Here is a 72,089-nt window from a genome sequence, read left to right on the forward strand (position 1 = left end):
GCTCCTCACTCATTGCTGTCCCTCTGTCCTTCTGTCCTCATACACCAGTGCAACCACATCTGTGCCCTACAGACTCAGATCTGAGGAACTTCCATCACTGCAGAGCTGCTGCCTCCTGTGTTTGCTGCCATTGCACATCCCCTGGCTCAAACCTTGAGGCAAATTTCAGCAATAAGGCTGGAGATTTGAGCTTGGCTCAGGACTTCCTGCAGAGCACTATCCAATCTCTGGTATTTTGTCACTTAGTTACATAAAGCAAATAGGTATTACTAGTGCACTACCAGACCTGCTTTAAGTGTTAGCAATGAATTGCTAGCAAAAGTGATTTGCTGACTAAGAATCAGACTCCTCTGCTCATCACTAATTGCATTTCTTATAGCATTCAGCTATGAAGAAATTTGCATCATTCAAACTTTTCCTTTATTCTCTGTTATTTGACCTATTTTCCAAGTCCTTTTCTCTCCCTTTGCATGTTTCTAGCAGGAGATTTTAATCTATGGAGGCAAGTCTCTGAGAATCTTCAGCTGCAAAAAGGATTTAAATAAAAAGCAAAATCCTTTAAGATATGAAAAGAGACCAATGTTCTGAAATACTGCAAAACTTTAGAGCTGGCTGTCTGTATTTTACAAGCTAACAATGTTTTAGTAAGCAAATTTACAACCATACCTGCCTACCTGATTTGCCACTAGATGAGGTTAATAAAAAAGTCCCAACAAAGTAGAGTGGAAATTCTAGTAAGAAAAGATATCAAACCCTTTATATTGTCCTTCGTGGGCCTACCAAAGCGCTGATGTTTTTTAATTACCTTTGCCTAGGGTGACCTGATTCATTATCGTTAGCTCAGAAAAGGATGTGAGCTCACCAGCCATTCTTTAGGAGCAGTAGAACAAACGACCTTTATTAACACGTGTAATTCTTACAGATTCTTTGGGCCCAATTCGAATAGTTTGTTTCAATGCTGACACTTCCAGGCCAACCACAACCTCCTTGGGGGCACACACATGCTCCCACATCTTGTTGGGTTCCCTTCTAGTAGAGCAATATCTGAAGATCCTAAATGAGAACAAGGTCACTTGTGCCAGATAGTATATGGATACACAGGCAGAGCTGAAGTCTACCCCAAACACATGCCCAAACGGAACGCTTAATGTCTATTTTAGTGACAGGGAACCAAAGTACAGCCCAGAGCAGCTGTGGGATCCAGGAATTACCATTGCTACCAAAAACTTATCCTTTCAATGCATTTCTAAAGTGTGTTTCCATTCCCTCTCTGTGGAATCTATAAGTGATTGTGTTTCCCCTTCCCCTCTGGTCTGCAGCCCACCTCAGCTGCTAAGGGAGTTGCTCCTGCAGAGAGCGGAGGAGGCAACATGCTCCAGGTGCCCCTAGATTGGACCAGGTGACTTCCAGAGGCCCCTTCCAACCTCAACCATCCTGTGATGCTGTGAAAGCAGTGTTTCTTCACCCCATCACAGACTTTTCTTCCATGAGACTCAGACAAATACCAGTGAGAGGCAGAGCCCAGGCAAAGTCAGGCCCTTGCTGACTGTACTTTGGTTGTTGGGTCCATGCCCATCAGCCTGCCGGTGTGGAGCAGGAACTCCTGACTAACTCCAGAAAGTGTTGTGCAGCAGAATTTACTGCCCTGAGGCTAGCACTGGTGCAGCCAGCCTCCACAGTAGGGCTAATGGCTATGCAAATGGGATAGTGACACCAAGGAATTAATTGTTTCGTGAGAATTTCTGTTATAAAGAGACTCCTACGCTGCTGAGAACCTGAGCCGAGGACCAGAAACGCAATGACAGCTCCTCTCTCATTCCCCAAGGGTGCTATGTCTGCATGCCCAGCGCTCACACTGCTGTTTCTGCGCTGAAAGCACAACCCTGGATTGTCATTTGCCAGCAGCTGTCTTATATGGATATGCTTGGCTTGATCACTTGTACAGTCAGCCTAAGAATAGCTTCCTCTTTAACATCTGATTTCTCTTAAAGGATAAAAATAAAACAATCAGAGCCTGGATATAAAAGAGCAAACCGCTGAACACTGCACCACATGCATCTATGTTTAATGAGGGAAAATTTCACTTTACGAGGGGCACAAGTTATTTGTGTCTACCATATTTGGCCTCAAGATGAGTATCTAGGCTGCCACTTCTTGGTCTGGCAGCTATAAATGACTTTTCTTATTACAGAAAGCTGATTATCCTAAACGATTCGATTTTTATCATTATCCCTGTGGGCCTGCAGCCCATGACTACTTTAATCCTCCCAGTCAATGCCTGGGAAGGGTGGAGGGACTATCACAACCTGAACCATGCCATGATGGCCCTATGGAGTAGGGGTTGTGCCATGCACTTGACCTCAAGGGCAGACTACAGGACTGGGCTGTGTTAGGTGGAGCTTGAGAGTCCTAGGACTTTATCAGGCAGCCTAAGAAAGATGTTTTGATTAGGTGTGCAAAAGTTATGACATTTCTGCCCAAGAATGGTGTGGCTAGCCCAGTTTAGGCTTCCCAGTCTGAATTTCTGCATTGTCAATGGAGAGAAGTAGTCACAATACTAAGCACAGATGACTTGAAGAGAGGCTATAAATAACGCTGGATCCCTTTCTTTCTCCCCTCCTTATTTGCACTCTGCATTCAATAAGCATTTCTCCAGTATTGAATCCTCATAGGACATCTGTGGTACATGGCGCCATTTATGAAACAGATTTTTTTTTTTCCCATTTCAGAACACAAACAAACAAACAAACAAAAATCCTAAATACCCAAACCAATGGGAAATCAAATGTGATCAGCATTTTGCCCAGAATAATCAAACTGAAGGATTCACTAACAGAGGAAGAAATGCTGAAATCAAGATGGCATTCTTCTTTTTCTCCCTGCACACAACAGTCCTGTCGTTGTAGTGCCAGACCACCTGTCACCTTAATACGATAAAGTTCCTGATTCAAAAATAGCAGAGTGTGCCAGAGCCAGATATGAATTAGCATGTACACTGAACAACAAAATTAAAGCCAAACCTTCAACCAATTACTGGGGGCTGTGGCAAAAATATCTGTGTTCAGGGAGCATCAGTGCCAGACTCCTGACAAAACCTAGTCCTGCAACATGTTCTATGGCTGAAATAACAGCACAAGTGGGTGAGATCCCTAAAGGACAATCAGCAATGTTTAGGCTGGAAACGAGGAGACATTTCTTCTCAGAAAGATCAGTCAGGCACTGGAACGGGTTGCCCAGGGAGTCACCATCTCTGGGGGTGTTCAAGGAAAGGTTGGACGTGGTGCTTAGGGACATGGTTTAATGGGTGACATTGGTAGTAGGGTGATGGTTGGACCAGATGATCTTGGAGGGTTTTTCCAACCTTAATGATTCTATGAAATCTATTTAAACTTCTGTGTAAATCTGCAATGCAGGGCAGCCCATCATCACTTCAAGCCACAGATCTATGAGACAGGTAAATGTAAATGTATTCCTCCTCACAGGTTAGGAGTGGAGAATGTGATGCTTGGGGATCTAATGCCCACTACTATGGACTTGGCGTCAGCAGGAGGAGGTCCTAACACCCCCTATAACTTTCAGTCAAACCCTATTTTGTCCCAACAAACTACAAGAAAGGTAGAGCTAATCTTACCATCTCCATGGGTTTAAGCTTCACTGCAAACTCTCTATCAGAATCAACAAGACTGAGGGTAGGACAAGGGAATTGTCATCACCTTTGCGTTATGCCCAAGGCACCAAGCCACAGATGAGTGGTTTGCCAAACGTTTGCATCTGTGGCAACACTGGGACCTAGGTGCACTCATCCTGAGTCCCAGTCTCCTGCCCTCGACAAGGGTCTGGTTGTCCCCCTTGAAAAGTATTATTTGGCAGCTTAGTTTGGCTTAGCTTGATTTGGTCTGGTAATTCTTCCCCCATTCTTTCTCTCTCGCTCTTCTTAATTACATTTGATTTTTCTTCAGAAAAGAATTCTTTTCTATGGTCATATTTTTATGGGAATTTTAATGAGTCGCTTGGCATGACATTAATCACTGAAGATTTAAAGTGTCTTTAAATTGTATTTTCCTTCCTCTTGAATGCCAGCCACACATTTTTGTTTACAGTGAAATGTAAGGGAAAAAAAATCCTTCAGCCTATTTTCCTCAGTGCTAATTGGGGGTTTATTACTGCTTCATTTGCTTACAATTGAATCAAACAAAAACCTCCATCCCTTTTTCATGGTGCTGCTAATTGGATTGAGTGGGTTATAATGATATTACTGTATATACATAAATGAACATTTTAAAAATAAATAAATGAACATTTAAAATATGCCTCTAAGGACAGAGACTAAGTAGTCGACTGCATACTTTTCTGAAGCAGATTTTATAGCTATTCTTAAATAAATGTGTGCAGCTCATTTCTGCACTCGGATTAACACCAAAACCAGCCAAATGCAGTACTGCTGGAAAGGTCTGAGGACAGAATTTGCCGGAGATCCGAGGAGAATAAAGTGCTTATTTGCAAGGGGATTCTCTTTGAAATTTAGCACATTGTTTCCATGAATCCCAGGGAATGCTGCAGGCCAGGGTGCCTGCTGGATATGCCACTGCAGCTGGCACTACAGTTGGCTGCTCTGGGCAGCTACAGGAGGGAGCACAGGCTTGAGCTGACCAGTCCAACTCTTCTCATCAGTTATAAACTCAGCATTTGTTCTGTGAAAATTGCTGTTTAAAACAGCCAAGGGATGCCAAAAAAAAATATTTGTCACATTTGGTGACAGTTTGTGGAGAACATTTGATTTGGTTCTTATCAATGTAGCCCCCCAAAATCATCTTGCTTCTTTATCTACATCAAGATTAACCATTGGTGCTGATGTCTCAGATTCCTCTCTAGATTTTTTTTTTCATGTTTCTTTTTATGTGTGGAGTTTTTCTTTCAGCAAATGTATTTTCTAAAGAAAATAAACTTTCTAAATTCATGGCAATTAATTTAGTCTCATTTAATCTCTACATAACCCTAGTGTTGATCTGATTAGGTTACACAGATGCTTTAGAGCAGACATCTGACAAAGACACTGGCCCTTTAGGAGTAGGAAACTGTGCCCACGTTCAGCTTTCCATTTTGTACAGCACTTCTTAAAGTAAACTCAATTTGTTAGCCCTAAGTGCACTACAGCTGTTTCATGGACAGTCAGCACCAAAATCTGCTTCGTTAACATCTTCAAAGAATCACAGGCTTACTGAATGGCTGAGGTTTAAAAGGGCTTCTGGAAGCCACCTTGTCAAATGCCCCTCCTCAAGCACGGTCACCTGCAGCAGGGTGCCCAAAATTGGACTCCAGGTGCAGGTGAGGAGAGGGGAAGGATTACCTCCCTTGACCTGCTGGCAATACTTCACCTAACACAGCCCAGGACAGCAGACGCATCACTGGCTCATGCTCAACTTGATGACCCCAGCACATGCTGGTGCCTGGGGTTGTTCCTCCCCATGTGTAGGACTTTTTACTTCTCCTTGTTGAACTTCATGAAGTTCATATTGGCCCATTACTCCAGCCTTCCCAGGTCCCTCCAGATGTCAGTATGACCTTCGGGTTCATGAGCCATTCCCACATTTTCCAGATCTTTAATGAAGGCATTGAACAGGATTGGACACAGCATTGACTAACTGAAGGTTTTCTTCTCAGTCCCAGGAACTTGGGAATAGCAAGACCGATACTTAGTCTTTATACAGATTTACCAGAATCAGAATCTAACACCTAAAGAAATAAGTCATAGGAACAAAAATTACAACTGGGATGGAGAATACGAATAGGAAATGGTTATTTCCTATTTCTTATCATACAAAGATTAAAAACACCAACTGAAATGCTTAGGCAATAGACTTAAAGCAAACAAGTGATGCTACTTTTTCAGAAAGCTCATAACCAAAGTGCCAACTTACTGTCACAGGATGTAACTACCTGAAAGTGGAGAATTGTCCATGTGGGGTTTACATGCAGTAACAGGAGATATGGGACTCTGATAATCACAGAGATCTTGATGAAGTCTTTGGCTTAGACAGTTAGGTTATTGACTGCTAGAAACTGTGAGTAAAACACTCCCTTGGCACTCTGTGTGGGGGAAAAAACGTTTCTCTAAGCTTCCCCTGCATCAGAGACAGGGTCATAACCAGGCAGCCCTCTGCAGTCACAGTTCTCATGTGTGCTCTCATGTAGTTTTTGTCCTTAAACACAGCAGATGAAGGACACTCTCTTGAAGTTTATTTAAATTCAGAGGTCTAGGTAAGTGATTCAATGCTGACCTCATGAGACATTAAGTGCTTTGCTTTTTTTTTTTTTTTTTCTCTTTTTTTTTTTTTTTTTTTGGCGGGTTGAGTTTTTTTTGAATGATGTACCATGTTTATCAAAATGCACCTTGAATGTAAATGGAAAAATTGCGTTGAATAAATTACAAAAGGGTTAGCTTCATTGAGCTTGTTTGTAATTTACTATGGAATTGCTAGCAGAGAAAATCTATTGGTGACACTTTATATTTCACTGGAACAGCGATCTAAATAAGATGTAATACAGTACATTGAATTTTTATGTACTTACCTGTAGTTGCATAATAAAACATGAGTTATGACACAAGTGTGCTTATGTACAGTAGTTAATAGTCACTCATGTCAGTTTTAATAACATGCTGCATGGAAAGATGCTGCCTGAGTGTTTTTAAAAATAAAATATGTTTAACCCAATGTTCACATATTAATCTCCTAGAAGCTTGACACTAAATTATTACTAGCCCCTTTTGCCTTGGGTGCATACACAAATTGTTGTTTAGTTATTGTAGGGCTGCTCATCATAAGTGCAGCGCTGCAGGCACCAAGTTTTTTTATACCTGTGCTGAAGCATTTATTTAAAAGCAATTACATGTGTCTATATTTCAGAGCAGGTCTGAGAAGAAATGCAGTTATACTACAGAATAAAGACTGACATGTTCCTTGGTCCTGGTTTCATCCTATCTGGCTGTACGTGTCCAAATGCCTCTGGTTAGGGAGCAGCTCTTTGGAGAACTGTGTTTTGCCAATGGCAAGAGCTGGTTCACACTTCAACCAGACTGAATTGGCCATAAAAACTGCTTTGTTGTCTCTGTTGACCCAGGAATGAAACAGCAACCGGGGAAGAATAAATCTGGGGCAACCACACCCTCAAGCCTTTGCTTCTAATTGCAAGCACTGATTTGCCAAATGTAAATCTGGAAGAGATTGGTAAAGACCAGACCTTGCGTGGAGCAGCAGGCTTGCCTGGATATCAGCCCTGCTCCAGAGCTTGGTTGTTGCAGTGAATAACATCAATGTAAAGGCTCCTGCTTAACAGCACCACTAACTGGTTTAGCAGTTGTTAATTAGCTAACCTAATGAGAACTAGGCTCTTTGCATGAGCTTCCACTGGACCAAGTACACATACCTTTTGTTAATAGCTTGGATAATTAAGGAAAGCCAGGACATGACTCCTCTTTTTTCCAGTTCACCTTTTTTCCAATGTCTAGATAATTTCTGCAGTGCAAAGCAGTAGGATCACCTGCATGAGCAGGCATGAGTGAAAATGCATGGGCAGCAGTTTGTTCAGCACAAATACAACTTTTTCAAAGAGCTCCCTTTCAAGGTGGAATCATACCATTAAAATCCCCTGTACTCCAACAGGAAAAAAAATAATTGCAGTTCAAGCTGGAAATATAATGCAAGGACAAATGGTTCTGTTAAGTACTTCAAGTAGTTAACTAGCATGCAGTCCAGTAGTAAAACAATGCTATGCCTTTATGACATTATATATTGAGTTCAGCCATGTGTTATGAGGATGAGATGAGGGAACTGCTGTGGAAGGGTCTGTGTGATCATAATGGTTCCTATTCTGGTTTTGGGTGCAATTCATTCGGTTTAATGTCAGTGTTCCTGGTGATTTCAGCATGGCTAAGATTCATGCTGCAAATGTATATCTCTGACCAGTCACAAGCCTTGACCAAAGCATGATCTTGTCTCCTAAACTGAGCCAAACTGAGCGTGGCTATTAGTAAGTGCTCAAGGGTAAAAAAATTAACGTGTGACTGAACATGCAACACTGATAGCCAGGATGTATCCACCCCAGCTGCTGAGATCACCACTGCTGTATGTTCCTGTTCACTAAAGCATTGTGTGTGTTCCTGAGCCTGATGGATGAGTTGCACTGGTGATATATAATGTGATACATATGGCGCCAAGCCTTTACACTGCTCCTGTTTCAGCCAGCACAAACACTGTATGCACAAAAAATATGCACTTTTCTTCAAATGATGTGAAATTGGAGTTTCACAAAGCCAAAGCACAGAAGCTGGTGGCACAGGTGCTACTGGCAGGAGGTCTCTGACACCAGCTGAGCAACACTTGTGGTGTTGTTTTGAAGAAAAGATGTTCTCTCATTTATTTTCGCCTCCCTTTACTGAGGCTAAGTGGCTTGATTTTCAAAGGTGCTGAGCCTCTCTGACTCCCACTGACTTCAGCTGAAACGACATTTCTGGGGCCAGCAGGCTACTTCACCAAGCCACAAAACTAACCTCAACCACCTGAATATACAGACTCTTTCCTTATTATTTCTTCTGCTGAAAGTATCAGGCCATAACTTCTCTGTGAGCTGATGCAAAATTACCCTGGGCATTAATCACCCCAGCCTCACCATTAGAGAGACCATCGTAAGCCCTCTCTGAATATTTGTTCCCTTGAGTCTGCATCTCTAAGACAGCAAGTTGGTTTGTGCTAAAAGCTCTGGCCAAGCCAGGAGACCCAGGCCCATCTCCTGGCCTTGTCACAGTCATTTGGTGTGACCTGGAATAAATCACAGCAACTAGACATGTCCTGCCAGCTAACTTGATTTTCACTTGGAAGCGACAGTGTAAAAAAGGTGCTGTTTATTCAGACTTCAGGATCTTCTCAGAACTGCTGCAGGTGACTGGCAGCATGGGGTGCCAGCACTGCTGGGCATCTCTTTTTTTGTTGTTGTTGTACCTCTTTGCAAAAAGGCATGGTCTTGAACGATCCCAGGTACCCGACTCTTGCACGCAGATGTGGCTGCCTTTCTCTCTTTAATCATACAGTAGCCAGGGAATTGTTCCTCCCATGGTGCGCTGTAAACAGCATATCAGGTTCAGTGTGATCTCACCAAGCCCCCCTACTAAATGCTACTTCCAGAAATACAATCTTCTCCCAAGACCAAATTGAGGATGCCATTAATGTAATCAAAACTGTAACCACAGGCTCACTGTGGCCTAGGGCCTTGTCATATTAAGCTACACAAAAGCAGACAGATTAGGTGCTATGTTTAAATACAAGGAGCTATATATGAATACAGGAAAATCGTTAGTAACCAAGGCAACTAATTGTGATGGAACTTTTTTTTTTTTTTTTTTTTTCATAACAAATACCAAAATAAGCTAAAGAAGGGGAGGGACAAAAGAAGAAAAAAAAAAGAAAGTTGGAGCATCGCATTTCAAACTTCCCACAGAAACACAAGCAAACAATATTACATCTAAGACACATCTGGACAGCCACCCTGTTCTTGCCAAGGGCCAGCCAGCAGTGGTAGGACTGACACACAGACACAGGACAGAGGCCTGTTCCCTGAGTGCCAATGTCCTGGCTCCCAGCATTTCCCAGATACAGGACGTTCATCTGTGTACAAAATAGTGTCCATGATGGATGCCTAGAGAATAATAAGAGCAGAGGAGGAACATATACCTAGTTCCCCTAACACTCTGACAGTCTTTGATCCTTCTCAACTTGAGGATTTCCTCTTTTTGACACACCTTCCCTTCCCTTCCCTTCCCTTCCCTTCCCTTCCCTTCCCTTCCCTTCCCTTCCCTTCCCTTCCCTTCCCTTCCCTTCCCTTCCCTTCCCTTCCCTTCCCTTCCCTTCCCTTCCCTTCCCTTCCCTTCCCTTCCCTTCCCTTCCCTTCCCTTCCCTTCCCTTCCCTTCCCTTCCCTTCCCTTCCCTTCCCTTCCCTTTTCTTTCCCCCAACTTCCCCTTACAGGATCTCTTCCCCTGTGCGAAGAATCATTCCCTTCTTTCACTGTCTCCCACGATCCCCATCCGATAGCCCCAGTCCTTGTATAGGAAGAGACAGCAAGGAGTCAATTCCTGTGTTAGATATCCTTTATAACAAATGTTTTATGTGGAATCCACTCATTTTGAATATGCAGGGCGTGAACACACGGCTGATGCAACGGAGGTCACAGTGCACGTTGCACAGACACGTACCCACCAGCAATTGCTCACCGCCCCTAGCAAAGCACACCAGCATGATATGCCAGCTCTGAATCAGAGCAAGGTGACAAATGGCTGCGTGACGGGAAGGACAGTTTGCACCGCTGAAAGTGTCCTGCTTCCATACAATTAAAATCCAAAGGGGATTAGGAGGATTAGGTATGGTGAGGAGAGTGGGCTGCAAGGCTTGTGGCACTGGGGAGGGGATGCATTGAGGAACCCCAGGAGCTGCAGCCAAACATGCAGCTTGGTGTGGGGTCCTACTGGGCTCCTAAATCTCTTGGTTCAAGTGGAAATACATCCTGAAGGTCCCCTACCAGGGAGCTAGGATCATAACTCTATGTAGTGTTAGGCAAGTGCTTAGATTTCATTTTTTTTAGTGCCAGTCACATATGTACCAAGGCACAGTATTGCACCAGTATTAAACAGGAAAAAATGCCCTCATAAACTCTGTACTTGAATCCCCTTGGAGGTCACCTGCCTCAGCCTCTTTTCTTCTCCCCAGAAGACCGTAAGCTTTGATGTTGCTCGAGAAAGGGATCTGATAGGAACCACTTGTTAGGTATGTGAATTTTTGTAGTAATCTCATTTTTTCACCTGTCTTAAAATGTCTGCTTCCAGATCCAGACACAGCTAGAGCTGGCAGTACAAGGCTTCCTTGGAAGCAAAAATAACCCAGGAAAAAGTCACCCCTATGTTTTCAACCATCAAAAAAGGCTTACCCCTTACAGTTTAAAAGAAAGACAAAATTGCTTTATCAGCTGCTGTTGTCCGGAGACTTACCTGATCCTTTCAGACATCTACCCCAGGTTTCACTGATCTGCTCCTGCCTCCCTGTACAACATCTGCTTTTATTCCTCCACAAACCTCTCTGCTTTCAGCTTCAGAGCATCCTCCTTTACTGCTGTTACCTTCCCTCTCTCCTTTTAGTCCAGCACTCAGCAAAGCAGAGTGCTGGAAATGTGGGCAGCAGCAGGAGGACCTGGGGTGCTGAGCAAAGGCAAGCAGTGAGTGAGCTTCTGACCCACTGGGAGGCTAGAAACTTCTCTATGAGGGTCAGAAATACACTAGTGGCCTGCTTGTGACCTGTTGCTCTCATGCCAGCCTTTGCCTTTAGTTTAAATACACCTCCTCCATTCAGGAGATGTTTCTAGAGAGACATCTCAGATTCTTCAACATCTCTTTTACCTCCTCTGGCCAGTATATGCTCCATTCCCTGGACCTGCTCTGGGCTGATCCTATACTTCTTCAGATTTGGTGAGGAGACCTGTACATGTTGTTTTCAGCCATCATTTGATCGATGTTTTAAGGAAGAGGGTTAGTATTTGGCTATGGTGAATTAAAAAACAACAACACAAAACAAACAAACAAAAAACACTTTGATTAATATCTAATCATGGATTTACTTTCCCATGGCCTCTTCACACTGCTGACCCATAGCCCAGCTTTGCTAGCCTGAGACCTCCCCCTCTCTGCTAAGAACACTCACTCTTACTGTCCGATTTTCTCCTTTCTTGCTTCCACCTCTCACTTTTTCTCCTGAAAATCTATACGCTCTTTCTAAAATGCAGCTCCAAAGGTGAATGTGTAGAAAACAATCCAGGCTTGAAGCAAGTGCATTTCTATATTTAGCAGCGAATGCTTCGGGAGTGCTGCCGCAGAGCCTTTTTAAAGAGCTGCACCTTCGGAGAGGTCTTCACAGAGCCACTGAGCTAGAAAGCATTGACGGGGGGGTTGTCTGCAATTCAGCGTTGTTAAGCTTATAACTCTTAAGCTTATAGCTGGAGGCAGAGCAGAGGGACATTTGCATGGTGAGCTCTGTTTCTTTTCTTCCTAGAAACTGAAGGGAAGGAACACAGGGTGAAAAATTAATGCCAGAGCTAAAAAAAAACCCATCGCCTGCCCGTAATAGCACACTCTCTCCATTTCCCATATAACCTGGTTCCAACAAGCACCGAGACACATTGCATGTCCATTGCCATGACTGACAGCTTAACAGCCCTGTCTGAGGCTTTTTTTCCCAGAATAGACACGAATATCCAGGTCCACCCTACTTACAGCAATATAATTGTGTCCAATTGCATTCTGTTTACCCAAAATTGCCTCTGACACTTCTACTGGCAAGGCTTGACCTCGCATCCCCTCCTCATTGACCTTGCTGGTTGTGCTAATGACCCCAAACCAAACCTCTCAGGAGAGCTTATATATGCTGGAAGAAGTTTTCTTAATCCATGCATCAGCCAGTTCACTTGTGTACAAACAGGGGTCTAAATCCTGCCCTTCACATTTATTAATTTCAATACAGTTTACTAATTTCATCTTTGTGGACTCTGTGAAGATATTTCATTTGATATGCATCCATGGAAATGGGGTTTCACTTTTCTGCAGAACATTTACTCTTCTAAATTGATGTTAAAAATACGTGACCAGGACAGCACTCTGCACATTGCTTAAGATAAAGGAAGAAAGTGAGAACTGTTAGTTCTAGTTAGTTCTCTTAGTTCTAAGCATTTTGTAGAAGTTTTCATTTCTTGGGGTGATTTTAATAATGATTAACAAGTATGCTGTCATAGAATCATAGAATGGGTTGGGTTGGAAAGGACCTTAAATATTAACTAATTCCAGCTGCCCTGCCATGGGCAGGGACACCTCCTTCTAGACCAGGTTGCTGTCAATTGTTTGCAAAAGTAAGGGACACAGCGACCATAAACCCACTGCCTAAACCTTCTTTAACTTAAATCATTAGATAAGTATTAGTTAACACTCAGTTTAAAAAAAAAAAAAAAAAAGGACAAAACTAAATAAACAAATAAACAAACAAAAAAATCAGGATTTTCCTAGTCAAATACTCCCTGAGACTTCTCTTAAAAAAATAGTTGTTCTTCAAGTGTCAGTTACATTTTCTTTTCTCTAATTTTATTCTGCCGTTTGATACCTGCATCATTTTTATTCTTCTGTCTCTTGTCACCCCAAAGCTGGGTGCATTTGATCAGAATGAAGGCATTTGTACCAGCAAAGCACCATCTTTGACTGCGTGGCCATTGATGTCAGTGAGACCTTTGCCTTGGTACAGATTTCATGGGGATCCCAGGATTAGGTTCACAGCTGGCGAGGCACACATGGGGCTTTGTAGAAAAGCAGCACTACAACCACAAAGCCAGAGTTATTGGCTTAAATGCCCTTTGCTCAGCAAAAACAGTGTTTCCCTGAGTGCAAGAGCTTTGGGGAGATTTCAGGATTATACATCTCTTTTTGAGTTTTTGTCATAGTTAAGGTGAGGAACTTCCCACTGATGACTGTAGAGAAGTTAGCATTGCCACAACAGCATCTTGGGGCTGTCTGAGGGTAATAATGAGAATTAAGCTGTCAGGAACAGAATTCTTATAGCAGAACAGCCTATTTTTGGGGGTGGGAGGGCAGATGCTGGCAAACCACCCCAGCCATGTCAAACATCCCAGTCCCTTTCCAGTTGTTTGTCAGAGGTAATGGATATTACCAGTGGTGATGGAAAATGAGGCATGCCAGATAGGCAAATTGCATCATGCTTCCTATAAAGAAGTCCTATTAAGACTCTGGTATTTTTCATTTTCCTCTCCTGTTTTGAGATCTCTGACAATGGGCAAAGAGGGTAGGAAGGAATTTCCTTGTTATAATGTGGATGATTTGTGGCTTTTTCCTCTCAAAAGCTAGACTTGACTGCTAAAACAGAGAAAATATTAAGCTTGATGGGCAAATGCTCCAAGCTGCCATGTCATGTTCAAAGATAGGAATTTACTATTACTTTCAAGCACAGAAACATCTGCAGAAGTGGGTGGAAGGGAAGTGCTTTGGGTGCACAGATAATTATTGGGATTGTTACATGATAGATGGGGCTATTTTCTCAGTTCTGTGCATAAAGTCATCATGACTTTATCCCCATGAAGGGCTGTGACATCCAGCTACTGTAAATAAAAGGAAAGACCATTGCTGACTATCAGCCAGAAACTTCAAAGTTTTTACAGGAATATTTGAAATAATTTGGTGCTAAATAGAAGGATACACATTTACAACATTGCCCAAATCCATAACAAGAGAGAGGAAAACTAGAACTTTTTCCCCATCATATATCAACATTTTGAGTTCATTGTCCTTGACTTCGTTAAAACAGTTTTTATCTTCTATTAGCTTACTTTTATGCTTGGACTGAAGCCATATTTCTGAAATTCATGCAGATAAAGTTATTGAGTATACTCAATGTGAGTGAAGATCATAATAGCAAACTATAAAAGTGGAAGGTCTGTTTATTTGAGTTATGTTTCTATATCTATTCTGAAGGATAGTACCAGCTCTAGAATACATTATTCTGCTGAATGTACTTGGGCCCGCTCAAGGTTATAGAGTATTCATTCTCCTTCACATTGCATAACTATTCTCTTTAGTTGGGTAATGGCTGTTGTGATCTGAGAGAAAGGGAACGCATATTTTTGGAGAAAAGGGTTTAATGCAGAAATATATTCCAGCACAGCAGCATTTAAAATACATATATAGTTGAGTACAAATATAATGGGAGGATAGAGTCTAGTGTGTTAGTAACAAAAGAAGCATTTATCAGTTTCAGAGGAAATTCAACTATATTGACATCTGCTGCACCAAGTTTTGTAATCAGCTTCAGCTCTTATGCAGTGGTTTTCATCTTTAGGTCTCTAAAGCTGTTAGAAACTGCTTGAGAACACAGGGGAGCCAGACTAAACAATCCCTGTTTGTAGCAAGACTCCCATATGTTCTTGACTAAAAACATGTGCCCTCCCTTGCCATTTTTCCCATTAAAGTTACATCATCTTGGGTAGGATATAACATATACGGATATAATGTTGCCAAGAAATCAGGTTGTTGGCACTTCAATCAAAGGAATCGTAGAAGTTTTGTGAGACTTTAAGTAAATCCTTTCCACCCCTGCTTCTCTACTAAGCATAGAAGACCTTGTTTGGTTCTCCAGTAATGCTGTAGCATCCTTCAGCCAGAGTTTGTAGATGCTTTTGCAATATAAAGTTTTGTACCATAATATTAGTTGATCACCTTTCCTGCAATCTGAACAACTCTGAATCCTTCCCCAGTTTGCACAAATCATCTCTACTCCTTATGCAGTAGAAAGCTGATTCAGTATCTTGCAGAGGGCATTTATCCATTCAGCACGATGGGGATTGCCTCAGCATATCAGTGGTGTAGTAAATACTACTGCATACTTTATCTTTACCCTACTAAAGAAATATTGCTGGGTGGTCACCACTAATGTCTAACATGGGACTCAGAAAGATTATCTACATATTTCACGTGAATATTACTGAAGATCTTCAAGGCGCTATTTATCAATGGTAGTCCACTGTTGTACCAGTTTACTGCTCCTGGGAAACATTTTCAGCATACCTTGCAAATCATAAGCATTTTCCAGTTATTCGTGGAGAAAAAAATCTTTCAGATTTGAAAATCTTTTATATGTTTCTTCCTGCAAGAGGACATAAGCATTGCTGTTTATGTGATCCTGGAACAGTTTTGGCTTTGCCAGTGTGTCACTGTTGTTGCATTTTGCTTACTTTCACCCATTTGAGCAAACAATAAAAACAAAAGAAACAGATAATCTATGATAGACTGCAGTTCTAATCTGCCTTTACACAAAGCAATAGAAAGAAAAAACAGGATTAGAACACATTCAGGACTATCTGTTGCATTTCAAGGTCCAGAGGAACAAGATGTTTATGTTTCCTCCCACTGGAATAGCTCAGGAATAGCTCCCTGAAATTTAGCAGGTTTAGACTGTACTATTCTAAGGGTTAGTCACTACACAGTCAGTTAGGATGTCCTTGAATATACAGTTCTCAGTTTATTTTGTATTAAGTCCCCACCAGGGTACCTGTAAAAGCAAGATTGCCTTCTCCTATTTGGAAATGGAGTGCTTGGAATTCACTAAAGGCCTGACGTAAGGAATTTAGCTAGGAATACTCATATGCTTTAAATCTCTGTCCTGTTTGTATTCAGATATGAATAAATCATAAGTTTCCTAGCAAAATAAGTCCTAAACAGAATCACAATCACAATCTGACTCTTTAAATCTATCGGCATCCTTTCAGATCAGAGGAAAATCTGCCTGCAGAAAAGTTTGCCTGAAACCTGTGTGGTTTAAAAGCTATTACTTGCTATGCACCTCATGCACAGAATTGCCTTCTGCTGAGAAGTACAAGGAGCACAGGCTGTATCTGTTTTTAAATCGTTTGATATCACTTGTGTTGTTCAAATAGATTTTATGACTTGTCCTTTTGCTTTAGTAATGATTTGTTGTTCTATTGTGTTTCATTAAGCTATTATTTGTAAAGTGTTTTGTGATGCATTGCATGAAAGCTGCTATATAAGCAATTTTATGGGCTGGAATGACAATTCAGGTATCAACAGGCAAGGATTAATGATGCTAAATATTCAATAATATTGTTCCTTTCCTTAAGTCCTTTGTTCTGAGGGAGGGGTAAATTAAAATGAGTGAGTAGATGTTGTATATAATAGGTGTAAGCATTTCTGCTGATAGAAGATTTAAGAGGAGATCGAAGAACATGAAAAATAACTCCAGATATTATCTATTTGAATGTGGCTACTATATGTCATGTAAATTACTCAATAAAATAGGACTGTACAAGCTATAGAGCAAAACTAATAACATATCAAATAATCCATTTGCCAAATATGGAAAAAAAAAAAAAAAAAAAAAAACACACACACACAACAACATCCTTTATCATCTTCACCACAAACTCTAACCTACAGCATGTTTGCTGAAGTGGACTGTACTACTTGTAAGATTTCCAGAAGGATGCACATGCCTATTGAACCCAACTCTGTTCAGACCACTCTGCTGGAAGAAGTGTTCTCCAGGTGAAAAAATGAAATAAAAATCCAGCAGTTGGGTTCAAAATGTTCAACAGGTTTCCTGACTCTGGGACAAGGACAATCTCTCCTGGACCATTAGGAGGTTTTAATGAATAATCCTAGACAATCTTTGCACATTGTGCTTCACAGGCTTGATCATCGTGGCTTGGCTTCTGCAACATCTGCCAGTTAGTACAGGTTTTAGTCCTTATTCCAGGAGCTTCTGCCAGTCCTGAGCAAATGATCACTTACTGGTTTAGCAGCAGCATGGTGCCTCCATAACAGGCAACTTCTATAACTACTTCGAGTTTCAAGTATTATGTATATTTTGCTAAGTATGTTTTTAGAATTCTGCTCTATTTTGGGTAATGACTGCTCCAACCCCAACGTTCTGTTGTTCACCCTTGATGGTAGAAGATTAAACTGCTATCAAATCATCTCTTGCTAGAAAATATGACTTTTTAATGTTTATTAATAATAGATGTATTAGTTTGTTTTGTTACCTTGCTGTGTGTAAGTGAGGTCATTCTTGACTATTCATCCCCAGATCTTCTTGTTCTGTACAAAGGAGTGCCCATCTAGCTACAGGCACCCAGCAGAGCAAATGACCTCCACTTACCACATAAGAAACAATTTACAAGATTAGTCCCAAAATAAGCAGCCTTCTAGTACTGCTGGAATATCTTTTCACTAATCTACATGCTTTTTGCTCTAAGATTTGCCCTAATAATCTAGGTCTTCACCAACCTCATGTCAGAAGAGCTCACGCACATTTTGGTATAGAAAGAAGGTAAACAAATGAAAACTTTTTCACTGTGAAGGCAGTTAAATGAAGGAGTTAAACAATGGAACAGGTTGCCCAGAGAAGTTGCGGAGTCTTAATGTGTGGAGATATTCAATAACCAATCAAGCACAGAATGGGGCAATTTGGTCTAGATGACCCTGCTTGAACAGGGGGAATGGACTAGAAGATCTCAAGAGGTCCTGTCCAACCTTAATCATTCTGTGATCCTGTGAAATACTGCCTGAAGGACTGTAGTCTTCAGCAGCCTGAAATCAGTGCTGGGCTGCAGGATTCTCATAGGTCAGACACTTTGATAAAGAGTATTTTTTTAAACATTTAGATAATATGGATTTAGGTGCCACATTTATGTTTGGCGCCTCAATTTAAAACACCTTGTCAGGAGCAATTAACTTTTTTTCCCCTCCGTTTCAGCCTGGAATGATTTCTACATGTTGTTTCATTAGATGGGGATGTAAACAACGGTTTATACACTGAATCAACAACGTCCTTTGTGTAGCCATTCCCATACACTGAGGTTTTTCCCTTGATGACCTCTTCTAAGGCAGACAAATCTACTCCATAGAGGTATAAAGGACAAAAATCTTTCAGAAACCAAGGGAAGTCCCCAGTCCTGCTAGTGTTTTATATCATTCTATTGCGGTTCTTTGCAGAAGGAAAATGTTTGCATATATTACTCTAGTTAGATACTATTGTACCATGTCCCAGACTGCCACTGGGAATAGGCAGGTGGAGGAAAACATGAAACAAGTCTCTGTCAAAATATGGATTGTGGGTTTAGGAGGCCAATATCTGTGTTAGTAAAGGATCTTTTCCTTATGACTTTAATTATTAAATATGTCAAATAGATTTGGGGAGACAGACTGAGGAGGTAAGGAAGAACATGTTCCACATCAGCCACATTTCATTCACAGTTTTTGTTTCTTCCTTTAGGTTCTTTAGGCACTGTCTGATACACCTGGAGATTTCTCTTTACTGTTAACTGCAACCCAGATCATTGGCCTACAGTAAATGCCAGTCTTCTTTACATAAGAAAATGCTTTCAGCAGAGACGCACGTTTCCATACAGCTTGACTTCCAGCTTTGCCCATTGTTTACCCTCTGCTTCCTAGGCATGCATACGAGTGTCTATATTTCTGTGCTGCAGTGAGAATGATTTATTCACATTTCTGCACCGACTAAATCCTAGACAAAACAGAACAACTTGTAGAGCTGACAAGTACACCAAGAATGTAGATTGAAACTTCTGCTTCCTTTCTGTAGGGTCCAGATGGGCAAAGAATGGGATGGTTCATCAGGTATCCAGTCAAAAGCATGGTCCCTGTGTCTGTGAAGTTCCATGTTTCTTGCCTCCTACTAGGGCAGAAACAATAATAGCTGAGCTGAGGGATGTATACAGGTCTAACACTAATGGTTAATTACCAACTCTGCTCTCTCCAGCAGCTGTGTGTTTAATTGGGATATCTCTGAAGCATGGTTGCTCTTTGGAGACTGAAATAATTTGTATCTTGAGGCAGAAGGGCCCTGGACCAAAGCATGACCTGGTTACTAATACAACCAGATAATTATCCCCTGATGGTTAATGTGTATTCATTATAATGTGTATCTAATGCAAATTATTCATTTCGATTGTGTTGTCTCTTCCCTACACACACTTAACTCCCATTGACAGGGAGATCAGAACAGACCCCCTCTGCTTTCAGTTATTAGCAAGTGTTACAAGGATTATTCTGGTTGGAGAAGGTTTTGGGTGCTCTGCGGTGATGTGTCTGACTCATCCCCTGTTGTAGCAAGTGAGGAGGGTCATTTTCGCAGTGTTAATATGAAAAAGCATGTGGAAAATGTAACGCTTCAAAGAGGTGCCTTCTGTGGAAAGTCATTGCTAATTAGGTGGTATGTGGGTGTCATCTGGGTCTCTGTAAACCATCGGTCATGCCAATATTTGAATTCTCTGAGGATTTTAGCCTAATTAGGGGGAAATAATTAGCATTTCACCTTTCATGGAGAATTTGTGATTAACTATGAACTAACTCATTTTAATGATTTTCAGTTTTTCTAGAATTGTTAAGCTCCTTGCTGTTTTCAAAGCTGTGTGCTTAATGACAACCAGAGGGCACAGGGGAGTCTTATTGGCTATCACAAAGGGTCTTTGTCTCTCTGATCCAGACAATTACTGTCATCACCTCTTTATGCTGAAACACTGTCTTTATCCACCTGAGTTGTGGACTGCATTGTGCTAAGTTTTGCCTCTTGATACAGAAAGACACAGTCCCCTGTCTGACCCAAATGAAAACTGAAAAAAGAAATCAGAAGAGTTAACTATTTTGTAAAAAGTCACTTCACATAATAAATCAGAATCAAGACTACACTCAGGCTGGCACCACTGTTTCTCGTGGACAGAAATGTGAAGAGTATGTTACCGTCCTCCCAGTGGATTTTGGAGAGGTGAATGCCAGGATATCACACCTCTCCTTTTCAATGGGAATATCCAGGCCACACAATAAGGCAGCAGACAGGTGCGTAAGTAAACTCTAAACAAGACAACTTAAGTACTAATTGCAGTGTAGTCATAACATAATTCTCCTGTGATTCTGAAGGCACCTTGTGCTCAGCTCATTGATGTTAGTTAATTAAAAGCTGTTTCAGGCATGTGTGCAACAGCTGCAATCACACTCCTGATTGACATGAAGTCTTACACATGTAATGAAACAGTTCTGCTCTTGCTGTTGATCAGTTACATGCAATATGAACCAGCCTCAGCAAAGATGTTCTCCAAGTCTGCTACTCCTTTGCAGTAGTATCTGTCCCTGTGCTTGTGTCATGGCCCTTGCTGTCTTGTGATTGGTAGTGGAATTCACGTCTGGCCTCAAAATTCCCTGTATTTGTCAAGTTTCCTCTTTATGCAGGAAGAGTACAGAGTCATATCATTTTGCCAGAGGATCAAAGTCTTCCTTTTTCTCCTCCACCCAAATGGACAGAAGTTAAACCTCCAAGCATACCCATCAAGCTGTGCAAGAAGGTCTGTCCCAGATCCAGACAAAAGCTGGCTTTAGGACTCTCTGCTCATTCTGATAGAAACTAGAATATAAATTCCATTGGAGCCACAAGACCAAATCTCCCCACATCTGAAATGGGATTCCTATAATGTAATTGAGAATATCTTAGCATATCCCTGGATAAGGATGTCCTCCTGGAGCTCCAAAGCATTGCTGGGAGGCACGTGTTGTGGATCCCTGCAACAGCCCCCTTGCATCCTAAGGTGATCGATTTTGGTGTCCTGATTCCATATGCCAAGATGACTGACTCCAAAGAGGTATACTTCTCCCAGAGTAAGATGCAAACTGTTAGGTTAGGTCATTCTGGAAGAGAATATCACTGCCCTGTCCATGCTGTACTCTTTTCAGGTGAAAACAGAGCAAGTACATAATTTTCATTTTCATTAGAAACACATGCAACCTGGTTCCCAAATGCCTTTGGTGGACTGATGTTAAGTGGGACAGAGCACAGCATCCCTGTTTTTATTTCCCTGATGTCTTTACCAGTTTTCTGGCTGACTGTGGGGTGTCCTCTTGGGATTGCTCTGAGAAACTTAGCTTGTATGGCATTTTGGCTGGTACCAGCTGGCAGAATCAGGCATGCCCTGAATCACAGTGGGGGACCTGCAGCCATCTCCTTTCCAACTCTCTCCGTAGGTAGTGTGGACCATATGCTGTCCCTGGCAGGTTGCAACCAGCAACACTAAATGTAGGAGCTGGCAGTGCTCTGCCCGCTCTCCCTGAAACACCACAGATATCAGACGAGTTGCCAGCCATTGACAGGCAGGAGGTTCGGCCAAGAGCCATATGTCCATGCTTACTTTCTGCCTCGGCCGTTGCTGATGTCCAGCGAGCTCCCATAAGCCTGCAGAATGAACTGCATTTGGCCTCGTTTAAAAAATATGGTGCTGAGAGGAAGACGTGACAGGGAGCCAGCAACTTTCACCTTTAAAAGAGAATCGTGCATGGGAGAGGAAATTAGGAGAAGAGGAAGAACAGCCCGACCACCTACCTTGCTGGAACAGAGCTGTGTGTCACCATATGTGCATGCTTTGGGGCCTCAGGGATGCTGTGCTTGGAAGAGAGGTGACATCTTCATGCAACAAATTAATAATAGTGGTGCAAATAGAGACTGTAGTTTGATTACTATAGAGCCAGTTAGAGGAGGGCCACAAAGCTGATCAGAGGGCTGGCGCACATCCCCTGTGAAGACAGGCTGAGGGAGTTTGTGTTTTTCAGCCTGGAGAAGAGAAGGCTCTGGGGAGATCTGATAAAAGCCTCCCAGTATCTAAAAGGGAAAGATAGGGAGAGATTCTTTATCAGGGACTGTAATGATAGGACAAGAGGTAATGGTTTTAAACTAAGAAACAACAGGTTTAGATTAGATATAAAGAAAAAAATCATCACTATGAAGGTGGTGAGGCACTGGCACAGGCTGCCCAGAGAAGCTGTGGATGCCCCATCCCTGGGGGTGTTCAGGCCAGGCTGGATGGGGCTTTGAGCAACCTGGTCTGATGGGAGGTGTCCCTACCCACGGCAGTGGGGTTGGAACTAGGTGATTTTTAAGGTCCCTTTCAACACAAACGGTTCTATGATTCTATTGTAATCTCATTAAAAGCTCAGCAGAGAAGGAAGGAGGTGAAGGTGATGTGACAGATTTTGCTAGCCTATCTAATTTAGACACAATATTGCCTAAACAGTGCACATCATTAGACTTCACAGCTATGGGAATATACACCCACGTATATGCCACAGGCTGGAATAATGCTGTGGGAAGTTTGGAGATTATGTTTTGGGGCAGCAGGCATTTCCCATACACTAAATTGCCCTTGAAGGTAGGTGCATGAAGTCAACGGAGCATCCCAACAGCCTGAAACCTTGCCTTCAATATCAGAAGGATATTGAAAGAATTCTAAAGAGTTGGACTTGAGACAAAAAAAAAAAAAAAAAAAAAAAAAAAAAAAAACATTTCCTGGGTGTGAACACCCTTGAAAAAGAAGTGGAAAAGCTCAATTTACACCTGCCCTATGGTGGCAGGATAAGCCAAATAACCCTCAAACGTCAGGGAAGCAGCTTGTAACTGGAGACACCCATGGGAGGTGGCTGCAGCTCCATGGAGCACCCTTCCAGAAACTCCCTTGTTTTTCTCTTCTTAAAGCTTTTGTAGGTTCCCGATGAAACCTCTGAGCCATGTGGGAGCAAAAGCGGGATATGAGGACCCAAGTGGCTGCAATTGTTGCCCAGGGACACTAGATGGAGACGCCGTTAGGGACAGAGATTAGGTGAGGGGCTGTGTCACCAGCCTTACAGGAAAAAACACAGGGAATAAGTGCCCTCAGCTCACTGTTATTGATGCTGCTGGCTTTAAGTTTTGCTAAAAGCTTTTTGTTTTCGGATCCCATTACAGCTCTATACAGGCCATTAGTTAATTAAGTTATGCCACCAGAGTCTGTCAGTGCTTGGATATGCTGTTACTCACTGCCAGCTCTCTCAGGCTCTCCCTCATCTCCCTCCCCTTCACCCCTTGCCACTGGCACATTTGGAAAATACAGTAAAAATCCAGGCCCTGAGTGAATCAAAGAAGTTGTTTTATCCTTGATGAGATTGAGCCAACACAGCAGCCCTGTGCCAAGTGCATCAAATCACTATTTCTACATACCTGTGACACCCACATCTTTCAGATGCCAAGACCATCATCAGAAGCCGTTAAATTCTTCTTCCCCCCTCAAGTATGCTTCTGCTTCCCCCATGACATACCGACTAGGAGCAGAGTTTACCTGTAAAAAAAAAGGCAACACTCAATACACACTAGCCAAGCCATCTGTACCTTGTAGAATTGTATGTTCTCCAAGACACACAGAGCATTCAAGAGCATTTTAACATACTATCATGCTAATAAGGCTCCCAAGATGTTGCACATACCTGTGTTCAACACTACTTTGTGGCTGCACCAGCTTGGCTCTACATTTGATTTCTGTACATCACACTGCCCAGCCCTATCAGTTTTATGGCCCATCATCAGTTTATTGCTGATGCTATAGACCATATTACCTTCCCAGTTCTCTCAGTGATGGCCCGTTAATTGTAATTAGAAAATGAAAGAGAATTATCCATAAGAGTAGGCAGCTATATGGAAGACATGAAGGTGGTACTGGAAGCCTCTTAGAAATCTTTCAGTCCTCAAAAGAAGGGAGTCAAAGTGCTGTGCTGAACTTAATGCTGTGTGGGAAAGTGTGACAGACTGGAGGTTCATGGCTCATACAAAGAATTTAGGATTGATTATGACCATGAATTGCACCCTCCACCAACATCAGTCTTCTAGGAAGTCAGCTGCAGAGGGTTTTGAAGATTAAATGAGTCTTAGAACAAGACCAAAGTATCAATTATTACTACAGAGAAGAGTGGAGTCAATACAAATGATGAAGAGTGTATTAACCACTTGGTCACATGGCATAGGTAACATTTAATTTATAGGTACAAGGGCTTAAAAACGACAACAGCATCCTTCCAGGTCTTAAATAAGCATCTCCCACCAGAGCTCCACAGAGGATGTATACATTCAAGTAATGTTAAAACAGAGATTCTGATTCAAAACGAGCTAGTTCATACAGCTCCTGCACAAGTTCAGTGAGCAGACCTCTGCTGTTTTTGGAAGATGAGCTTTTTTTTAATGAAAGGATTAGGATTCTTAAAAATAAATAAATAAATCAAATTGATTGAGAGCAAAGTACAGGGAGAAACCATACAGATACATAGTTTATGATCAATAGCTGGAGATTTTACGAGCCTAGAATGCAACTGATATAACTGGTAATCCTGAAGCTGTAGTATTTTTCTCTTAGCAGGGAGCTATTTTTTTCTTCAATAGAAGGGAAATGATACAGTCATCACCAGATGATCTGGGCTGCATTTTAGCCTGTGCAGAAACTGAACCCAAAGGCTACTCAAGCAAAGGGAAGAAGCAAACTGCTTCTGACAAGTGACAACATGTTGTACTCAGACTGCTTCTTATCAGAACATGTAACAATTTAGGAATTTGCTTCTTACATTTTCTAAGAGCATATTTTTAACCTCACTGACTAAATTAACTACCTTTTCTCCTTTCTCAATGTCTTTATTGCATACTACCAACAGTAAGAAAGCAGAATAATCCAGCACTTTTTCCTCATGGGACACAGCTCCGGGTCTTTGTTGTCTAACATGATCTGAGGTGAGCAGGCTTTATCAGATCACTGACCTTATGAACTCATGAAATTAGTAACTCATGGCTGTAGCACTGCTCCTCCTAAGGCTGAAAAAAATACTGTGTGTGGGAGTGTTTGAGCAGGAGGAGAAAGTGGGGAATGTCGAGAGGCTAAGATGCAATTTGTTTGCTTTTCTCACAACCAAGAAGTTTCTTATTATCAGAAATCAGACTACATAAAGTAAACTGATTTACAATTGAAAGGACATGAACTTAACAGAAAACCTATGAAGGAAGTGAGAGGACAGGGAAAATGGAAATAGGGACTCTAAATCCCACTAAAATAAAACTCAGTGGGTGCTAGAGTTTGTATTGTCCGAGCGCTAGGTTCAAACTCTTCATAGAGCTTTAAAACAGAACTGATCAGGCCTAATTCATTGTTGCCTCTTCTTATTGACATGCTTTGCAGGGTCTGCTTGCTGGTGCAGAGCACCTCAGACTCTGCTGAGATCCCATGCCGACTTTTCAATCACAAATCTTTCCCTGGGGCTCCATTTTATGGCCAAATCTCTTCAATGATTTCATAAATGACTTGGATATTGATATAGAAGGTGTTACAGGTAAGTTTGCAGATGACGCTAAATTGGGAGGCAATGTTGATCTGTTGAGGGTAGAGAGGCACAGAGATCCTGACAAATTAAAGCTGGGCAAACACCAACAATATTAACAAGAACAAGTGCTGGATTCTGCAGTTGGGAAGGGGCAACCCTGGCTTTACATACAGACTGGGAGAGCAGCCCCACAGGCTTAGGGGTTTCAGGTTGACAGCAAGCTGAACATGAGCTAGCAGTGTGCCCTAGCAGCCAGGAGGGCCAACAATGTTATGGGGTGCCCCAAGCACAGCACTGGTACTCAGTTGAGGGAACGGATTGTCCTGCTCTGCTCTGCGCTCAAGTACTGTGTGCAGTTTGGGTGCCACAGTGTAAGAAGGACATAAAACTATTAGAGAGTGTCCAAAGGAGGGCAACAAAGATGGTGAAGGGTCTGGAAAATGTATGAGGAGTGGCTGAGGTCCCTTGGTTTGTTCAGCCTAGGGCAGAGCAGGCCGAGGGAAGGCCTCATGGGGGCCTGCAGCTCCCTCACGAGGGGAGCGGAGGGGCAGGCGCTGAGCTCTGCTCTCTGGGGACAGCGACAGGACCCGAGGGAACGGCATGGAGCTGGGACAGGGGAGGGTCAGGCTGGGGGTTAGGGAAAGGTTCTGCACCCAGAGGTGGTCGGGCACAGGGACAGGCTGCCCAGGGCAGTAATGGCACCGAGCCTAATGAAGTTCAAGAAGTGTTTGGACAATGCTCTCAGACACATGGCCTAATTTTTTGGATGATCCTGTATGGAGAAAGGAGTTGGACTCTGTTATCCTTGTGGGTCCATTCCAAATCAAGAGGTTCTATGATTCTATGATTAGTGGCCAGATGTCACCTGAGGAGATGTCACATGAATTTCCACTGAGATGATGAAATTTATCATCTAAACATTCTTGTGAATGCTGGACCAGGTACCTACTGATTTCTCAGTGTTGATTGTGTTCAGGATCCCATAAGACCCTAAAATTCCTCAAGAGCTGACCATGAAGCTGAGAGCAGCCACTGCTGCAGTCATAAATAGTTAACTGCAACTTGTGCTATCCTATGTTTAAAGACTTAGGGAAAAGTAAAACCACATGTCAGTGACTCTTAAATAAAGATCTAGTACTTGTAGTGCTTTAGACAGTTTCTTCTTGTATGGAACTACTGAGCCTTACCATGCTCTTTCTAGTTAGTCAAAACACAGAAGGCTACGTAGTCTATCTCCCTGCCCTAAAACAGCATAAGCACTGCCTAAAATAACACCAGACTCACCTGATAGCAGGAAAAAGCTGAAATACAAAGACTAAAGCTCTGAAACGCAAGGGCTTAAAATTAGGCACTGCAATCAATGCTTTATCTTAGATGTTTCCTCCCTGTCGGGAACAACATCTCTCCCCCAGCACTTCTCAGTCTTCACCTGGACACCACCCTTCAGCTATGCCAGTATAGCAAAAGGGGGATGAGGGACCTGGGCTGTGCCAAAACATCTCCTCCCCTTTCCATTTTGTTGTAGCATGGGCTTTGGCACCTTTTCAATGTGCAACCCCAAAACAGCTGTAGGAACAGGGTACTGGTGGCTGAAAGGTGCAGCAGAAGAAGAGAGGTGCTCCACGATGGGCAGAAGGAAGAGAGATGGTTGGGAGGTTCTGCTGCATAGGTACATCCATGCCCTCATGTCCATAGTGTCTGACCTCAGAGCCAGACTACAGTCTGATCTGGGACTTCAGCTATTTATTACTTTGAAGTGATGGGCTATGACTGATATCAACCCCACAAGCACCTTGATGTTCAGCATGCAAAGCCTCTCTTCATGATCTGGGTTTTCTCAGGCCACTGTGCAGAGCCCGACTAATCTCAGAGTGCTCTGATGTCTCCCCAGCCAAGCTGACCCCAAATGCTCGCTAAGCACAGCACCAAGTGCCCTATTTTGCATTGCCTGTAACATCCCAAAACAGTGTCTGACTTCTCAATTAGTCTGAGAAAGGACTGTAAACTTGAAATCCAAACTGATGGACTGTGAAATCCATATCACGTCGTCACCCACAGCACACTCTCTCTGCTCTGCACAGAGCTATAAATAGACTTTCATTATTAGCAAGCAGACAAAGGCAGCTTGGAAGATGTTCCACACTGACACTACTCCTGGCTTACTGATTTCTTGTTTTCACCTTGATAGAAGAGTGAAGATGGGGACAAGCAGGGAGGGGCTGCTCAGCAGCAACAGAGCTGAAATCACTTCTTCCCTTAATCGGGATTATTTCTGTGATTTTTTTTTTTCTTTTTTTTTTTTTCTTCCTCATTCCCTCCCCTGGAGCCAAGAGGCTCAGAATACATTACCCAGTGCAACAGAATACATTACACCCACCTCCTGTGTTAGGTCATCAGTTTAAGCTCCCAGAGACTGACTACTAACTCCCAACAATGCAGTCATTAAACCCCTACTGTTTTCTTTCTCCCTGTTTTATTTCTGTTATCAAAAAGGGAAGATGATCTTTGCTTTAACCATTTAAATGTCTTCACGGAGCTACCAACTTGGAAAATATGGGAGGACTTGAATCTTTGGGGAGGAGGCAAATTCCATCATGTCACTCTCTTTTCCATACTCCAGTCTTTGCAAAGATTGAGCCTGTATGTGCCTTTCAGAAAAACCCAAATCCATGACAAAAGCAGCTGATATCCCACAGTCATAGAATCATAGAAAGGTTTGGGTAGGAAGGGACCTTAAATACCATCTAATTCCAACCCCTGCCATGGGCAAGGATGCCACCCACTAGATCAGGTTGCCCAAAAACTTTTTTTTTTTTTTTTTTTAAAAAAAAAAAAAAAAGGAACTCACACTAGGAGCAAAATGGTTAACTTTTCCTGTTCATTCATACTTCAGGTCTAAACACCATCACTGCTCTACCCATGTACTGGTCCCCTATGACACGCAGCAGCTATTTTTTTGCCCGTGGCTTTTACATCAAGGTCAATTAAACAAGTCATTGGTTGACCAGTATTTGCACAGTAGGAGTCTGCTTCTCAACTAACAGCAGTGAAATGTCTGGCCATAAAACCCAGGAGGGTTTAGATTTGGATCAAATAGCAGACTATGAAGTTCTGGGATATTTGGTAGTGTTTGCTCTGCAAGCTGCTTTTTTTGTATCTCAACTTTCTTTGAAAATGAAGCAAACCCCCAAACACACATAATTCGTGCATGCTGTCTGTGAAAAAAATCTTACCCATAGGGCTGCATCTGAGGGTGCTGTCCCTTTAATGTCTCTATTTTACACCAGATAAGTTCACATCTTTCCAGTCTCCTTTTGAGCTCCATAGTCTATTTCTTCCTCATGACAGTTTTGAATTCCACGGCTTCTGCTGAGCTCCTGAAATAGTTTCTGAGGCTTTTGATGGAAATTATGTCAATGGGCAAGAGAAGGCGTGGGGTATGTTGGACCCAAATCACTGTAACATACATCTGTAAAATGATCCAGATTTTCAAAGCTTTGGTTTCAGTGACTCAGCCTAATGCATGGCCCAGCATTAGGAGCAAGGAGACAGAACATTGCAGCTTAGGAGCACAGAATATTTCAGGCACTGAAGGTGTTGGAAAGAAAATGTTAGGTGTTACAGCTACAGCCATTCACAGGCTTGGGAGAGCAGCTTGAGGGAGGTAACCTTTTTGGCCATCTTTGTGAAGTACTACCTGAGTAGTTTGTGATCACATACATGTAGTCAAGTTAAATTTTTGATTCTTCCTGCCGAAAATGATATAGAGGGTCACATATCTGTGGGTGACAGCTGTAGGGTGCCTCACTGAGTAACGTAGGGAAATGCAGCCAAGAAGCAATACCCTTATTCAAATTTTTCCCCACAAAGGCAAAGTTCAGGGACCATAACAAAACCCAGAAGTATATAGCCTAAACCTGCATTTCATTTTTGCAGACTTCTTGGTTGGAATGGGGGCTGTAGATGGAGTTTTTGCTATGTTACTATCTCTATTTCCCCACAGATGCTGAATTCTTATTTCCTAATTTCTGAAGGTGTACAAAGCTACAGTCTGCTATGATAATTTTCATTTACCTAACCCTTTTTAGAAAGCCTCAAGACTAATTAAAGTTCATGCGATACAAAGACACTTTGGAACTCTATAGTGCATATTCACTGACTAATGAAATTAATATTAGGACAATAAGGAATAATACCAGAATAACAAATGCTCATGAGTCTTAATAACAACTGAAAAAAAAAAAAAAAAAAAAAAAAAAAAAAGCAGATACTAGATGTTTTAAATCTATTAAGCGCTTCTGCTTTGTGTATTGACTCAGGTAATGAGTTCTGCGGAAGGAACGCTACACTTGAAAGCCTTTAACACTAAAAGCTTAATTTACTGTACAATGAATAATACAGGGAGCCCATTCATGGGTCGATCAGAATGGGATGAGAGAGCACCAAAGGAGCAGACAGTTCATGTTAATAGGAAGCTTCAGGCTTATTTAAAAATCTATACTGTAGTTAAAATTAGAACGCAAATTGGAACTTGGCATTCTGTTGCTCAGGAAATTGGTAATGGGATACTAAAACCGTGCACTTCTCTCTGTCTGGTCCTAGTTAGAAGAGGACAAAGGCGATGACAGTCACAGTGTCATATACTACAGGGAGCCATTAAAGAAAGTGATAACAAAAAGAAATCAGCATTTTCCAGCCATTCACACAACAGGGTGTCTGCTGTATTCCTTCATTATTGCAAGTGTAGAGAAATATGGGTCAAAATTTAGAAGTGGACATTGCTATTGTTATTTTCTTCATGACTATTCCAAGAATAGATGATCATTTTGATTTTTGGTCTTTTTTCTTTACGTATGAATATATTATATTCAGTGATGTATATATATAGACCAGTCAGCCATCTGAGGCCACTGGTATTGTCTGGATAAGATACACCATTGAGTCTTCTGTATTAAACAGCCTTTGCCTGGATTTGATAATGCAGGTTTTGCTCTCCATCCAGTGGCTCTACTGATGAGAGAAAAATGTCCCAAGGGGTTTTGTGTCTTTCCCAGAGAAAACTGTACCCATGTCAAAGTTCATGGTTACAGTTATCATTCATTTGGCATGACTGATCATGACAGGAAAGGCAGAAAAGGGAGAAAAACACTATATTTTTGAAGGATGATGCCTCTGTGTCAAGGCAGAGCCACCTGGCAGGGACAAATATATCACTTCACTGTTATCTTTCTCATCATCTCCTAATCAGTCTCTGTGGCCCCAGTTCAGTGCCACCCATTTCATTGTAGAAAAGCATGTTGCTATCTGAACCACAAGCTGGGAAGCAGAGAGCAGGAAAAATTCCGTGGAAAAATCCAGGTTTGGAACAAAAGTGGGAGGACAGCCATCCACATCCCACACAGAAGAACGGAGGTTCTGTGTGTCGTTGTCCTCTAATAGAGACCTTCCATGTCCTGACAATGAGGAGAATGAGACCACAGTTCAGAAGAAGCAGACTGTCAGGTGGATTTACATCCTCAAATAAAAGGTGTCTGGAGATTCTAGAAACACCCCTGGAGCTCATTTTAGAAATAAAGCACTTTAAAAAAAATTACCAGTGATTCTTAAGATAATGGTTTCCAGAGTCAAAGGAACAATGGAGAGTGGTTAAATAATTTCTTGTTATTTTAAAACATACAAAAAGTATTAAAAAACATTTTAAAATGCATGTTCTGAGCAATGCCTTATGCAAACATAATGATTAAGAGAAAAGAAATTATAGGCTTAACTAGAGGAATAGTCAGAATTTTTTTTACCACTTTTTTGATTCCAAATTTTTTTTTCTATTAAAGCCTGACATCCCTGGCTGACAATTTAATTATTAGGGTAATGTGATGGATAAAGGGACTTGCTCTGCAGTGCCTCCCACTTACTAAACACTTGCTTGGAACTGCAGCTGCAAAAAATGCCACAGTTCCTCAAAGCAAAGATAATAATTTCCGTGTTGTCAGTGCCCTTAACACTTATTATATGAACTCTTAAAGGAAAACCACCTGTTTCATAACTACAGGGAGCTTACTAAAGTCAGAGCTAGAGGAGGCTCCAGATCACTTAACGACTGTAAATTACCAGTCTAAACTCTTCAGCAGCCACATATAAAAACAAACCCTTCAACTTCAGAGAGATTATTTGAGGGCATCAAAAAAGCACTTAAAAATTTCCAATGTAAGTCTACAGTGCCTACAAAAAGTCTCTGATCTCAATCAATTTTTGAAACTGATTTAAAATAAACAAATAAAAATAAATCAATAGATGTGAGAGTCCAGAATAACCACATAATCAATAGAGACAACACCTGAGTAGAGACACACGATCTTGAGTAATGAGACAACAAAGTTTGCAGTAGATACGATATTGCATGCTGTCATAAAAATCGCAAAGTGTTGCAGAATGGTCTTTTGATGCTGGGATCGAAAATGGAGAATTAAGTTCCGTGCCAATAAATACAAAGGAATGTATGGGGGGCAAGAAAAATAAAAAAATATCAAAAACAAACAAACAAAAACCAAACAAAAACAAACAAACAAAACCACTACCTTAAATGTACCTTCATACAGCTCCATGAAAATGTCTGCACAAAGTCAGCAGAAGGTCAGTAGTCAAATAACATGTTAGGGATTATTAATAAAAGGATAAAGTATAAACCAGAACATTTCACTCCAGTCCAGCATGCATTAGTGGTGTTCCCAATGCAGTGTGTGCATTTCTGGTTATCCCATCTCAGGAAGGTGCAGAAGAACTTGAAAGGCTACTGTGAAGGACAAGAAAGGGGATCAAAGATAAAGAGCTCCAAGCAGGGAGAGAGCCTTTAGATGAACAGGAAGAGACGTGGAGAGGCTATAACAGAATATTACACAGCATGGAGTCACAACACAAGAACTGGTGAGTATCAGATGAAATTATCAACCAGAAGATTTACACAAAGAAGTGCTTGTTCACGCAGTGCATAATTAAATCATGGAATTCATTGTAATAAGATGCTGTAGAAGTTATAAATAGGTTCAAAAAGCAATTAGGCACTGCATGGAAGAAAAGACTATCAGGGCCCGTTAAACTCAAAGCAGAGAAACAACCTGTAGCTCAGGAAAACCACAAGCTAGAGGCTGCCAGAAGGTAGGAGGGTATGACATAGAAGTAGAGCAACATGATTATATGTATGCTCTATTTTGATGTTCTTTCCTCAGGCATCTGCTATGACCATAGACAGATGTTACTGAACCAGAAGGACCGTCATCTGATCCAGTATGACTTTGGTTTCTTAACTCTCTTTCAGACATCCTGCTACAGCTGAATCAACCATGACTGAGAGCAGAAAAGCAAGCTGGGGACTGTTCTTGCAGCCTGGCAGTGTAGGTATCCATCTTGGTGTTGATCTTCTATTGAGATCTTTCCAAACTTTTAAAACTATGTTTAAACTATCATTAGAGTAAAACAAAAATAGTAATAATCATCTTGGAGAAATTGGGAAGGAACCAGGATATCAAAGTGGGGTAAATAGGAGAACTGAAATGTCTTCACAAGGGAGACATGCTTATGCTAGAAACACAGAAAGGAAAGAGTTTGTTGTACTGTACATCAAGAACATGTGCATTTCCCATTAAGTTCAGAAGCGATGTATGCTTGCTGATATCTGTATGAGGAGTAATGGGAGGAGATGCTTCTTCTCTGGATTGTGGACATCTGAAGGACAGGATGTGGTGACAGTAAGGAATATTAAGTGTCAAAATATTTGTTGGGAAAGCATGGTGGGATTCAAACCATCCATAAAATTCTCGAAATGGATTAGAAAGAGATATAACAACAAGGGAAATTATAAGGAAAGAAGGTGTTCTGGATTTGGTTCTGCCAAATGGAGAGGAACTGGTAGAGAATCTAAAAAGGGAAGGTGACTTAGGTGGAAGGACTGTGAATCATTATTCTAAGAAAAAGGAAGGAGTCAAGGAAAAAAAGGAAGGATAATGGACTTCCAAAAAATAAAATAAAATAGAAAACTTCAACAAACCCAGGGAACTCATTTGAAGGGTTTCTTGGGAAGATAATTTAAGGGATAAAGGAGTACAGAAGAGCTGGCAGTTGCAGCAAGAGACTGTATTAAAGGCACAATAGCAGCCTGTCTTGATACAAGGAAAGGACAGAGAGCACAGTTAGAAGCCATTATGGCTGCATCAGGAGCTCTTTAGGGGCCCAAAAATAAACTAAAAAAAATGTTAAAAAAGACAAAAAAGGGTTCATGATTAAGGATGAACAACGAAAAAATCAGAAAGGGTTTGGGACAAAATGGGTTACAGCTTGAAAGGAACATAAAGAGTGATAGGAAAAGATTTTGTGAAACCATTAGAAATAGAAAAAGAAAAAGAAAAGAAAAAAAAAAAAAAAAAAAAAAAAAAACAGGAAAGTGCCTGTCTGTTACTTAACAGGGAGGGAGAGCAAATAGCACACGATGCAGAGAAGACTGAAGAATTCAATACTGTCTTTGCTGCAGACTATGCTAAAAAATTATGAACAGCTTAAAAAATTATGAACAGCATTAGGGCAATTAATTTTAACTAGAGGACAAGCTCAAAAAGAGAATGAATAGGTTAAAGGAGATGAAGATAAGATAGAGGATTTCAACTTCATTCAGTTTTGTAAGGAATAATGGAATTCACCAAAGGATTGTGAAGGAATTCAACAAAGCAATCTGAACCATATGCAATTACATCTGAGGACTTATGAAAAACAGGAGATATCCCAGAAGACTGAAGCAGAGAAAGGAGAGTATTTGGAGAGATGGGAAAGAAGACCCAAAATCATGAGGCCAGTCACCCTCACCTTTACACCTAGACTGATTCTGGAAGGAACTAATGAACTACCTGTAGCTGCCAAGGTGAAAAAGATATGATAGGAAACAGCCAACAGGGATTTGCAAAGAACATATCATGTCAGACTGATAACATTTCCTCCTTGTCAAAGTATCACAAGTGTTGGATGTAGAGGCAGTGGTAGGTGCAATTTAAGTTGTCTTCAGTGAAGCTTTTCTGTAGTTTCTTGTCTTGTAAGCAGCCAAGAGGAAGATGGTATAGAGGAAATTTCTAAAATATGGATTCATCATTACAAACTTATTCACACTCAGTATGCTCTTTTCTGTGTCCCAACAAGACAAAATATTCAAATTATGTTTAGTTTGTCACTAATGAGCCAACTTATCTCAGCTACCTTGGGGAAAGACAGTCAGAAGCCTAAGAAGCTGCCATGCATTAGCTGCTTCACAAGAACTGCCCTATTCAGTCCTTTTCCCACTGGAAAACATCAGACAGCTGGAAGTGCCTCTATAAAGAAATGGTAACTCATTTTGCCTTGGATGAGAACCTATAACTTGATTATTCCCAATGGCAGTTGAGAGGAGAAGCAAAAAAAAAGCCCAACCACCTATGTCTGCCCCTCTACATACAGCAAGTGGTCAGTGCTCTGGTGCAGTTCACGAGGAGTGTCCATGCATTAAACCCCTTCTCTTTAATGAACCCTTAAGGTACAGACATGTCTTCAGACATATGCAGCATTTCAACAGTTAATTAAAGCTTGCTATCAAACTCAGAGGGCAGTAGAAGGGGTCCTGTGAGGGTCTTTCATGGATGTAGTCCATTCAATATTTTTATTACCTTGGATGATGATGGAGAGAAGGCTCATAAGATTTGCTGATGAAGTCAGAGGTGTTACAGGCACCCCAGAGAACAGGATCACAAACCAAAACGATCTTGACATATTGAAGAGTTGCTCTGACAAAAACAAAATCAATAAGTAAGTGCTCTTCTTAGGAAGGAGAATTCAGATGCAAAATGGAAAATAACTGGCTGAGCAGTAATAATGCAGAAAAGAAGTTGGGGTGAGAGCTAACCACTAAATGCGACTGAGTAATATGCTGCTCTTGCAGAAAAAGTGCATCTCATTCTTGACCAAATTAACATATGGAAGACACAGTAGGTAACTAGAATTATTCTCCTTTATCTCGGTGGTGAAACCTCAGCTGGAATATTGTGTTTAGTATTGGACATTCCACTAAGATGTAGAAAAATTGGAGGAAGTCCAGAGGATAACTACAAGGATAGCAGATTTAAAAATGGCCTGTGGGGAACTGGCTTTGCTTTGTTCAGGAAAGGATGGTATGAGGAGGGGTATACCAGTGGTTTTCCATCCTTTGTAAGATCTGTTAATGACAAAGACCTATGGGGAAAAAGAAAGAAAAGAAAAAAATAAAGAATAAGCAGTTTATGTTAGACTTTTGGAGGTATTCCTGAAGAAGGGCAGCAGAGTGACTTCAGATGATTTAAGGAGCTCCAACTACAGAACTTTTAAAGAGCAGGTTAGACAGATACCTATCACTGATGAGATCAAGGAGGAATAATCTTCCAGCCCCACTACCCTGGGTGGGGGAAGGACCTTCCCCTTCCTCCTTTTCCATGTTTAAAAACTGTATTTCTACAGTCAGGAGGGAGCTCTGTAAGGATAAGCAGGGAAGCCACACAGATCTGGAGACAATGCGGAGACAAGAAGGAGCTCTGACACCTTCTAGGGATGGCCAAAGGCTGGATTCAGAGGAAAAGGGAACACCTCTGCAGCTCTGAATGAAGTAGCAGATGGCCAAGATTTAGACCTCCCTGCATCAGCATCTTCTGCTGGCTCATTCAGGACAGCTGGGTACTGAGCACAGGGATGGTGAGCCCCTCTTCACCCAGCACACTGCATGTTTTGGATACTTGTCTAATCTTCTGAATCATTTATTGTATATGGCACTGAGAAACTTGCTGGAGGGAAAGCAGGGAGTAAATTGCAAGGCCAGAACGGATAATTTCTGCACCACACTCGTCCTTTATTCCTTGAGCTCAAGTCTTGGCACTTTTTTCCTACCCTATGGCTAAAAGGATTAGAAGGACAAGGGAGGAGGTAAGGAGGTTTTCCCTCATATAATTGTCAGAAAAATAGAAAAAACAAAAATAAACATTCAGGGAATACAATCTAGAAATGTTATTTTAACCCAGAAAGTAGAGAATTGTTTATTTCTGCATGCCTAATAAACTTATTATTGATGAAGTTTGCCTGTCCTTGTCACCATCACAATGTCTGCTCCTGTCAGATTCCCTCATTTCACTGTCATACCCCCAAAATTATCCACTTAAGGAGCAAGTAAAACCCATTTCCTAGCAGGTGTCAGCTTGTCAGCAGAACAGCATTATAGAAGTCTTGTGCATGAATGGTTCTTACTGTACCATTTACTGTCCCGGTTACTTCCTCACAAGAGAAAAACAGACATTGCCATAATGTCCATGTTTCCCAAGAAAAGAGAGCCAGCTTCTTACTTCAGATACCTGCACTCATACCTTATCCCAGGCAAAAAGGCATTATAAAGGAATATCTCAGGGTAACATATATCTTTAAATGCATTTATTCCCTGGAAAGCACAGCTTTCACTCTACAGTGTACTTGGAAAATCAAATGTTGACAAATAAAAGACACCTTGAAAAGATTGCTCCAAACATGCTTTGCCAAAGTCAAATTCCCTCAAATGCCTCAGACCTTGAGATCTGTTTGTTCATTCCTTCATAGAATCAAAATTTAGGAAAAGATGAAAACTGTTCCATTATCTAAGGCAGCATCTCTCCAGATTAGGACAGTTCTTATATCGTATTTTATTATGCACGGAAGCAAGAGATAGGGAGTCTGGTTAGAAGACGGTCGAGAGGCACTTTGCATTATTGGTACCATTTCAGGAGCTGCTTTTGCAGCTTCGTGCCCTGTGCTGCTGGTGGTTTGCCTCCACCGTGGTTGCTCACAAGGTTGTCAGAATGATCCCCATTCCCCCAGGACTTCTGCAGATGAGGCTGGAGTGTTCCAGCAGGAGGGGAGAGCAATGGGCCAGTAGATAGGCAACATCTGCCACCATCCAAGGGAGTCATGATCTTTAAGGAACAACAAGACCAAATCCTTATATCCCAAAATAATGTGAAGCACACACTTACCATGGCTTCTTCCCTGATCTAGCCTGATTGCCCCATCAAGTACTCTCAATGGAAAGCCTGGAGGGATCTGGGTTTGGATAGAGGATGGAGGCTTGTGCATTGCCCATTGGTCTGTGATCATTCAGGTTTTGCCCAGGGATAACTGGGTCTGTCATGGTCAACGCTTATGTGGTGATGAAGGGCATCATCTGATCACAAGCTTGCCAAAAAAACAACTGATGAAATAACTGAAAACCACATCGTGCACATAAGAGCTGCACCTGAGCAAAACAAAAGCCTTGGCTGGGGTGATGTACTTTTCAGAAAACAATGCACAGGTCAGAACTGCAGCTGGCAAGAGTCACAGACAACAGGGAATAAATAGCTGCATTTCTTCCAGTCAACAAATCCCTTTGGTAAACACTGGCAACCACATAATTTACTCAGAAAGAGCAACCAGACTCCAAAGAAGCACTTGCTTAGGCAGAGTCAGACCTGTGGGCACACAGGAGGCAGAAAACATAAATAAATCAGTGTAGAGGATCTGCTTCACCCCTTATAAACCACACCAGAGCAGGAACACTGCAAAAACTGCAGAAGTGCATCTAAATGGGGAGATGAGCACATCAGGCTCCTGAGAAAACAAAAGTCAGGGGCTCTGAAACAGAAGAAGGAATCCAGACTTAAATAATGAACTCAGGGCTTCCTTTTCCTTCATAGCAGGTTATATATTAATAGTACTGTTAACTCACAAAAAATTAAGTATTGACCTTATCCTGGAGCTGCCCAATAAAGATGCCCAGCACCCTGCTCATTGAAAAGCTTACTTCCTTGAAATCTGGGCCACAGATACTTAAAAGGACAACGTCAAAACATGTTTCACTGGGGACCAGAATATGCAAAGAGAGGAGAGTGGCAGGCTCCTTCTGAGTCCCACAAAATCTCTTCCTAATGAGTCACTGGGATAAAGTGAGGTAGCAGATGGATCTTCAGAGTGTCTCCAATTCGCTTTCATCCAAATGTTCTGCATGGAAAACAACCGGTGTGTTAGGTGCTACTGCATGCTGCTTGGATGAATGAACCACTTTATGTAAAAAAATAAATGTGCATGTATTTCTAACACAGCTGGGCAGCATTCACAGGACTTGAAGCAATGATGGAGAAACTTCAATTAACATTTAATATGGAATAAATCAGATCAATACCTGTGTGCAGTTTTGCTGGTGCATTTACTATTCAATGGATTAAATTCATATTGAAACAATATTACAGTGCTTATCCTACATCAACTGAATTATACAGAGACCTATAATCCCTGATGCGATATTTTGAACTGCTCAAGTAACATTGATGACTTTCCTGAGCAAAGATGCGCAGACCCAGAGGTGAAGGCCAAAGAGTTCCAGAAATTACTGATATATTCTGGCATACCAGTTCCTGGACACCCACTTTGAGATGTTTTAAAAAGGGTTTGGGTTTATGCAAAGTACTGAGTCTGCTCACGTCTGAGAACAAATCAGGACACCCCCGTCCAGACATGGTCTCACCTCATAAACTGAGGCACCCAGATTCATCAGCAAATTTAGAAATCATCTGGAACTAAAATAAATAGGCTTTAAAATGGGAAGATGAGAGTGAAACAAAAACAACTATAAAAAGCCTGGCAAAGAAATCTGCACTAAAGCATTGTCTTTTTTCCAAATGTGTGTCTGCATGGAAGTTTTTCTTTGGAGATGGGCTTTTCTTTTTTTATCTTCCTCTGATCTGATTCTCAGCACTTAGGAAAGCTGCCAGCAGCTGAGGAGCAGCCACGTTTCACATGCTTACCTTGAACTTTATTTGATAGAGCCTAAACCATTACGTTATTTGATTGGATTAGGAGGAGTGCACTGCAGCATTGCATCATTACCTGAATGTAGTTGACCTCTGGGGAAAATGTACTTCTGACATCTCGATCAATCCGGCCTAGTGATTTTAGCTCCGGTAGGAGAGATGCCGGGGGAAGCTCCAACATGGCAGCACAGGCTGAGCTCCTGTGCAGGATCTGTCCCCTGAGAGCAGACGGCCCAGGCACTGACCTGCTTGCGTGACTTCTGCAGCCACTTCGCTTAGTGCACGGTGAGTGGCTCCAGCACGGGAGAATGGAGCTGAACCAGGACTGAGCACAGGCTGGGTATAAATGCAGCCAGGCAGCGTGCTGGGAGGCACGGGAGGAAGGTGGAGGAGGGTGAGGAGGCTGTTGGTGTGTGAAGCTATTTTTCAAACAGGTGAAAAGACTATTTTTATTTTTTTCCCCCTTAGACTCTCAATCAGCCTCCATTAATCAACGTATAAAGGGGATTTATTAGGAGAGAAATATTTATTCTCTAAGAAGATGGGGCTGAAGCCACTGCAGGCCCTCAACACATGCAAGGACAGCTGGGTTTCCCCACAGCTTAAAGCCACAGTCTCATAGTCAAGGCCCCCAGAAAGAGGCGCTCATCTCTGCCCACTCCATGTAGCCTCACCAGCTCAGTTTCAGCACAAGAGAAACACATTTTAGGCTATGGATGTGAATAGAGAAAGCAATAGCTGGAAAAAGCAACTATCTTTTTCCCACGTGCTGCAGTCCCTCTCTGAGTTTGAGGGGTGAATTTTGCATAGGTGCTGAAATCTTGTCAGTCAAAGCTCCTTTGATCGCTGGTTGTGGTGGAAGGGTTTGTGGGACTCTTTCACAATGTGTTTCTTTTTTCCCTACTATGATCTGGTTCGTTGCACAAGTTTTGTTGTAATGAGGTTTTTGTTTATTTAGGACAAGACCCCAGGTTTCCCAGGGAAGTGTGGTTTGGTGGAGCTAGCTGAAGCATGGAGAAGAGCAAAGGATCATTTCGGTTTCTCATTTTATGAGGAGGGAGCTCTTATGGGAACATCACAGCCATTTGTGTCTCTCCAGACCAAGACTTTATCTATGTTACCTCCAGGACCTCCATGGGATGCATGACTCCAAAGAGCTGCAATGTGGAGTTTCACAGCACCCCCAGTCCCACTGTGGATCAGCGCTCATATAACCAGCTTGATCTATGAGTGGCTCCAAACCATTCTCGTCACAGGTGTTGGAATGGGTCAGATGGAGAATGAACCTACAGCAATTATCATTTGGAAAATAAATGTGGTCAAACGTTCCTTGAAAATCGCCTCTAAATCATTAATTTATAACTGATCGTTTAATAAACATTTTGAAATTAGGTTTTACAAAGCCCAGTAGCCCATAGGTTGCCCATGCCACAGTGTTTCATAATTAAAACTGTCTCTTATCCAGGTGCATGTGTCTGTAAGATGCTTATAGAAGCAATTAATTATTTACCAAACCTGTTGCTGTTTATCATGAAAAATTCATAGAAAGTATGACCATAAACAGACTAAGCTAGGAAATGTTTCAGGAGATTAAGAAAAAAAAAGAAAACTAAAAGCATTCATTTCAAGCCATGTAAACACCTTTTCACTGACCAGATCATGGTACAGAATGGAAAAGGTCCTTTATCCTACACTGATGTTTAGGGTGCTGCATGCCATTGGACAGAGAAGCACCCCACCTCTTTGGCAGCACTTTCTTGCTTGTATTAGATAACTTTGCAAGCAGCAGTCAGCTTAGGGAACCTTTGAAATTATTTACAAAGCTTGTTGCATTGCCAACAACATCCCAACACTGTGCTGTGCAAGAACTTTACCTTGCAAAGCGTCTTCTTGTCTACACGCAGCATTCTCAGGTATCCCTGCTCTGTGGGGTATAAAGTTGCTTTGCTCCTGCTCTGTGGCACCACCTAACCATCTGATTTTTGTAATTTCCCATGTAATGGGTTTAAAGGTTTTGTTTTGTTGGATAGCACATATTCAATGTCAACAGCAGGTATCAAATGCATAAATCCCTGGGTTTTACTATCTTCTATTTCTTTTTCTGAAGAAAAAGGCTCCTTTTATCTTAGAAAGTGGGTGTGCTATCAATTCCTCTGTACCATAATCCAGAAAATCACAAGCTACTGCTAAAAACTTGCATGACTGTCTTCACCATCAAATCCCATTTTTATTACTATGCCAAAATAAAAATAAAAATCTACACCCTGTGGGGCAGCCCTAAATGAATAAAGCAATGGAAAGTTAATGAAAGCATTGTAAGGTGAATCATTAGGAGAAACAGAAGACAAAGGTGTAGGATGTATTCACAACACCAAGTACATTTCAAAGATAAAGGTTACTTCTTGGAAGTACCAATATTCTACATCAGTCATCAGAGGGATACAAATTCCAATATAATTGTGGTCAATGTCTTTGATAGGAAATGTGAACATTGCTCTGAGTCATATTCCTCAAAGCCCGCAATACCTGTAAGCTGACTTGACTACAACAATTTGGTATTTCTCAGTTTCACCAAGGCAAAAATAGAAGAGAGAGGCACAGGAATCTAGCAGACCTTGAGGTACAAAGGGTCTATGCCCAATATTTTCCATTCTTCCTGTTCTTGGCATGACAAATTGCCCAGTGTGACCAGGTACAGGTGAACTTCTCAGTCCTGCCACTAAACCTATTCCTCGTGCTTCTCCTCCCGATGACCTTCCTCAGCCTTTGTCTCTGCACTGCACAAATAATATTGTGGAAGCTTTTCTATATGGACAAACATGTCCCTTCAATCAGTAGCAAGGAAGTCCCTTACAGAGGCTGGAAGAGAAGATGATGGCATTATTACAGCTGCACCATCTCTAATAGATATAGTCTGAAAAGATCTCTTCTGGTTCGTGTTCCTAAAGAGCTGTTTTTTACAGAAACAGTGATATTATCAGGCTCATGCCTGATTTTTCTCATAAAGAAATGCATGTTGATACCCATTTAACACGTCCATACTTCACCGATTCGCCTCCATATGAAAATTATCAGATTTCTTCTACCCATTTGTAACCTTTCACAAAGAAGTTGCATATTCGTTTCAGTAGTGTACTAAGACACTACAAGATACAGCAGGCACATGAAATACCCACAGTTAAGGCAGTATCACTCTGAGTCACTCATGTCCTGTTATTTTGCTTATCTTTTCAACCTGCAATTCACTTGCAAAAAAAAAGAGTCAACAGACAGAAGTTTCTGCTATCCCTGGAGGCAGGGGAGAGGAAAGTCTCTATGCATTATGTTTTCTCTCTCTCTTACTTGGAAATCCTTCTATAATAACAAAAGACTTCAGCTCTGTGATAAAAGACAACCCTACACACAGACATTTTTATTTTCTCTGGCTCAGTAAATCTGTAATTTAAACAATTTACTCCCCAGGAGTAAATAAGAGACCTCAGCCCAAGGAAACTCTATACCCAATTGACTACATCTTCTTAAGTGTTTGAAGCTCGGTTTTAAACGAATTGACAGGGAGCTTGAAACCAGGATTTTCGTGTTCTTTGGAGGTGCCTTCCTCAGTGCATTGTATTGTATCTGGGACAGAGCCATTTCGTTTACTTCTTTTGACACTGCTCTGCTTTATGCAGCTGAATTAAGACCTAATGAGCAAGAGGAGGGGGGAATTTCTCCGTAATACAGTAGTTTGGGCATTCACCTGGGATGCAGGACACTTTCTCCTAGTTCCTGCTCCAATGAATAATTAATTATTTATGCAACATGGAACAGCTTCAATATGTGTAAATGAGAGAGGCACATCTTCGTTACTGGAGAGGCTGAAGTAGCTGCTGGCGAGGGCCGTAAGAAAATGCAAGCGAGGCACACACACAGCAGCGTGCCAGGAATGTGCAATAATCTGCCAGCTGCAGCTTGGCTGGATCTTCTGTTTTTGCTTTTGTTTTGGACTTCAGTCCAAGAACCGTAACAAGTAGAGGCAGGAGGACAACATCCTATCTCTTTACAAATCTCTAACGGTGCAAGATTTTATTTTTTTTTTTTATTTCTGTAATGAATATTCACTCCATGCTTTATTCTTTCTCATTTTTGGTGCTTTAAATGGTGTTGATTTTACTGTGTCTCTTGGAAGATTATTGTATAACAACAGAGTTAAGGTCTCTTTTTCCGTTTGTGTATATCTGATTGTCAGCTTACTTCGACATAAAATAAGTTTCTTTTCTTTTTACTGCTCTGCCTCTGGAGGGCTTTTCAGATACCTCTTGTCTTTTAGAGCCCCCCCCACCACCAGTGACTTCTCTTCCATAACCCTTGGTTAATGTCCTATGGGGCTTTTTTCTCCTTTTTCTTGGTGACATGTTGGTAACCTTGACCCACATCGCACACTGTTCTACCTCTTGGGCATGTCTTCTATAACAGCTTTAAAAGAGTCTGGTCATCATCGCTGACCAGTTCAGTATAATTTATCACAACTCTCCTCAGATCTTTCTTCGTATACCCAGCTCTTTGAAGGTGAAAAATGTTCTTTCTGTCTTTTCCACCTAAAATCTTCCCATATTGTAAAAAGATAGCACTGTTCTCCCAAGCAGTTGGGCTGAGCTACACACTTTCACCAGCACAAGTTTTGTGTACTTTTCTCCACAAAATTGCAGCCCACTGATGAGCTACACTTTCCTTTATTTCTTTTCATATTCCTTTCTCATCTGACTCCAAAACTCTCAGGGCTGTCCAAACACTCAGATATTTCTCCCTCTCTTGAAAGCTTTCTGTACTCTCCTCTTTCCCTCCTTTGCCATTTTCTCTCCTCCTATTCATTAGGAGTGACAATAAAACTAAATGAGAACTCGCAGCTCAGTTGGTTTTTGACAGTCAAATGTTTGCAGAAGACCAGATGAGGCACTTTGTGCAATCTGGTTCCCCATCCAAATTCAGGATTGTCTCTCCTTCCACTGCACTGAGTCGGTCTGCAGATGCTGCATTTTATTCTTTATTTCCTTTGTGATTTCAGCACTTAAATTCCATGTTTTGGCACTTTCGTGACCCTTATTCATGCAGCACTCTCATCTATGAGATCTAAGAATCATATTTCCTCCACATTCCTGAACATTTCTTGCTTCCCTCACCTCCCCCATTAAAAATAAAAAATAATAAAAAATAAATAAATAAAAAAAAAACAACTCATGCTAAACATCTCTTTTAAAATAAATAAATAAATAAATAAAAATATATTTATTTTTTTCATCTTCTGGGCATGTGTCTGCTTCCTGTTAAAATTTCTATGTTTCTGAAGATGGAAAATATTCATCCATCAAGGCTCACTAAAGAAGACATCATTTTAAATGTAAAGCAATAAAAATATGAAGAGATCTGAAGACAAAACAGTGACAATATGAGACATAAGCAGTCTATTTGCAATTGGAAAATAAATCAGAAAAAGATACCAAAAAATAAAGGGCATGAAACATCTTTTATTTTGGGGATTGGACTGGATGATCTTTAAAGGTCCCTTCCAACCCAAACCACTCTATGATTTTATGATTCTTTCTCTTCCCTGATATTTTGAGTCTATTTTACTACTTTCAGGTAAGTTTTTTTTTCTTACCCTTTTCTCTTCTGTATCACAAAGAATACAAGATGTGTGCTGGGCTGCAGCTTCACAGCACATGCTGTGTGCTGCAGTATTCCACCATGGTCAGAGGAAAAGATTGGTGGGGATGATAGACAGGTGAGGGCAGCAGTTTATGTGTGGAGACACATTGCCTCCGCTAAAAAGGGCTGATCACCCATTCAATTTCTCCTGAAGTGAAGATGATTTGATCAATGTTGAAATAGTCTAGGTTTGCAGAAGTGCTCTAGAATGGAAAAGGTTCTGGAGTTTATGAGCTGTGCTATCTGTAATCCATCTTGGACAATGAAAAGCAATTCAAAATTTGTTCCCTTCATGCAGTGACAGACTAGAGCAATGCAGGCACTATTTCACCAGTATCACTAATGACACCAGCAACCTCGCCTGTAATATATGCAGACTGTGGAGCAGATTAATATTGCTATCGAAACATTTTTGTTGTATCTATGAACTGTGTGAAAAAAAAAAATAAAAATTAATTAAGTTACCTTAATTCACTAAAACTTAATTAAAAACTTGGGTGCTCATTGCCCAGAGCAAGTTAGCATGAAATTCAATTTGTGCTCATCTGCTTAATACTGGCAGAGTGTAAGACGGTGCCTGAAACACCCAGTTCTACTAAAGTCTACTGGTGCATGCCGTCATTTGTATTGTGGTTACTCTTTGCATCCCAAGAGCATCTGAAGGATCCAGTGTCCCTTTGCAATAACATGCACGTTCAGCACTTATCACAACATCAAAATATTGAAATGTTGGTGTTCCTCTTGCTCTATCTGTATTGAATCCTTGAAAACTATTGCATCTACTTTGGCAGTACCTGTGGGACGCACCTTTCTTCTGAGTTCACACAATAATGGATGGATGTCCAGGCCCAGATGTGTCCCTTCTCTCAAAAAATTTTTCTCGGGCTTTGTCAATTACTGCCTCAACTCCACAGTTATATTCAAGATGCATTTGCCGACGTTTTATGCTCCATGACTCTGAATAACTCCTACCTTTCAACCCCAAGAAGCAGGTATGGGAAAAGCCTCTTTGGTCTCCAGACCTCCAGACTTCCTCCAGGAGGACACACGCATCATCTAATCTATTCTGCAAATAGGTCAAGCTCTGTTTTGGAACAACTTAGTTGTCCTTTTGGCACAATCCATGCCCATCCTCACTTTAGCCAGTTCCTGGCACATTTTAGGTTGCATATGTTAATTCCCAGTCTCTCTTGCATCACTAGAGAAGTTTAACATCACATCAATTCAAGCACTCTACTGATACCTGGAAGCAGAAAATAAACTAAATTTCTTCTGCCAAAAGAAGTAAACAAACAGGTCTGGAATGATCTAGATGGTGGTAAAGCCACTTGGCAATCATATTGTTCACTGGTATCATTTTTCCTTTGAATGTTAAAGGTAAAGAGTTATTCTTCCATTAGCACTTTCATATTCCATTCATCAAAAAGTACAAGCCCTTGTAATGTTGAAAAGTGCCAGAAATAGAACAAAACACAGATTTCAACATCAAGAAACAGATGCTTAGTGGTGCTGGGAACAGAAATGAGTGAATGAAAAGACTAAATGAATGAGTAAATGACTTCAGTAAGATGTTTAGGTAAAATGGTGAGAGAAATGACAAAACTTTAAACTCATTAATTCTCTTCCTAACCAGCTCCTGCTATACAGAGTGACCAATTATAGTTATTTCCCAGCTCTAAATAGATGATTAATTACATTTTAGCCTGCCTGTGAAGCTATTATACCATTATAGATTCCTCTGGTATATCACAGTCATGCTCTTTAGCTAGCAAGCGCATTTTCTAGTTGTGTTAGGTCTGGTAGGCCTAAAGTGTTATTCAAAAATAAGGCCATAGAGTAAATATAACACTGAATTGTAGAACACAACATAACATTCTCCACCATTTCCATTCTTATACCTCTATTCCAGCAATTCTATGACATGACAAATGATTCGAATAGGCATGTCAAATTCTTCCATAGAGACTTACACATCACCCTTTTAACTTTCATTATTTGAAATGATTCTTTTTATGAAACTTTTAAAACCTAGCGGGGCAAAGTGTCCCATCAAGCATTACTGGGGCCAGCTGGGAGGTGCTGCTGTTAGTAATTCACAAACTGTATTAAGAACAAAAACACGACAGCTCTAATTATTATAAATGGGTCATTAAATCCCTTTCAATTGCAGTGTGAAATACAATCTCCGAATAGAATAGCAAGCATCTCCTGGAAAATAAAACAACTCTTCTTTCTCTGAAGGTAGAAAAAAAAAAAACCATTCTGATCTGAATGTGATAGAAGGTGAAATGCATTTTTCTAATGAATGCTAGTGTTATTAAGACAGTAATAGCTGCTAATGGGGAGAGGTCTGGGATGAAAGAGTAGTATTTATAGAAAAGGTAATCTGCAAAAAGGAAAGGCAGCCTTGGATTGTCATATTTCAGACCTAGATTTTGCAACATTAATGCTCTTGTGGGAAAGGATGAATAAGGTGACCTTAGAGATATTTCCAGTAACTTTCTGAAAGTCACTCCTTGGAGAGAAGGGTTGCTCTTATACATTGCCAAGGGAGCTGGTGGAAGTCCCTTTCCTGAGTCACTTGAGAAGACATGACACTGTGCATACACATCAGACCTTTCAAAACAACAAAGGAAAGACAGTGCAAAAGGAAAACAGCCCAAAGGAAAGAGCTGAAGATATAGCAAGCAGTAATAATTCCCCAAATGCCATAATAGACATCTTTCTGTCAGCTATTCTGTTCCAAGCTTCAAGAGCTAGACTAGGAAAAGACATTGAACAAAAAGAACAGAAAGAATGTGCACTAGGGGTGAGATAAAAAGTCAAAGCTGCTGTTTTAGTACACAACTTACACAGCATACCCAGGACAACATAGTTAATGTGGACTAAGGAATCAGTTCTACATTAGTTCACATGAGCCAATGGCACACAACGCCATTAAATAGTCCTTTTTTTTTCTGTATTAGGGAACATCTGAGATGAAAATTGAAACCTCCTGCTCTGTAACAGCTAGGTAAAAAAATTATCAAATTGAATTGTAAATACCTGTGATAGGTAAAAAGCAAAAGCTTGTACCAAGGCCTTTTTGACTGCAGGCAGTAATGTTAGCAAGCCATTTTCATGTGCCATGTAACTGACATTAAATAATTTCCTTGGATTTACATGGTCCCATAAAAAAAAAAGGGGGGGGGGGGGGGGGGGGGGGGGGTGCTTATTCTTCCTCTTCTGGACAGTTTGCCTCCCTTAGCAGAGACAGAACAGAAACAGAAAAGCCATAGATAATTCAGAGTAAGAGACATAGTAAAATGTCCCCTGTGCCTCTTAGTGGAGGCCTGATGCAGCACTAACTTCAAATTCCTAATTCTGTTTTTATGTATGCCTTTGTAGTTACTGTCTGTATGTATGCTTATGCCTGTTGTCAGTGATGGTGAAAGAAAGCAGTAGCCTTGCAACATACATGTGATGTCAGATAAAGGATCTCATATGTGACATGCAGCTCCCTTGTTCAGTTCTCCCTTCTTGAGAAAAGCCAAAGGCTTTCACCATTTGCGTTGCACTAATCTCAGTCAACATCAGAAGCAATAAAATGTGAATTAGGGGACCTGCCATCAAAACATGTAGCAAAAACAGTAGTTGAATCATCCCTAGTTTATCTTCTCTCCCACCAGAGATAATCATAAGTAATAAATCCACAAGCAAGTCCACATCCATTCACCTTTTAGAAGGGCCAAGGGAGAAATTGGTCTGCACACTAAATAAATAAGGGACTTCATGAGAACTACCATGACAGCAGGTCAGTCAGCACTACTGAAGCATAATGCACAGTTGAACATCAATGTGAAGCAAGTTTTTATGGCCTTGGAATGAAAATTATGTCTGGTGTCAGCAAGTCCAGCTCCCCTATATTCAGAAATTCAATGTATCATGCACTCATTAGACAAATCAGATGGATTCTTCCCCACATCTCCTTATGAAAACCTCTCATTCCTCTAACTTTCTTCTAATTTCCAACCTAAATGTTGGTCACTGTATAGATATTTGCTCGCTTGCCAACATTGTTGCATATTAATATCTCAGGAGGATAAACACCTGAGTGGTAAAAGAGCTATTTAAGCTAAAAGACAATCTCACCTCCAGACAGACAGTGCTTTACTTGTCTGAACCAAGCTCTTTCTGTCTCCCCAGTTAAGAAAGATTCTCCATGCCCATGAACATTCAAATAATGCCTCTCTGCAAGTTTCAGATTGAGTTTGTTTGCATTCAGCATAAAGATAGCAACATTTCAGTGCTCTCAAATAATTCCCTGTATCTATTAGACTGTCTCAGCAGATATATCCTGAGAGTTATGTACCCTTTAGTACCCTTTTCACAGTTTTGCTACCTTGGCATTTCATTGTCAACCTGCAAACAACCAGGTTTTCTTCCTCTGTCATATTCAGATGATGAACTCTGTCACGTTTCTGGAGTTTCTGTCTTCAGTCCCACATGACCAGGGTATTTTTCTGATATTATTTGCTTTTATTTGTCACATTTTTATTTGTCACATTTCTAAGACCCACTATATTTATAATAGACCCATATTCCTTTGCACAGAGAATGGATCTTTTCTGTCACTAGATTAATATTATTCTCATACTCTCAATTTTATCCCAAGTTACTGATGAAAATATAAATACAAATAGTCTCAAAACTTATCCTTGAGAAACAGTTAGTTAGACCTATTGGTGCTGGTATTTCACTGTCCTCACAACCAACTAGTCACTTCTCTAAGAGCTGTTTTAGTACTACACTTGTCTCCATTTCTCCAGTTACACTAATTTCCCTTGAAGAAGGGCAGAAAATAACATCTAGTTATTGAAGAAGGGAATTGATAACATCTAGTGCTTTCCCAGAAGATACTGGGTAACCTAATACTATCCAAACCTTAAGTCCAACTTACCTTCTACCCCACTTCTCATTTTAATCATCTTTTCCTTTTAAATTTATTTTAGAACTTGATGTTCTATGATTAAAACAAGCTTCTCTTATTCTTTTTCTTCCTTATTGCTGATCTTCAGATACATTAAATTTTTTTCACAATATCTTGTGAAGAAATAGAATTACGACACTGACCTGTGAGTGAGAAACATGATGCCTGTGTTTCTCATTGAAAGAGAGCTTAACAATATGTTAGGGAATTCAGTTGTTCAAATGACTAACAGGTACAGTACACAGCAGATGAATAAAATGTAGAGGATTGGAAAAAATAAGGTTTTGTTTTGTTTTGTTTGTTTTGGTTTGGTTTTGTTTTATTGTTTGTTTGTTTGTTTTCCATATTCAGTCTGGTTTCTAACGAAAACAAAGCTGAATCCACTGTGTTGGGTGGGTGACTAATCATCTGCCTACCTGCCTGCCTGTCTAGAAAGCTTTTGGATGAGGAAGACATTACCAGTCACTGCAACTGGGCTTCACTCTTACTAAATGTTAGAGAATCCACTCCCTCTTTTGAATTCACAGGAAAACAGGCTTTATTGTTCGTGAAACTAGTTATTTTGAGAAGGGATTGAGTTACAGTGCCATCATATTGCTGTGAGCGAGGTTACACTAAAAGATGCACTGAAACACCTCATTTTAGTGGAGAATAGTGTTTTTCAGCTAAATCTAAATCTGCTCCTGAGTGTCTTTGAGCTATGAGCTCATACTTCAGTGCCATGAAGGACATCAGAAAAAGTCAGGCTGGCAATTATTTCCAGGTGAATAATTTATTTAACAAATTTAGATACTTCCCCTTCATGAATTGTACTTTTTGAGTACAGGAGAACACTGTTTTCTTTAATTCATTATATAAAAATTCAGGTGAATATTTTTTGCAAATAATTTCTAATGTGAAAAATGAGGACATTATTTCAACAGTCCAATGATCACAGCAACCACAATTATCTCATGATCACCAGGTAACATTCCTTCTTTCTTTGTTGTATACTTCACTTGTTTTATTCCAACTCTGCAAAGAGCAGAGATCTCTTGTTTTATCTTCATGCACGGTTTAACACAATGGAGCTAAGCACTCTACATCTCACTGTAATATGAATAATAATTCAGGCTGTGATCTGTGTTGTCAACACACATCAATCTCAGCTATTATACAGCTCCTCTACAACACGCAGCAATGCACCTTACCGTATCCTAATAACACCTCCATTAGATACAAGAATTCTAAAATCCCCACTTATTGCTGTGGAAGAAAGGGCCATATATAGAGTGCTTACTTTTTAGCATCTGCTGTAATGCTTAAAAAGAACAGTGTTTCCAGCCACCTAACTTAGATAACCAAATCAGTGTGCGTCTACAGAAAGAATTAAATACCTTAGAAAGCTGGTTCAGTGTCAGCTATGGCATCCGTGTCTCTCTAGTGAGGCTGTTGGGCTGCTGCACATTGTCGTTTGTTCCCAACTGTGAGTTCAGCTGTGGGATGAGGATATGGAAATGTTCATTCCTCATGAAAAATACTCCTGTCTCCTCCTTCCCACCCTACTCCACAGATTTTTAATACAGATAATGCAGAGGCACAAACAAACTAAAAGGACATAATAGGAAAACAGAACAAAGACAGAAATCCATTAAGAAGCTTCATTTTACTGCACACTTTGTTGTACATTTCACTACATCTAGTATGTATGCTGTGGCAGAGATAGTACTTGTAACTTGTAAAGGCACACAAGTGCTTCTTGAGGCAAACTTGAAGTTTTGGGGAAGAATTACAGACCAGAACTCCACAGGAACATCCTCTGAAATATTCCCCAGTGTCAGCCCTGGACATGACTGGAAGCAGAATCCCAATGCCTGACTGAAAGAAGCTGTGGGAAGAAAGGTAGAGATTTATCACTATCTATAGAAAATCCTGGAAGGGCTGGTACCACCAAAACCAGAACAAACTCAACCTTAGACAACATCAGGAGGTCTTAGTCTAGAGATTGGTCAAAGCAACAGGCAGAGAAAAGACACAGCTGGATGTCATAAACCTTCATTCTGAAGAGCAAATGTAAAAACAAACCCTCTCTAACAAGATCCAGCATAAAATTATATACAAGTTAGCAAGCAAGCAGCAGAGATCAGACTCATGTGTTGTTATTTTATTTTACTTTTTTTTTTGTTTGGTTGTTTTTTGTTTTGTTTTGTGGCAAGGTTTTGGTAGCAGGGGGCTGGCCTCTGTGAGCAGAACCCAGATGCTGCCCCATGTCAGAGAAGAGGCAGCTCCAGCTGGCTCCAAAGGGACCTGCTGCTGGCCAGAGCCGAGCTAGTGAGCAAAGTTTTTTGGGCCTCTGGGACAGCAGATTTAAGAAAAGGAAAAACTGGCTGCACAACAGCAGCTGGAATAGAGGAGTGAGAACCAGCCCTGCAGCCCCCAAGGTGAGTGCAGCAGGAGGGCAGGAGGTGCTCCAGGCACACAGCAGCAGTTCCCCTGTGGCCTGTGGAGAGGCCCATGGTGGAGCAGGCTGTCCCCCTGCAGCCCATGGGTCCCACATGGAGCAGATCTCCATGCTGCAGCCCCCCCATGGATGGAGGAGCCCCCGGTGGAGCAGTTGGATGTGGCCTGGAGGAGGCTGCGGCCCATGGAGAGCCCCCGCAGGAGCAGGCCCTGGGCTGGAGCTGCAGCCCGTGGAGAGGAGCCCACGCAGGAGCAGGGGGTCTGGGGGGAGCTGCCACCCACCCGTGGGGGACCCGTGCTGGAGCAGTTTGCTCCTGGAGGATGGACCCCGTGGTATGGACCCATGTGGGAGCAGTTCCTGAAGAGCTGCTGCCTGTGGGCAGTCCATGCTATGAAGGAGCAGTGGGGACAAAGCGTTAGGGACTGGCCACAGCCCCCATTCCTGTTCCCCTGTGCCACTGGGGAGGAAAACATAGAAGAGGGTGGATGGGGGGAAGGTGTTCTTAGTTTGCTTTTAGTTTCTCACTGCTCTGATCTGCTAGTATCTGGCAAGAAATTACATTAATCTCCCTTATGCTGAGTCTGTTTTGTCCATGATGGTAATTGTTGAGTGAGCTTCCTGTCCTTATCTCAACCCAGAAGTTGTTTTTTTTTCATCGTATTTTCTCCCCGTCATTTTCAGGAGGGGGAGTGAGAGAGTGGATGTGGTGGTGCTTAGCTGCCCCTCAGTGTTCAACCACCACAACTCAACAAATACAGAGTCCTTTAAAGAGCAGTCAGAAAGACTGACAATAAAGCCTGTGGTTAAATACATAGGAGTTTTTGTGCTAATGCTTTAAATTTAACAAATACTCCAGGAAAACTACAATGCGTCTTTTAAATGCAGATTTTGAGTAAAAAGAAACTTGGGGAAGATGTCATCCGTGTAGCAATATGGCAGTATGCTCATTCACTAGAAGGTCTGCAAAATCAAACACAAAAAGGGAATTATCACAGCGGAAGAAAATTCAAGATTTTTACACAGTAAATGTGTTGAACTCAACTCCCACAAATAGTAGTATTAATCTTTCTGAAGCTCCAGCAGTGCCTCTGGAAAGATGTAAGAAGCTGTTAATGAAACACTCCCCCTGGCCTTCCTGCTGCATAAGCAGGGGAACATATGTCCAAAGCCTTGCTGGTTTGTCCAGATATTCTTAAATCTGTTCCTCTCTCTTGCACTTTTAAGCAGCAGAGTAGATAGGACAGTATTACTTCTTGCTAGCAAGAACATCCATAATTCTGAATGTACCAAATGAAGGCTCCAAATTGTACAATTTACTAACATTTATCTGCTTTTCAGTGTGGAATAAAACACTCTACTTTTTTTTCCTGCAGGAATAGTCATTGTGTTAGTTGGTCCTGGCAGCTCCAGTCAGAAACAGCTATGTGGCTCTGTTCTATCCCATGTAATTTCAAGAACTATCAACAAAGTGCTGCTCCTTGCTTTTGTCATGGTTTTGGCAGGGAAAAAGTTAAGTTTCTACATAGAGGCTTGTATGACGCTGTGGTTTGGATTTATTGGTGATAACACACCGATGTTTTAGTTGTTGCAGAGCAGTACTCACCCAGACCAAGGACTTTCTGGCTTCTGCTGCCCTGCCAGCAACAGCTGGGGGTGTGCAAGAAGCTGAGAGGGAACAGAAGGACAGCTGATCCACCTGGGGAGAGTGAGTGAGTGTCTGGGTGGTGCTGAGCTGCATGCTGGGGCTACACCATAATGGCTTTGTATGGGCAAAGTGACACCACTAGCTGCAGCTGGACAGCCCAAATGTCCTGCCACCTGGCACAGAGAAGGGCATGCAGAGATTTGAGAACTGACTTACAGAATGGGGACAGAGGCACTTTTACCTTACCCACAGGCAGACTGTGGTTGCAATCAATTACAGACAATAATGAGCTCTTCCCTCCACTTCATGTGAGCTGGTGTCCCTGTCAAAAGCTGCATGCACTGCTAACAGCTAAATAAAGTACTTTGGAGAGCCTAAAGGCGTGGTTGTTGCTATATGAGTCTAAAGACTCATGTCATGGGTATCTCCTCCTTGCATGATGAAAAGCAAGTTTGGGGTAGTCTCAGCAACCTCAGCCCTCCTTCTTCCTAGCTTTCCATCCATTCATCTGACTGGAAGTCAAAGTCCCCTTGAGTTCTGCACACCAGCTTGGGGGCCCACCTGTGGACAGGCAGATTGCATGGGTGTAAAACCCACCTCCCATTGATCTAGAGATCTAGATGTGTGGTTTTATTTATTTATGTGTGTGTGCATGTGAACAGGGGCTTGGTAAGAGAAAATGCACAAGCTCTACTTCCAGTTAACACTGTCCTAGTTCACTAGAGGCGAACTTTACATGAGGTGTCTTCATCCTTTTGCATGTAATAAATATTCAAACCACATGTCTTTAGGGCACTTGGCTAAGGTGTTTAACATTTGAGCACACATCATTGAAAAGGCAGGTTGGTACTTTAGTACTAACTCATCTCTATTTTTAGTCTTAACACAGCTATAACATCCCCAGAAACCTGACCACCCTGCTGTGATTAAATATCATACTTCTACGGTGAACTGCTGCCTAGATTTTAGAGTAGGTACATTTATTTTAAATCTCAGATCATCGTAGTAAACCCTTATTTTCAGTCTAGGCTATTAAAACAGAAGAGTCATCCTTCTTTTTCATATTTAACCATGCAAAGGAATAGCTAATGGTGATTTACATTTTTATTGGAATTAGTGGAAGGACTTATATAAAGATAATTGGGAGTTTTCATGCCTGTCACATCACTGCAAGTTGCTGGGACAGTGAGAAAAAGTAATTCTGAAGTGCTAAAATATTGTGAGACGGCAATGGGAAGTCTTTTCAAGATTTAAGACCTAAAATAGCCGTATACAATGGACAGGTGATGAGCACTGGAAGTGGAATGGGCACCAGAAAAATACACTCATGGCCCTACCTGAAGCAGTTTTATTTTTGAATATCTGTATAAATGTTTTAAGTATTAAAGTATTTGTTATTTGAATTATAGTAATTCATAGAAATCTCTGCACAGCAAGACATGGTCTGGTCAGAAAGAATAGCATCCAAATCATAGAATCATAGAACTATAGAATCATGGAATCATAGAACATCCAAGTTGGAAGTGACCCACAAGGATCATGGAGTCCAACTCCTGGGTCCCTAAAGGACCACCCCCCAAAAAATAAAATAAAATAAAAAAATCAAATCATGTGTCTGAGAGTGTTGTCCAAACACTTCTTGAACTCTGGCAGGCTTGATGCTGTGACCACTTCCCTGGGAAACGTGTTCCAGTGCCCAACCACCCTCTTGGTGAAAAACCTTTTCCTGATAACCAGCCTGAACGTCCCCTGTCACAGCTTTAAGCCATTCCCCCAGGTCCTATCATAAATAGGCAAGACAGAACATTTTGACAGAAAGTATTATTAGATATGTTTTACAGGTGGGGAAAACAAAACAAGGGAAGGCGCTGGATGGGACTGACTTCCAGACTGAGGCTGTTAAGCTGCGGTGTTAATGTGCAGGTAAATAACTTGTCTTGATTTGGAGCCAAATTCTACCATTAGGGTTTCATTTGTTGTTTTATATTTTGAAACCTGGTGTTTGCCACATTAAAAAGTGCATATTAAATAATATACAGATCATCTCCAGGTTCATATGCCCCACCATGTTCTGGCTGTTGTCTAGCAATCAGAAGTCTCCTATTGATCCTGCACCATATCAGCTAATCCAGCACAGAAATCTTGATGCTGTAGGCTGCTCCAGGCAGGTGAGCAAATCGTTCTCTAAGTGGCTCATTTATTTTGTGAATAAGGTTCAGCTGCCAAATTGTAGCCTCTGGAGTCACTCTGATGCTGTGGGTTATCCTGCTGCTGCTCCAGAACAGTGCAGGTTGCCCACAAGTCAGATTTGGTACAGCACGTGTTCCTTATCCTGGTCCATGCTGGTAACAGTCTGCCCATGCTCTTATCCCACAGTAATTTAACCAAACCTGCCATGGAGGAATTTTACCCAAGACAAAATGTAAGGAATTACGAGGATGTACACACAGTAATCACAGTTCCAATCAGTTGCAATAATTTATTATGCAGTGCTAAGTTTGAGTCCAGCATTTCATTCTCATCCTCCCCACCTCCTCTGAAATTATGAAGTTGTCCAGCCCAAAGGGCTGAATCTCCTGAGCCTCTGTGGTGAGTCTGGCCCTATCAGCTCCCAAGTTTGGCAGAAATCTGACAAAATGGCAGGCTCTGGGAAAAAGCTGTGTGGAGAGGAGATTCATACTGCAGCCCATCACATCAGAGACCAGCTATGCAGTAAGCTGCGACTGGTGTGCTTTCTGCTACCAATGGACTGAAAACTGAGCACACAGCTGGTGTGTGTTATTATAGCCTATTACAGCCAAAAGCTTTTCCTCTTCTCTTCCATCTCATCCTCTTGTTTGTGTCATCCACCTTTTATGTCTCATCCATCTAGAAAAAGGCATCTCAGGGTAGGCACTACCATTTACTTCATATTTGTACAATTGCCATGAGCACAGATGAGATGTCTGAACACCAACTCTCTTTATATTTCAGTTATTACTGGTGGCTCCTCCAGGCACTGTCCAACCACAAGCATCTATATATTAATGCATCCCAAGCAAAGTTTTAGGGCAGGAAAAAGGCATTTAATCACCAGTTCTTCTCCCTTTTTGTAATTGCTCTGCCTAATCTGCTCTCAACTGCTCTGAAACTTATAAAATACAAGGTGGCTCCAGTGCTGGAGGGAGCATGACCTGTGCAAAGGGAACCCCCTGCATTCCTTGCTCTACTGCAGATGTTCAGGTCAAGCATATGACCCAGAAATCTTAGGGGGAATTGGGAGACCAAAAACAATCTAAAAAGTAATAAAAGCCTTTGATTTCTATTCAGCTGAAAGATAGCAGTCTGAAAAATACCGTCCCAGTCATTTCTGCTTTGCAGAAGCTTTTCCCCTAGTGTGTCTGCATTAAAAGCAAATGGTTGGTAATGATTTGTGTGCATGCAACACTTCTAAGTAATTAAAACAAACCTCTGCCTGCTGCAGAATGCGAATATGCCAGCAAACTAACCCAACCAGGCCAACTTCGTCTAGGCTCAGTAAATTCACTGCAGATTAATATCCCCTTGGAATGGCCATTTAAAAGGCAACAGTTCTAGGAAGCCAGCTGGCCATCCTCTTCTTTCAAGACAAGTAACTCTCCTGCTGAGACAGCACTGTGTGCTGCCTACCCCAGCCTGAGTGCTTGAAGCATGTGGCATACTATCATACTAGAATTTTTATACATCAATTATTATTTGCAAGGGAAATGGGAATAATGTCATGAGTTGATGTGGCAGCGCAAGTTCTTACATCACTCTTCAACCTCTTTATCTCTGAAAAGATGAAACTTGAAAGTCCTCTGCACTGAAACAGACATTGGCATAGTTGAGAGATCACTTAAAATGATCAGAATGCAAAACTTAGGATTTTTCATCTTGGTGAAAGGAACCCACTGCTACCACAAGGGATTTTATCACTTCATCTGGGACCAGGTATAGTTTGAGATGGTGAAGGCAAACCTGGAAGGCAATGGCAGATGTTTTGTTTGACAAAACAAAAGACAAACCACTAAGATTAACAACTGCCCTGGGAGAGGGTAACGGCTGATCTCATAACATCTGTTTGCAGTGTTCCAGCCATAGCCTGGAGATGTCAGCAGGAGTACTTCCATTTGAGCTGCTTGGGTAAGGTCAATGTGGGAGTTAGGAAGACATAATATTTCTCAGGTGAAGAGCAGAATAAGTGAAAGAAGTGAAAAAGTGAAAGGACAAAGGGTGTGCATGTGTGTGCTAGAGTGGCAGGTATTTTCAAAGTAACTTTGAACTGGCTGTTTGGTCACTGCTAAGAAAAGAACCCTCACAGACAAACAACTCCCTGCAGAAATTAAATAGAAAGCTTTCATCTGCATGACATAGCAAGAACAATGCAATGTTTAATGATCTTTGCAGAGAATCGTGGTTTCATACATAGGAAAGAAAGGTTTTCCTTTTCCTTAGTATTTGCTATTGATCTTGCCCCTTGTCTTTTTGCCCAATTTGGCATGCATTTGAAATTGTTCATTCATGTGCCTTGCAAGCTTTGATGTCTGTATGGTTCTGAGGAAATTGCGAATTGCTTTTTTAAGTGCATTTTCTGTATTATGGTAATTGCCTATAATATACCAAAGGACAATATTAAAGGAAAATATTCTGTGCACAATTATGGAATTGCACAGAACACAGCACTCAGATTAGCATAAGAAAAAATAGCATTTTTTTTTTTTTATAGCAAATGTGATAGAGGACAGTTACTTTGTCCAAAAAAAAAAAAATTCTTAAAATATGTGCACAAACTTCTCTTTCTCCAAGATCTAACGCAATGAAAAATTAGGGAGCAAACAACTCGGTAACTTCAAGAAACATTGACAGAAAATGAGAAGAAAATCATTTTCTTAACCTTAGATGAAATGTTCACCTTTCAACTCTTTCAACACACATCTCCATTAGGCATCTCCAATGAACATGCTGTCATTGTCGGCTCACATTTATTGCCTAAGAAACCACTTGCAAAAGTAATTTAAATGCCAAATAGTTATCAAGATTATTATAAAACTATAGGACCAAGTTAAATCACTATTTTATTCTCTGAAGCAGAATTTCTCATATCTCCCTCTGTAGTTGCCTATTTATTCACACTTTTCCCTTAAATGTGGTATTTCAACTAACTACAGCTGCTAAAAGTTAAGCATGGCTATGTAAGCTAGCCATTTAAGCTCCTGCTGTTCTCAACAGAGGACTTAGAGAAAGATAACTTACCTCCAGAAGATAATTTACCCGCTGATTTTATATGTTTCTATTTTGATGGGATGAATTGCCCTTTGAAATTGCCAATTTCTCTGTGTTGTCTACAGGGTGAACACAAAAGACACTCTTAAACCAGATGTCTAGCTTCTAATGGTTAAATGAACTCTAATCTCTGTCTTTCTCTCCATTTAAGTCCCAACACTATATGCTGCTTGGCTTATTCCCTCATCTCTCCACCAATTATCTATCCACTTAGGAACTGATCTCCTGGGTAATCAGTTCCAGTCCTCAGTCATCACAGGAAGTCATGTCATATCACCCCAGTCATGCATTCATCAAACTCTCTTTTAAAAATAGTTATGTCATCTGTAACTACTACTCCAAGCAAACAGCTGATCTATATTAATCTTCTTCCTGTAAGGCTTCTTCTAATTCCCTGCCTAACCATATTTATGATCAGTTTATACCCCATTTGTCCTTTAGCTTAGATAGTTCCTATCTCTTCCTGGAATTTACTCGCCTGTAGATATTTATAAACAATAATTACATCGTCTACTAGCTTTCATTTTGCTGGTCTGAAGAAAGCTAGTTTATTTATTTATTTATTTATTTATTAAGGTAGTTTCTCTATTCTTCCATTCTAGTAACCCTATTCTAGCTTCAGTACCTCTCTCTTCAGTACTGCTGATGAGAGGTGTACTTTGTATTCTAGGTCTGTTACAGCAGCATTAATCTTTTTCTCTCTATAGAAAGAAATCTCACCTAAAATATCCCAGTGTGCTTTCTCCTGATGGGCTTGCTCTAGTGGGTCACAGTCACTGTGAGCCAGCAAATAGGTCTGTATCTTTCTTCTCCTTTGTTTTCTGCTGAGAAGGCTTCACATTATAAGAGACTGTCAAAACTTCTAAGCCTTCCCCCAAATCTCATCCAGATCTGTTTTTCCAGTCTATCTGGCCATCAATTCCTTTTGTATGTAAATTTAATACTCCTCTATCTTGATAATGAATCTCAGATTTTTGTCATCAGTTGCTTCTGCGCTGGCATGGTCTTATTTTTTGTGCCAGTATCCTTAATGAAAACAAGAAATGACATGAGCTGCAAGAATTAGCTTTGAATAAGTACAGAAATAATCCTTCTCATCTGATGATTCTCTTTTCATTATAAACAACTCTCAAGTCCCATTGCAGTAATTTCCTAGACTTCTTAGTTCTTTTACAAATCTTTATCTTCCATCTTCATAATTTTCTATGCAGAATTAACAGATGTTTTACTGAGGGCTGGAGAGGTTCACTTCTGGAAATAATGTGGACTTGAGGAGTACCAAACCATGTTTACCTTATAAAGAAATTAATATAAATATTTTTTTCAAAATATTAAAAGAAAAAGTTGTTTACATGCTGATTTTTTACAGCAATTTTTACAAATCTCATTGTGGAACCTATTGCCACTGTATACAGAGTTCCTGTTTTTCAGATGACATACTAGGGAAAGAATTCATATATACTACATAAGAACTCTGATCTTTCCAGTGTGTGACACATCTCAACTCTTTTATTAGAGAAGGTTTTTGTTGTAATATTCCTGTGTTCTGCTGCCTGGAAGAAGACAGAACCAATAAATGTTTCACCAGTCATAGAATCATGTAGGTTGAAAAAAACCTTCAAGATCATCAAGTCCAACCACCAACCTGACCTACGGAGTCCCGTTGCTAAACCATGTCTGTTAGTACCATGTCCATGCATCTCTTAAAAATCTCCAGGGAGGGATGGGGATGCCACCATTTCTCTGGGCAGCTCAGTCCAAAACTTGACCATCCTCTCCATGAAGAAATTCTTCTTAATGTCCAATCTAGACTTCCCCTGGTGCAACTTGAGGCTGTTTCCTCATGTCACTTGAGAAAAGGGACTGACACCCACCTCACTACAACCTCCTTTCAGGTAGTTGTAGAGAGCAATGAGGTCTTCCCTCAACCTCTTCTTCCCCAGATTAAACTACTCCTTAGCCACTCCTCATAAGTCTTGTTTTCGAATCCTTTCAGCAGCTTTATTGCTCTTCTGTACACATGCTCACAGAACTTAATGTCCTTCTCATGGTGAGGGAACTGAACACAGTATTTGAGGTACAAGAAGGCAATCACTTCCCTACTCCTGTTGGTGAGAACTGAGGTAAATCCATTCAGATCAACTCTATTGAATATCTGAATGCCTTCACTTGCATTTTGGATATGTTTTGCAAGTTCTTCCCTTCCAAAGTAAGACCCATAGGAAATCTACTTTAGTCTTCTTAACAGCTTTATACTAGGACCAAGTCTGAACCACAAAACAATTTGGGTTGGACAGGGCCTCTAGAGGTCCCTAATCCAATTTCCTGCCCAAAGGTGGCCAGACCAGACCAGGCTGCTCACAGTCCAGTTGAGTTTTTGAATGACTCCAAGGATCTGTTATGTATCATGGCTATGGGATCTGTGAGCTACATTAATCACTGAATCTCAAACAACAATACTGCCATTAGCTAATGAAAAAAAAATAAATCATATATTTGTAGAAAATTTCACCACAGAGTTTGCAAAATAAGATGCTCTGTTTAGCTGCCTACCTAAATTTGACAGATGCATATATGCATAAAACACACACATGCCATGTATGTATGTATATATTATGTATATCCAATACAAGAAAAGGAGAAATTCAGTGCTAAACCTGAGGTAGCAAAAAATTGAATCAATGCTACTTTGCATCTAAGGTATATTTTGCAAACTGGACTGAGTTAAAGCAGATGGGCCATAGAAGCTTTCTGCTAAATGTTCGTGCACCAGAGCCATGAATCTCTCTCCCTTGTGCTGCATTAAGTATGGGCTTTTTTATCACCTAACATTTTTTTAAGTTTTCATTTTACCTTTCATTAAACATTACAAAATGTGTCTCATCAGATAACATTGTTTTTTATGGCAACATTTCAAGCCCAGTAACTGAGGAGACTTCATTCTGTATCTGAATATGGTCTCCATTTTTCTTTTAATGAACTATTTTTATAGTGCAATTGCATAAACAAATAAGAAAGTAAGTGAGCAAAGATGTTTAAGATGCTTTCATAGAAACAAGCTTAATTAATATTTAGCTTTCAAGAGGAGCAATTTGGAATCTGTATAACTGTTTTATTTGCAGACATTAAGAAGAAGCTACAGGGCAATTAGCAAGACCTTAGTTCTGGATAGCTAGTTTGAAGCCTTTTATATCAGGTTGAAATTAAGCCTTCCATCAAATACCTCTTACATGCAGCTGTTCAAGGGAAGTTCATCAAAGTTTTAGCAGGAAGAGAAACCTGGCTATAAAACTCAAGTCAGAAGATGAGTGGTTCACTAAACAGTTTCAGGTGACCCATGGGAAATATTAAACCACCATATGTCTGAGTGTTGGACCAGGGACATAAGTATTACCCTTACATAGGTCAGTCATAAAATTACCCAGATTTCCAACAACAACCACCAATGAACACCACCACTACTCCTCCCACCCCCCCCCCCCCCCCCAAAAAAGCTAGTCTGTCTGTTTAGCTTTCAAATGATAATTCCAAATACCCTTCTTTAGGTATAGTGTCTTTTAAGCAAGTGTCTTGCCTTCCTTGTGGGAGCAGACAGGGTAAGGAGAGGATTTTCAGTTTCTACTATCATTATAATCTTGACTCGAGTTCAGTCCTGCTGTGGCTAACAAAACTTTCTGTGGCTTTCTCCTGCATATCCCAACCTGATGTATGTTACCAGTTCCACAGACCACACTTGTCTCCTATTTAATTTCTAGACCAAAAAATGTGTTTAAAAATGAGGGACCTTTTCTTCATTTTGCAAATTTCTCTTCTGTCAGCCTCTCATTCAACTGTAACACATTCCTCTCTTTCCACCCCTCAAAGATGGGTTTCTTTGAGTAACTTTGAGTCCTATTTGTTTCGTTATCCTATCGTGAAGGACACTCATTAGTAATCAAAAGAGTAGCTTTGTGTTACGGGCCTTAGCTCCTCTCCAAGCACTGTTCATCACTAAGAACAGTCATTACACTGAATTATTTGTTTCTGTTATACATAAGCTTCTTCTACATGGCATCAGAATATCTAATTTTTTCCCAGTAACTAAAAATTTAGCTGATCAAATGAAAATGCTAAGACATTTTAATTATTTGGAAAGAATAGCCAAAGATGCGTGTTAAATCTGGGCTGTACCAATCAAATCATGGTGCGTGATGACTTCAAAGATATGACTACATTAGCTTACATAAGAGGAAAATATTTTGCAGCTTAATTACTGACACTTTTTAACAAACTTGGCAGTCAATCCCATTTTAACAATAACTAACTGCGCAGTCATTAATCCTGGAACTTAAGCCAAATTTAGTCTTCCGTACTGAGGACATCTGTGATTGTCTCCTTCGGAATTTGCTCTCTGTGCATCCTATATAAGTGTAACAGAAAACTTCCAACTCCAAGTCCTTTGTCTTACTTACAGCGCATGAGAAGGCAGGCTTGGAAACCTGTCAACAGAAGTTTGGAGGGAATAAAGAAGGAGAAAAATACATTCTAAAAATATTTTTAATTTCACAGAAAAAAAAAAAAAAAGAAATACAAAGCAAAGAATAATCATAATAGTCTTCATTCGTACATGCATAAAAAAGAAGACAGAAACATGCAGAATGTAGCCAGAGCAAGAAAGCACCTAATAAAGATTTGGTTATGCTTAGATGCTAAGATTTGCTCAGAGCAATGAGCATCTCCATTCTCTGCTCCTTGCGGTTAAAAGAAGCCCTTTCCAAAAATCCTGCTTCTTTGCAAAACTCATACGAATCCTTTCCCAGTTCCAAGGAAACCACCCCCAGCTCACAGCTCCCTTGAACACTTAGGTTAGATATGTCAGCACAAACTGATCTTTATGGATATATTAGTTCTGAAAAAGAAAAGCATCCTCTGATTTCACGCTGGTTCACCCTGCCCTCATCACACTTGGCTTAACAGTGAGGCAAAGGAATATTTTTAGGTACTGAGGAAATGAATAGTGAAAGATAGATGCAAGATTTCCACATTATTCTTTCCTGAGTTAATGTCTAAATGCTTCTCAGAAGCCTGCATAGATCAAGGTTTCCCACTTACACTTTTCCTTTTATATCTTATATTTACTACAGTATATACACTTACTGCCACTGAAAAAAGTGCAAGGCATCTAACTTCAAACGGTGCCCTTAAATGGTGCTGACAGTGTACTTTACTTGCAAAAACCACAAAGCAGAACAAATAAAAAGAGCTGTTGTAAGACTAGCTAAAAAGGTTCAGGTACTTGCCATAAGCATTTTACAGCTGGAGATAAGCCTGCAAGAACATTAAAGTTTCACAGCAGAAATGTGATGTGGAGTTGGACATGTCAAAAGATTAAAAACATTGTTTTGCTTGTGCTTCTGGAAAGTAGATTGTGAGAGATGTATAAATCATCTACATTCTATCAAAAAATGATTCTCTTTTTGAGACTTTCAACACATTACCATGCCAAAGTACACTCTCTGTCCAGCTTCCACTCTTCAGCTATCCATCCTGTTTTCTCTGTTTCATCCCCGTCGATATGATCTCTACATCCTTTTTTTTAAACTTAGCACTATCACTTATTTCTTCTTTTCAAATAACTGGCATAACATATTTCTTCAGGTCTGAAAACATTCTCTTTTTTGTGGCAAAATTCTACACAAACTGTTTTTGATAAATAAGTTCTAAAGTACTGCATAAATCAGATTCCCTTAATAATTTAATAATTTAATAATTTTAACATTCTTCCAGTGAACATGTCTGATGCTCCAGATTATTGTCTCTATGAAGCTATAACATCACTTGCATTTTCACAATTTATCAGTGAAAATCCCTGAAACTAGATAGCCACATGGTAATCATTAAAAAAAAAAAAAAAGGGGGAAATTTAAAAACTTACTCTAGATTAATTTAATCAATAATTTTCAGAAGGAGTACACCATTTTAAGGAAATTCAGAGCATGACGTTGTAAAATCAGGAAGCTGTTTCCAACTATGGTATTCTGGGAAACAGTTCTGGGGAAAAACTCTCTTTGGTCGGGCTCACCCTAATGTTATGTTAAGTCTAACTTAAGTCATCTTAGTAAAGACATCCAGATGTATTATTGCTGTTGGGCCTTGATTCTTCAGGGACATTCACTTGCAAAGATTATACATTTCTGTGGTGTCAAGTATTACAGCGATGAAAAATGTTAGTATTGTACATGGCCATAATATGAATGCAGAGAGAAATTGTATTGCATAAAGTGTATGTCATTATTCATACAGAACACTGAAGTTATTTCTAGCACAGGTCAGGCCTACCTTTTTAAATATTTTACTGCATATGTTTGACTAAGTAAAATATTCATGAATACATTTGAGAATAATCGAATCTAATTTAGATTCTAATTTAGAGCTCTTCTATTCAACAGGTCTCACTCCTCATGTTCTGCATACTTGTGAATAGGAGAACTATTTCCCGCTCCGGAAAACATTTCTGAATGTTAAACAGATTGTACTGAAGAAGTACTACTCATTATTTTCCTATGAATGTATCTCAGGCATCCAAGCAGGATGCAAAAGCCAGGCCACGTGAGCTAACACATGTGATGAATAGTGATGATTTGAAGTGAACAGTTTGCAAACAGTGCACAGATTGAAAAGTTTTCATCAGCAGTACTTAGCAAAATCTTATAAATAACACAGATATTCATGAAAGTCAGGAAAACATTTCTGAATTAAAATTAGACAAACACATCAAGGTTTGGGGTTGGCATCTCCTCCTTCATTGGTTGTACCTCTAGCTGTTGAATCTTTCTTTCTCAAGGTGGTGCTAAGAGTGGAAACTAGAAGTAATAAATTCATGCCAGAGGTTGAATTTCTTTTTGTGCATAGCATGTGGGAAGGGAGAGTGATTGTACAATGCAGGATAACTCTGCAGTCCACCCACAATGAGGATCTGGTATCTAACACCACTTTTTTTGTAATGGCGAGAACAGGGTAACAGTCTTTCTAAACCCCAGCAGAAGGAAACAGATTGGAGGAACAACCAGTATGCACTACAGGACTGGCTTTTCTCAGACTGCATGCACTTAGAGGAAATGCCAGGTGACAACCGTGATTAATGCTGTTATAATGAGCATTTCTGGGAATGCTCATTCAAGGCTCCTCTAATTTAGGTCTTATACCAGAAGCTGTAAAAACCTGGGAGTAGCTAGAGTCTATAGAGGTCTTTCTGGGGTGCATTTTGCCTATGAATGAGCCATTTGTGTATTGTAATGTGTTTTTTTTTTTATAGATTACCATTGCTTGAAGCAGACCAATGAGACTAAACAATAGATGAAGGAATGCAAGTAGCAGCCTGAAAGACTGCAGCACATAAGCCACTTCTCCCTTGTGTTTAATACTGCCACATCCCCACCCAGAAGCAGTGCTGAGGGAGCAGGATGAGGCCAAATGGGCTGCCTCTGCCTTCATGGACCTGCAAGGAAGCAGAAGCTGCAACAAACAATTTATTTCAGCGGCTTGGCCAGCTTGACTTTCATTTCAAGGGATGAAATGAATTGGGTTGTGTCAGAACTGACTTCAGTTTGTGTCTCTTGGAGATGTGGAGACTGATGTGGGCATGGGAACACCAGCAGTAAAACAGGCAAAGTATTTAATGCCCTCAAAAGTCACTGGAAATAGCATCCAGAGCCCCAATTATTTCTGACTCTAAAGCTGATCAGAAAATCTGCCAGTTTTTACGTAGATTTTGATGATACCACAAACTGTAAATAAGCACTATCAATGGTGCATACCAAAGTATTAGTTCTGTTTGTTACTGTTGGTGGTGTTTTTTTTTACTCTGATTCATTTCTGAGGCTAACAGTACCTGAGTTGGATGAAACGAAGGAGTTCCCCAGGAAGTTATGAATAATACTTCTTATTGTGCAAGATCAGCAATTATTTCTGCTGCTCCTCACCCAAAATGATACCAAGAAATTCAAGCATCCCTCTTCTGCACTGGGTGTTTTGTAAAAATAATAAAAGGGGCTCTCCACTGATGTTACAGGAAAACAAATTGAAATTAATATGTATATAAAGAATGGGAAAACAATGTATATATGTATATAGAGATGTATGTTGAAAGAGGGAGAGAGAGACTGGAAAGACAATGTCTGTTTCCCAAGGAAACGGAAGTTTTCCATGTTTTAACTATCCTAATCTTCTGCCCTACACTTCTGCTACATTTTCATCTGGATAAATTATTTGCTTATGCAACATCTAGAAGGAGGCTGAAGAGAAATGTCCCATCTACAGGATAGTTCTCAAACCTAACCAGCAGGAACTTTTTGACCTTTCATGTGATTAACGCTACTTTATCACTTGTGAATTTCTTCACAAAGGCAGTCAACTAACTCTAGAAAAAAAATCTAACTTTTAATCAATGTACATGATTTGCCTAAGGCAGCAGCAGAGTCAGTGTCAAAGATGGGATAAGAGCAAGGAAGCATATCTATGAAAAAACGACAAGATTTTTTTTTTTTACATAAATTTGCCATAAAAATTATCTCAGCCCTCAACAGGAACCTTTGAACAGATTAATTTCTCTGCAGTCTTGGGCACAAAGAGTGCAACAAGTTTGCTGTAGAATTGTCTCAATGCTTTCTATAGACCTGATTGTGCTCCTCTGTCTCTGCATGTGAGTATGTTTATTTGCCTCAGGGTTTTTTTTCTGCTGTTGTTCACTTCATGTTCTTGAGGCATCTGATCGAATCATTATTTATGAGATATTCCTCAATTTAAAATGAAAATTTGCAGGGCAAATCATACACTTAGATGAATACCTCCCGCTTTCAGAAACACCTTCAAAACATATATATAATGTATATAAAAATTTCCAGGTGGTGAGAATTAACCTGGCCTCTGCTAAACTGGTTAATTTAAAATGCATAAAACATTCCAGGAGCTCAGGAGAGAACAAGCTAATGAAAGTGGTGTTTTATGCTCAGCTTCATTCTTCATCAATATTTATTTACTTTCTCTAACCCACCTCCTACGACTAAAAGACTTTTAAAAGTCTTTCTTCATTTCAAAGACAACTCTGAAGTAAACTCCCGCTCCAAATTAGAGCCTACACCTCTGTTCCCTGCACCTATCTCCAGAGTGCAAAACTTGTTTGTGTCACTGCCCTTCAGTGCACGGAAGCAACTCTGTGAAAAGTCTGTTGGAAACCTTCTAATAATACCAATTTATCTGGTACAAAGTGGCTGGGACAAATCAAATCTTCATTTACGGTGCCAAAGGATCCATCAGGAACTGTTTCTTTAATTTTGTTGCCATGGCAATACCTTAGCTTCTGCCCCCAAATGAGCAGATTTCATGCTGCAATCATTTCTTGTGTTTGTGAAGGCTTCAGATCTTCAGCACCAGCAATATGCCCAGACCTGTCCCCCTCCTCTCCTTGCCTGGCTGGGGCACAGCCGCTTTGGTCTACATGTCTGTTTTGAAAGAAGGCATCCTTTAGGCTGAAGAAGATGCATCGATACAACTGCAATCGTGCTGCGATTGCTGATGCTGTTTTAGACTAGCTTAACTTCATTCTTCATTTTTACCATTGCAAGCACTGTAGTGTTGTATGTGAGAAGAAGTGCTTTACGTGTGGCATTTGCTAGACCAAAGCTTCAGTTTCTTTCAGTTGCACAAGGGCTGGCATCTGCCAATGCAGATGCATGTGCCCTTGGGATTAATGCATCCCACAGGCTGAATCCAGGCTTTCAGATATGTCAAGCTGGTAGAAAACACTAAGCACAAGGGCTTAATAGGGACTGAGACCACCTGAATAGGACCAGTGTCTTTCCAGACACGTTAATCTCTTGTTTCCCAATCCAGTGCCCAGGGAGGACCTGAGCACCCAGAGTCTCCCTCCTCTGCTGGGTGCACACCACAAACTTCCTAAATTGGGAAACTTGGAGTCTAATCCATGCTCCAAGCAGGGTACCTGCCCAAGGAGATAAAAGCTTTGCCAAGAAGTAATCAAATAACCACTTTAGTCCCTAAAAAGTCCTTTCCCTTCTATTTTGTTCATATTACAGTCTAGTTATCTCATGCTTGCAGTTTCAGCATTGCAAAAACTGTCTTGTCTTGGAGACTTTCCCTTCAGAGTGCAATCTTAGACTGAAAACAATTTGCAGATCTTTCCTCGCTTTAATGTGGAATGTTAGTTTGTCACTATTATCAGAGGAGTTATTAATTGACTTTTCTGACAAGGTTACCTTGTGGTTACAGCCACCTCGTAATTAAGGTGTCAGTTCTTACACCACAGAGAGTAACGATAGACTCTTTTGAATGTCTGTTTCTGAATGAAGAGGGACAGTTTGACAGACCTTCACTCCAAGTAGCTTTGGGTTTTTGAAAGGAGAGGTCATCCAGAATCTGTCAAGGAACCAGCTGAACTTGAAGTTCTGGGATGCTGTCACTGTGAATTAACCAAGTTGCCCTGAGAAAAATCACACCATTTCCAGTGATATTGTTCATGGAAAAGAAAATAGAGACATTTCAACTCTGAAATATACTGCAAAGCTTTCCCTTGTTTTGTGAGTAAGCTTGTTGGTTCCAAGTTTTTCATTTTCTGCTCATCACTAGAGGCAACTTAACAAAAAGAAAGGTTTCTCACTAAAAATAAGTTCTTTCCATTATTAAAATATTAAATATTTAACTGATGACTAAAAAAAAAAAAAAAAAGACTAATTTCTCCCATACCAGCTGCTGCACAGCAATCTCTTTAAAGTGTTTGAAATGTATCAAGGAAAAAAAAAAAAAAAAAAAAGAGGAAATTTAAAATACTCTGAGTGAAAAAGTCAAATGACTTCTCTTCTAGGAAAACTCCCTATTATTCCTCTCACATGTAGAGAGATACTTCAGAGGGTAGTCTTTTTGTTTAAGGAGTCGCTTGCTAGCACCAGCAATCTCTGAAGGCAAGAAAAAAAAATCTACTCTAGGATTTTGGGTGAAGAGATAGATTTTATTTTATATTTTAATATTCGTGGGAGTTCCTTTGATGAACAAAAAGGAAATGAAGGGAAGAAATATAACAAAAAAATAAAAGAGAAGCCATGCAAACTTTTGTCTGATCCTCTCTCGTGCACCTGTGCCTCAGCTTGTCCTGGTATCTGACTGCTGTGCCTTGATGCTTCTGCTCCTGCTGGCACCAGGCTGTTTGGGTCTGGGTAACTTCCCAAGCAGATTGTGCTAGTTTTGTCTGTGATTTGGTTTACTTCCAAAGCCAGATGAGGCAGAGCCTGGAAACTGTAAGACACTTTGTGAAATGGAGCCCTTCATGGATTTTCTTTCAAGCTCCTAAGGCTGGTCACAATTACATTAACTCCTCTCTGTCTGTGTTGGTTCTTGACAAGGTCCAGAGCCTCTGAATGATGCTTTTCTCTTTCAAGGAGAAGGAAATGACTTATTTTCTCCTAGCCAGGGCTTTCTGGACTTCAGGGAATATTTAAAAGCAGAAGAGCATCCACCTAGGCTGAATTCCTCACACATCTTTTGAAGGCCAAAATAACACCTTGCTGTATCCATGGTTCCCCCAAGTTCCCCACAAAATACAATTGTCTCAGCTATTCACATTGGTGGGGTCATACAGGAGCAAAAACATCAATGGGAAAACATCACTGTTCGTATTCCTAGACAGGGCATTTCACTGGTGCCCCAGATGTCATTTTTATGGTATGGAAGTGGTGTGACAGAGGAAGAACAAAAAAGCTGGGCTACTGATAAGACAACTTTCTTCTTCCAAAGGTGAAGCCTAGTGAACATTTCTGCAATTACCAGTGGGAGAGTTTTTACTCCAGTTTTCAAAAAAAAAAAAAAAAAGTTGATATACTGGAGTCTGCAGCTTCCTTCACGCTGCTTTACATTTCCCTTCCAGCCCTTTAAAACGAGCCATTTATTCTCTAAGAGCATCAAATTTAATTTTTTTTAATAATCAAATTACCAGCAAAATTAAATGTGACAGGTCCATTTTCAACCCTTTTAAGGATCCTCCCATTTTACCATCCACAGTTGCCTTCCTTTATCACTTTCTCCCTTGTGCCTTGGCTCTGACACCTATGAGCCCCAAAGGTTTTATTTATGTTAATTAACAAGGAAGTTTCCTTCCAAGCGAATAGCCAGATTATCTGACTCTTGATTTAACGGCAGAGTCAGCTTTATATACTGTGATTTACTGTCAGTAAATATGAAACAAGAGAAAACTGGCTTTCTGGAGTGCTCAGGCATACAGACCACTCCAAGCTGGGGTATTTCAGCTCTGGCTGATGTCCAAACTCGAAGCAGATACTGCAGTTTTGCTGCTGCCCATTTGCTTTTTCCATTCATTTACAGATTTCCTCTGCAGCCCTAGCTTCCTGCATACTCCTGGAATTATGATTTCTCTTTGTGGCATTGCTCACTCATTATCTCTGGG

General features: G+C 40.8%; 2 long non-coding RNA genes across 2 annotated transcripts; one reads left to right on the forward strand and one right to left on the reverse strand.

Moving 5' to 3' along the window:
• Positions 1–22,000: 22,000 nt before the first annotated feature.
• Positions 22,001–37,893, reverse strand: LOC116486574. The gene is made up of 3 exons (XR_004252977.1): positions 37,805–37,893; positions 23,638–23,755; positions 22,001–22,266 (listed from the first exon to the last, which is right to left on the reverse strand). It is a non-coding gene; the product is annotated as an uncharacterized LOC116486574 (long non-coding RNA).
• Positions 37,894–39,794: 1,901 nt separating this feature from the next.
• On the forward strand, positions 39,795–41,220 carry LOC116486500. The gene is made up of 2 exons (XR_004252960.1): positions 39,795–39,901; positions 40,575–41,220. It is a non-coding gene; the product is annotated as an uncharacterized LOC116486500 (long non-coding RNA).
• Positions 41,221–72,089: the final 30,869 nt, after the last annotated feature.

The sequence above is a fragment of the Aythya fuligula genome, chromosome 2, assembly GCF_009819795.1.
Source record: "Aythya fuligula isolate bAytFul2 chromosome 2, bAytFul2.pri, whole genome shotgun sequence".
In the NCBI taxonomy this organism is placed as follows: domain Eukaryota; kingdom Metazoa; phylum Chordata; class Aves; order Anseriformes; family Anatidae; genus Aythya; species Aythya fuligula.